Genomic DNA, 72,089 nt, shown 5'->3' on the forward strand with positions numbered 1-72,089 from the left:
TAGTGATTTTTCATAATCCAAATTAATGGGATTGCAACATATGACCACACGTGAATAAACCTTATATTGTAAAACATTCAAAATAAATCCATAACATATATTGTAGCTTGCCTTAAATGTTTTCCCTTTTCATGACGTCCCTTTTCTTCCATCTAATCACTTCATAAGCCCTTCCATATAATATTTTCTCATCCTTCATTTTTAAATCTATACATACATATTTTTATTTGTATTCCTATATCGCTCTTCTCAGGCCATCATCATTCCTTCACTCTTACCTTATTTTCTTTCTAATCCTCTATTCATATATCTATCCTATATCATCCTATATTCATAATCATAATTGAGGTTCTGTATAAATTTCATTTTCACCTTTCAATCGAACCATTTCCCAAATCTCTCTAGCACTTACCATCCAAGTATCATTTCTCACCACTTTTTTCACTACTAAAGAATATTAAATTTCTAATCATCGTTTCCTGTGGATTCAAGCTAAATAATCAATAATTAGCCATATTATAGTGGGAAATATTTTTAAAACAAAATATCAACACTATAATGAATAAGCCTTATAGAATTGATCTGTTACGCTATCAATTTTATAGAGAAATATAATCAATATTTTTGGAAGAATTTGACATGAAATACACTTTAAAAGATATATCATTCATCTATTAAGATTAAACTCAAACTTTAAAAGATTACACTTAAACACTCAAACTTATAAATAAAACCCTCTAATTTTTGAAACAATGGTTAAAGTCCTCATGCATTTTGATGCATTCGTTTGTTATATTATTTAATACAGTTAATATAGAATAATTTTATAAAACTCACATTAATTTCATAAGTAAAATGACTATGTTTTGTGTAGACTAGAATGGTGTGGATAAGTTTATTCTAAATATACAAAAAGTAAACAAACTCATAATGTCGAATTCTAGAGAATTAATCATAAAAGTTAATGATTTAGAAATTATGTAATAAATTAAAATTGAATTTAAATTATTTAGTAACTAATAAATAATAATTTTTAATGGTATAAATATGATTCATAAATTGAAAAATCAAACCTTCAAGGAATAAATTAAAAGATTAATCTAATTATGAAAGAAAGCTGTAGGTCTTTTTGTTGAGCCAAAATGATTTGTGAATTTTTATTTTTTATATAAACTGTTGGGTTCTAGTAGCCTAGCTCTGTATGAAGATGAGGATTCCACGCAGCGGAAGACACGTAACGGAATCGAACGACATCAAATAAAACTGTTGAAACGAAGTACCTTTGCATGGATCACATCTGTGATTTCTTGGATCCCAAAGCGAGATGAGTCGAGCTGCTCAAGTGTGCAGCCTGTAGATGTATCCACGCTTTCCTCGGCACGTCTTATTTCCTCCTTCTCATTGAGAAGTCTCGTTCCACCTCCATCGTCAATGTTACACCGTCCCGATAATATCGAGCATAGAGAGGGGTGTGGGGAGAAGGGAGAAGAAGGGGAAGGCCCCTGAACAATTCTGGCCTGGGCGAATTTCATCAGGCCATCCCCTATTTATACTAAGTGGTTATTTTTGATAAAAACCCTCAAAACTTAAGTATATCTTCCGATTTCCAAAAGACCATTTGCATGTGACCCTCTAGGCCCATGTATCAGTCTAGTTAATGATTCCAGTGGCCCAATAACCTTTATTGACCTTCCAAATTAATTAACGTCAAATTGATTTAACCTAATCGATAGGTTGAGTCTCCAACACGTGGGGTGCCAAGCTACACCTCGTGCTCTAGAAGATACAAAGGAGTGTGTATCGACTCACTCATTGAACTTGTTCGTCATCGGTTACCATGTACATATTATCCCTCATCTACTTGATGCCCCTTGGATGACTTAGGGTATAGCCAACTGTCAAAACCTAATCGGCCATCTGAGTTAGTAGTGATGCATTCGAAAATCATTGGAGAACTCTTCTTCGATATTTTACTGCCTTGGCCAAGGACTTTATTGCATTGTCCACTCAATCGTCTTTATGAACTATCACCTCTTATGCCAAGGGTGGACGATCCCATCTTGGCCACTCAATTGTCTTTGTGAACTTCTTGATGTACTCGAAGTAAAACTATTTAGAATCCCATGATTAGGGATGTGTAGGTCATAGTCAAAGTACAACTGTCCGTCCACAAGACTTCTTTGTTGTCTCAAGTCTACGGACCACTTACACAACTGTGACATGAATAAACCTGATTGACAGCTTGGTATAATACCATTCAGGGATTCATACGGATCAATTTCGTGAACTCTTTCTACTAAAGAGCACCCACTATCTATCCTTTGTGTCTCCACACTAATGGCTACGGGATCTGCAATACTCATCATATGAGTGAGGCTAGATAGTGCTATTATATCTAGATACTTCGATGTCCTTCTCACGTATCCTTAGAATAGGAATGTTTAGAACACACGCTTAAAGACTAGTGATCTCCGTATTACGATGTCATCACAATTCACAAGTCCGATCGTATATTCATGGACTTCATTATAAACTTCACACGTGCACTATAATGAATATGTCCCATTAATGAACATGGAACGAGATGTGGAATGTGTGATTGGCTTGCCGGCCATATATATTTCCATCATAAACAAGGGAGGAAATGTATAAAATATGAACAGTTGCAAATTACTGAACTTACATTAAAATCATAACCGAACTATCTCTCTTGTTATGAAAATAAAAATATGCGGGCTCCTGAATTCCTTCTTCTTCTTATGCCAGAGAGTTGACTTGTTTGGCAAAGCATCTTAACTTGAAACCACTTATCAAAGTATCATAATATTTTAAAGAAGATCAGGATCTTAAAGATCATTTCACAATCTTCTCTCTTATATTCTCACCTATTATAATCTTATTTCACCTAAAAGTATTAAATCATAGATCGTCCTTTCTATTAATTGACTCTTGACTAGATAAATTCTAGCTAATGAGTTGGTGGTTTTAAAGAGTTACGATCAATGTTGTGATAAATTTTAAGGCCCAACAACAGTATGACAGGTGCCTTAAGAGTTTTTAGTTAAACTTTGGACATATGAATGACAAGAGAAACATACAATTTTCATCCTGGTCTGATTCATAAGCGATTTAGTTTTATCTCTCAAAGACGTAACAGACAAAGTGATATTTTACAATAACACTAATTGTTGTATTCTGAAAGAAATAGCGAGGGCACTTAAATATGTTCTTACAGGAAAAACCTGAAAAGTGAATAAAAAGAGGAGTGGGAATATAACCTTGAAAGCCTGAAGCCAAACTATGTTAATGCTTAGAGGGTCTCACTAAGAGTTTGTAATGATGATATAAACACGCACCAATTATTTTTGATCCGTTTCACAGACAAAATGGGAGGAAAATAACACACAGTTCTATGTAAATCACCAATTTTTTAAAACAAATAATAAAAAAACCTCGTAAAGTTTAATGGGATAAAAGGAAATCAAAACAATTGAAAAGAGCCCTCAACAATCTTGAGTGTTTAGAGTGTGACATTCATTGAGTCATGAAACCTCATCCTCTTTGGGGCGGCAGGAAAATGATGTCGAATGAAGTAAAAAATAGAACTTAATATTTGAGGATGAAAAACAGTCAACTGATTTAGAAATTGAATAATAAATTTTATTTTTACTTTGGAAACCAGTGTGACAAAACCAAAATTGATTGAACTTGTGGGTTCACTTATGTCTCTAGCCTCCGAATTCCCATCCTGAATGTGGGTGACGTTCACAGAAAAAATTCCTATTTCTTGCCCTTCTTAATCCGTTCTGATTAAAGCTGTGACACCTCTGTTCAACGATGCATAATTTAAACCCCACACAATATCCAAGCCACAGTTGTTTGAAACCCCATCTAAGTGTTCCAAAGCACTGAGCTGTCATATCCATTGAACATCATCACATTTGGCTTTCATGCAATATAATTTTTGATTGATATATATTTTGTTTAAGCTCAGATTAATTATATGTGCACATTTGAAAAATCTGTAGAAATCCCACGAGAGGAGCCTGATTCAAATGGATGGGTGATAACCACCATTTGGCAATAGTGATTAGATCCACTAGAAGGCTTAACCAATCTGGTTAACATTTGTGATCGTTCCTGATTATTGTGTATTGGAAGGATTTCTGAACTGTAGGGATTTCAGAAGCATCCAGAAGCATCCCATCCAAAAGGCCATAATGGGCCAGTCAAATGCTCGGTCTTCCCTAGTGGGTCTAGTCAGGCATTGGCAAAGGGAATGGACTGCCGCAAACTCCATGTTTTGAAGTCCCATTTTCTGAAATGGGTCGTCTGATCAGCCCACATGCGAAAATTTGGGCCCTTATGGGATACTTAAGGTTTGACCTGTCCAATGGTCTCACCTGGGAACTACCATTTGAGTACCAGACAATGGCGACATAATTTGGTTATGGCATACTTCCATGAAGAATGTTTAGAAGAAAGGCTTTAAGAATAGTGGTGACTATAATATCAACTCATCATAATTACTTTGCCCTTGCATATATTCATGTAATTCATTATAAACATCCCAGATCATTGATAATGAATTAAAATTAAATTTCAATGATTGTAAACATAACATAGAAATGTGATTGGCTTGACGGCTACATAATATCTCTAAAATAATGTTACATATGATGCCTCATTTAGACAGGGTCTCAAAAGAGGTTTAAATTTTATTTTTTATCCTTCTATACTTTGATCCAAGTTGTTTCTTAGGCTCTCCCTCTCCAATTTGCATCCAAAAATTAATTTTAAATTTTAACCTATTATTATACTTCAACTAAACTATAATAAAAAGTAAGAGTTCATCCCTTAAATCAAAGGAATGAAGTCTTTAAACTTATTTTTAAAATGCATAAAAAGGAAAATATGATAAACGATTATTTTAGGAGTTATCTAATTTAACCAGAAGTGGTGCTTAATGTGAGTGCCAATGAAAATATTGATTAAGTACAAAATAGTAGTATACAAATATTTATAATAATTTGTTATTAATAAGCCTTTACTATTTCTTTTTATTGTGCTGGCTTCTTGCAGCAACAAATATATTCAACATGAGAAATGTTTCTATTCTGCAACCTTCCAATCTTCTATCTACATTATGCATTTGTATTGATTAAAAGTATGGTCCATTTTGATAACTTGCAATTTATAATGTAAAATTGATAAATATTACATACATATACGGGTTCTATAGGCCATATTTACATTCTATCATAATAAAATATACACAAATATCTTGCATTATAGTTTCATGATTGATTTTAATTTTTTAGTATTTTTTACATGACATTTGACTTCATTACATTGAAGATTTATTTTTTCAGGGAATAAAATACTTAGCTAGATGTTGTTAAGGATTTTACTATTTTTTCTTGAAATTTTCCATATTTTTTATAATTTTTTGAAAATTATATAACCAAGAAAAAAAATTTAGAATTAAAATAATATATTTTACAATTTATTTGGCATTTAAAAATGATTTTTTAGTTAAATTACGTGGCATCCACGTCATTTGCCCAAAATTTTGGGCGAATGATTGGATGCGCCAAATCATCCTTTTATAGGATAATTATGGTGCCACAATGCACAATGCCATAATGAATGAATCATCACCTTGATGATTATCTTGCGCGGGCGGCGAGGAGAAAATGCATATTTGTTTTTTATTTTGGCATTTTTTGTGCAATAAATGCATGCGGAGAATCGATAGCCATGTGCAATAAATGCACGAGTCGAATCAATTCTGCATACATTTATTAAATGAAAAACAAAAAAATGTATTATGGTTTTATTTTATTCTTTTATTGAAATACGAATAGCTGACGCGGTTGATGGCGCCCTCCTAGCCGCTCAAAAGGCATCGCGTAACAACAATAATTGAGCTCTTTTGGAGTGCGCAAAAATGTGGCAGCACGTGATCCGAGGCCAGAGAAAACAAGGCAGCAACCTGGCGAATCAGAAAATGACAATTCTTTACTTTTTTGAAGGAGAGAGAAATGATCTAACGGTTGAGATTAATCGCTAGTAAAATGGAGATATCTTGAGATCTAGCCGTCCGATTGTGCCTTAAATTTTGAGGCTAGTTTTGTAATTTACCTTCTACAATCCATACGATTGGATTATAAATCAGAGGTTGGGAAGAAGGGGAAAACCACCAAGGAAGTTCTCCCCCAACTTGTTTGGCCAGGAAGGACACAGGAGTGGCTTCTGAAGTTGACAGATCTTGCGTCAAGAATCAAAGTTGTCAGTTTCTTCTTCGATATTTGAACATCTTCTTGAATGATTTCAAAACGCCAAGGCATGAGCAAAATGTACATGGCCTTGGAGATGCATTGAATTGTGATTAGTATTGGATTTTGGTTTTGATTCAAGATCTGACTTTAAATTCCTAGTTCTACATTGTTTCTCATCTCATCTTGAATCTTAGATCCATAGATTAGATTCAGATTTCATCTACAACTCATTTTCCCCCAATTTTTCCACTTTCTCTTTCTAGATTAGCTCGCCTACTTTCTCTCTTGAGATCTAGAAATTGATTGTTGGAAAATTCAATTCCGCATCTATAATACCTAAATCCAAAGTTTCATTCAAAAATTCGTTCATCTTCAAGTCCAATTTCAAAATCCATTTCTTGCTTATTAATTCCCAATTTTAATACATAAAATTGTTTTGATAAATCAAATTTCCTTTTTATTTTTAATTTCCTCTCTTCTAGTAACCAGGGATTCAAACAAGACAAGAAAAGAAAGCTCACGGATTCAAGAAGAAATTATTTTCGTTTCACAATATGAGAGAGCGCAAATAACTGTGGGTTGCTATTTATTTTATTTTCTTGCATATAGAAACATTCCATGTTTAGATTATTTTCTTGCATATAGAGACAATCCATGTTTAATGTGGGATGAGAAAATACCAGGATATAGGCTCTATTTTTTTAATTTGTGTGTCAATTGAAGGTTGGGTGGGGAAGTAATTCTTTTTAAAAATATTGATTTCTTTTTAGACTTTTCTTCTTAAATTTAATCAAACACCACCTTGGAGAGTTCATTTACTTTGTGTCTTGGAAGCATGTGTATAGAATTTAGGCTCTTGTGGCGGATTTACTGCACCTCTTGATGGTATGAGCATGGGTCAAGAGTCGTGGTAAGCTTCTAAGTGGCTAGGATATCTGGTAGGGTGAGGAACATACATGAAAATCAAAGGGTTGAAATACTATTTTCCTAGATTGAGTGTTGAGTGAACAAACTCATTATACCACCTTCCACTAGCCGACCCTATTAGTTGCTTTGGATCTCGATTAAAATGAATCTAACTTGGGGTAAAGGTGGCATTTCTTCAAGTCTAAAGCACATAACCACTTATCCCTGAGCCACTTAAAGCCTAAAATTGGAACATATAGTATACCATCTCCACCTCACCACCCCCTACCCACATGTCCCATCATATCTTTTACAAGAGCCCATCTTTATCATCACATTTTCATATTACTTAAGATATGCCCAACTCCCAAGTCTTTCTTTACTCCCTCTTTGTTATTATATCTTCCTTCTCCTATTCTTTTTTTCTCTTCCTCTTTCAAAATATTTTCTAGTCCAATTCTCACTATATATTCTAACTTTGAATTGGGATGATTAATTTCAACTTTTTAGTTGGCTATAACCCCTTATTATTTTGTAAGATGTCTTTTAGGGAGAACATTTGTGTGATGTTAACTTTTATTGAGTAGGATTGAGTGATTTTTTATTTTTTGTTCGACCTCTTTAGAAAATATCCAAAAAAGCAAAAAAAAAACAAAAAATGCAAAAAAGCAAAAAAATCAAAAAATAAGAAAAATTAAAAAACAAAAAGAGTAAAAAAAAAAGCAAACAGCAAAAAAGCAGATAGCAAAAACATTAAAAGATGGAAGTCCTGGACAGCAAGAAAAATGCAAGGAGCAACATAAGAAAGGTTTAAGGGGATTAATGTAGGTTTTTGGGTGTTTTTCTAAGGATATCCCTCTGTGATTTTTGCAACATGATCTTCCCTTGTCTGATGTGATGCACATATTCCTTGCTTACTTTCTGCATCATTGAGAATGTGCAGTCATCTTTACCTCGTCTATCTTGGGAGTAAGCTATTTGAAGTAATATGTCCCCTTTGTTCAATTTCATTTCTTGTTATCCACCTATGACCTCTCTTTTATGCCATTCCACCTTTCTATTTCCTCTTTATCCATAGAAATTATATCCTCCTATTATATCCTCGTCACCTTATTATGTGCTTGAACAAGAGGAGAAGAATGACCATCCTTTGCTTTCATTTAGGAGGAGGGTTTGTGGGTAGCCACCACCTCTGCAGGGAAGAACGTCTGCACAAGGAAGATGGTGAGAATCAGCCAATAGGAGAGGAGAATGTTCGCTAGGGAAGGAAGAAGGTTTACTCACATAGGGATCGCCTACCTCTCTCCTTCTCCAGACCCCTACGTTAGGTCTTCCAGTGGGGTCGTGGGTTGCTTTGGCTTCGTGGGTCATCGGTGCTCGTAAATACAGCCAAGATCATATCAGAAGGCAGGCGGTTGAGGACAAGTGGCCCTCTCGTGGCAGTTATACCACAGTTGTCATGTGAAGTTTCACAACGGCAATGTTGTCATGGAATGTGGCATATACCCAGTGGTTGACGATGCTGTCAAGCCATCAATTATCAAATGAGGGTGTGTGCTGTTTGGCAACCCTACATCTGAGGAGCTGATACGTCCCCGGAACGGGGATGGATCGAAGGTCAAATCTAATGCCACTAGTTCAATGAAATAACAGAGGAGTTCTGAGAGTAGCAGTAACACGAGGAGAGATGAACCGAAAGAAAGAGGGAGAGTTGGAAGAGGAGTTCCTGGAATGGAGGTAAGATAAAGAGGAATGGTTGTCGGAGAGAAGTCTAGGGCTTGGTCGGACCAGGAGACACCAATTTTGTGATTTCCTGTCCCAACTGCATCAAAGGAGGCCTTTAAATAGGGGATGGTGCGGGTTTGGCCAAGTTTGTGTAATGGGCGTGAAGCTGGCCTTCCGTCAAACGTAGACCTGATGCTGGCTCATATCAGAAGCTTCCAAGACAGCCTACGTTGTTTTTTGTGGATGGATGCAGAGAATCAAAGGGGAAGCAATGGTGCAGTGGCGGGGAGTTCTACTACAGGAAGGAGCCAAGGGAGAGGAGGCCAAGACAGTTGACGACATGATAAATGAACATATATTTTCATACATTTTAGATATTTTTAGTATTATTAATTTATAATTTATCATGTTATTATTTTAATTAACCAAATATTTATGCATTAGCTAGAAATTCCAACCTTTGCACATTATGATTATTTTTCACTAACTTCAGTGACTTCTATGAAGTCAATCAGTTTGATTACTGATGAGTCTTTTATAGTTCCAAATGTGCAGAAATTTATAGGAATAAGAAGATACAATTCTTAGGAAATTGGAGGATTTTTGGGAGCTTATTGATTATCTAAATGCGCTGCAAATGATGAAACGGTATTGTGGGCTTTTAAAGGAGAGATCATAGGGGCTTGGGCCGCGACCTGACCTACCTATTGGGCCTGAAAACACCTTACACAAGAAACAAACTTGAAATTACAAGGCAAAGCTCTCAGTCAATGGAGAAAAAGAGGCAAAATGGCAAGAAAAGAGAATAGATAATGCCCAAAGGGGTATTTTAATAATTCTGCCAATGTATAAATAGAATTTTTCTCCCCCATTTTCCCTCATTCTGGATATGCTCCAGCAAGTGGCTGGCCAGCAGGACAAGGCATTTTTCAGAATCCAAGTTGTTCAACCTGCTTAATGTGAGTTTATTGAAGTTTTCTCGTAATCTCGTCTCTTGTTTGCATTGAAAAATGCCTGATCCTGGTGAAATATAAGGATAATACTTGATAGGAAGCATTGTGGGCTCAGTAAAATTGCATTGAGGCTTTAGGATCTTAGATTTCTACTTTCTCCATCACTTCCCATCCATTTACCCTTAAAATCCATCACTTTCCCACTCTAAACACTCATTTTCTCTACTTTCTCTCTCTAAAAGAGGTTTTTTTTATCTCACTAGACCTCCATCTATATCCATAGTTTCTCCCCTTAAAATTTCATAAAAATTCTTCTTCATTTGCACATCCAAATTCTATCTCAAACTCCTTCTACACTCTCTCTTCATTTTCTCTCTCTATCTCCTCATTTCTTCCCTTTCTCTCTCTAGAATATTTTATATGTTCTCTAGACTTTCATCCATATCCACAGTTCATCAGCTCAAAATTTCATAAAAAATCTCCTTCATCTACACCTTCAAATTCCCTCTCAAACTCTCTCTACAATATCTCTTCATTCTCTCTCTATCTCTTCATTTTCTCTCTCTATCCTATCATTTCGACATTTTATCTCTCTAAAATATCTCCCTATGTCTCTCTAGATCCTCAAGCATTCCCTACTTCGAACCCCAAAAAAATCGCATTAAAATATCATTTTTTATCTTTTGAAAACACTAGTTTCTGTCTTCTAGCCGCCACCGTGCGGTGCCGTGCGGTGTCTTGCAGTGCCCGTGCGGCAGAGACAGCCCTCTGCCCCCAGGTTCGTGTGCAGCCAGCGCACACGACCGCAGGGCACAGGGTAGCCCTGTGCAGGACTTAGCCAAATCATCTAAGTCCTGGCCATTGGGTTAAGCCCATAAGGCTTAAGCCCAATTTGGCCAAGTCTTCACTTAGCCAAATTGGGCTAAACTTAGTGGGCTGACCCACTAAGGCCAGCCCTCTAGGGGCCAATCCAGGCCCGCCGGCCCATTTGGCTTGCCGCTGCCGCCACTCTGGCGATCGCCGGAGTAGGTAAATTTCATATTTTTAGTATTTAAAAATTATTAAAAAATAGAAAAAAATCAGAAAAATCAGAAAAATTATTTACTGCATTGAAAATCCAAAAAATTTGGAACAAATCTAGAAAATTCATATAATCTATTTAAAGTCATTTTAACACCTAAAAAACTTCTTAAAAAATCTCTATCTCTCGTTTTTAATACTTATAGTTGTTTTTTTATGTAAATTAATTCCAGAAAATTCTAAAAATATTTATTTCTGATTAATTTGCTAAGAGAAAATAGAAAAATTAGTTTAAAAATATTAGTTTTTGTTTGTCCTTGTATTTTGGCTTAACTTAAATCATAGGGAATTATGAAAATTACCTAAAAATCTAGAAAAATCCCAAAAAGTTGTATTTTTCACGTTTAAAATTATCTTCTTCATCCCAAGCTTGAGAAAAAATTCTGAAATTAAATTTCTGCCTCTCTGTGGATCCACCCCTTACTTGCCCTATATTGATTATAGAGTATCTATGTGGAAAATTTTCATAAATATTGTTGGCTAAGTCTGAATCAAAACAACGACATAAAACCCCTAAATTTGGACTTATGAGTACCAAACATGGCAGACTTTGTGGTATCATCTTAACAGACCTGAAATTTGGGGACCCCAAAGAGGCGATCAGTATGGAGACCACTGTGGGAGCCCAAAGTCCTGAGTGGGGTCGGATTTGAGGCTTGATGTGTACTTTCTTGGTTAGCCTGAAGGATGATTCCCTCCAAGAGCACTGAAGAAAACAGGGAGGACTGATGCACCATCCATACGCCAAGAAAAGATTGACTAGAAGGTGAGACAAGAGGAGATAGGGCTCAGCTCACAGGTTTTGGTGGGGCCATTATTTCAGATCAACTTACAATAAGAGGGGGCCCTGGCCAGCAGAGGCTTTGGATGGTAAGGAGAGTAAGGCCTGTCGAGAAAAAATTACCATCGAGGTTAGAAAAGTGGAGATGGACTGGAGGCAGAGATCATGACAATTGTGGTTGAAAGAGGGGATGCCAATACTCATTTATTGGGCCTTTATGGGGAACGCAAGGAGAAGAACAAACCAACCACTAAAGTTGTAAGTGAGAAACCAAGAAGTCACTAGGTCCAGGGCGTTAGTGGACCACTTTAAAACTCTCTGCAGTTGAGGCCCCCAAAAAATATGAAAATGGAGTGGTAGAGGAGCTGCCAAATGTCACATGATCAACAGTCCGTTCTGGTGAGAGCTTCTACTATGGAAGAGGAGAAAGAGGCCATGAAGGGTCTCAAAAGCGAGGGAGCTCAGGGTCTTGATAGATTCCCAACGTTTTTCTTTAGTGAATTTTGGGAGATGGTGGAAGCATGATTTGGGGTTTGGGGAATTTTAGCGATGGTTGGTAGAATTTCCGCAGGGAAATTGGGGCCCAAATGGGCTAAATGGTCAGGCGCGGTTCAAGTGGGGGATTTTTACCCATTTGGCTATCTAATTCCATGTAGCTCATTGTGGCAAAAGTAATAGCCAGCTGTCTCAGATTTGTGATGGGTGACCTTATAGGGCTGTTCTAGTCAGCTTACATTTCAGGAAGACACTAGTTGACGGCGCACTAGTAGCAACGGAGACCATAGCCGCATGCCAAAGAGAGGGCAGGGAAGGCTTCATGTGGAAAGTTGACTTTGAAAAGGCTTTTGTCTCACTAGACTGAGACTTTCTCTAGGTCTCAATGAGAAAGAGCAACTTTCCAATTGAGTGGGTGAAATGGTATAGGAGATGCACTGACTTCCCACTTTTTTTCTGTGTTGTTTGATAATCTAGAGGGTGACTGGATCCACTCCCAAAGGAAGGTGAAGCAGGGTTGCCCCTTGGTACCACTATTATTTGTCCAAGAATTAGACGCTTAGGCTACGTGTATGGTTAATGTTTGGGCTCATGGCATGCTGAAGGGTTTTCAGATAGAGAGTTTCCCACGGGGGATTCCATTCTAATATGCAGATGTCACCACTTTATTCATGGAAGTTTCTGTGGAGGAAGCTCGCAACTTTTCAATGCTTCTAAACCTATTTGCAGACTTCTCGAGCCAACATGATCAATCATAACAAATCTGTGTTTATGGGGTTTGGCCTTTCACAAGAGGACAAGGTTCAATGTTCGAAGACTTTGGGAGCAGCCGGTCGCTACCCATCTGCTACTTGGGTTTGTCCCTTATGAGGGGTAGGATGTTGAGCAAGGTGCAACCCCATCAGCATTGCAGAATTCAGGGAGGTTTGGTGCATTGACAGGAGTTCGGGAGAAGAAAAACAACATGGTGCCGTTTGCACAAGAGATCAAGCTAGATCAGCGCCAAGAGTTGTCTCCGGACGAGGTGTCAAGTGGGCAAGTGTCCGCCACCAAATGAATACATGGAAGGCGGCAAATAGGCTTCAGAAACAGGAGCCTAACATCGAACCCTAGATTCTGGTCGGTTAGAGACAAAGTCTAATGAGGGCGGTAATAACAGCCCAAAACCACACTAATACCAGCCCACTAGTGTACCGGATCCCATTAGAACTCTGAAGTTAAGCGTGCTTGGGTGAGAGCAGTACCAGAATGGGTGACCGCCTGGGAAGTCCTCGTTGGTGACCGCAGCATGGACATGTGATCGCCGTTCAAAATTTTAAAAAAATAATAATAATAACAGCCCAAAAACTTGAGAGAAGAGTGTGCAACCATCACCAAACCCAATGGAAATAATTGGACAGAGAGGTCAACCACTGGACGAAGTAAATGGGACCATTCAGTTGGCACACCCCACAGCGGATGGAAGCCCCAAGGACCAGGACATGACAGTGACTGTGATCTCTTCGGGCACCACAGAGGACAAGGAAGATCACTCAGAATATCTCAGCCAGGCTAATGTGGAAAAGCAAGTCATTCCTGATAACACCCTAAATTAGGGATTTATTTCAAGCCATTAGCTTAATTTCATGCACTTAAAGTGTTTAAAATGGGGTTGCTATCATATATTAGGTGTTAATTAATTTTTCAAAGTGAGTTATGATTTTTCCGTAATTGTCTGTTAATTTTATGAATTTTCTGGAGTTTATTTAAGCTTAGAATATTTATTTTTAAATTAAAATGGTAGGTTTACAACTTAATTTTCATGTTAATTAATATGGTATGAATTACTGAATTTTCCAGAATTTTCTATGATTTTATTAGATTTTTTGGGAATTTATTTGAGGAAGAAATGAATTTTTAAATAGGAAAAGGATATATTTAGATGGAAAATATGAGTTTTTAAGCAATTTCTAATGTCAAAGGGGTTTTTCTTAAAATTTTTTGTAATTATGCCCTTAAAACAGCCCTCGGTCGTGGTTGTGAGTAATTAAAAGAGTTACGGGGTTTGATTGCAAGTAATCAGGATTTTTATTTAATATTTTCAATAAAAAACGGAGGAGAGGTAGCAAAAAGGATATACACATAAATATTTTTTGGACGGCGTCTCTTTGCGCGTGCGTAGTTAATCATGGACTCTTTAGCAAAATTTCAGGCCATTCTCTCTCCAGGAGGTAAGCTCACCTCCCGACTGTGCATGCAAAGCGCATGCACGGGAGGTGACGTGGCACCTTTTGAGTGGTTTAAATTATAAAGAGCGTACAGTTACGTGCAAATCGCTAAGTATCATGTTGTTTTTAATTATTTTTTCTTTATTTTTTTATTCCAGGGCAGGGGGGGTAAGTGGCACTACGAAATTGAACCCAATTTTTAACATTCAAATGAGTCGGAAAATCAGGGAACGACACGACATTGCGTGTATGAATTAAATTAAATTAAATAAATGGAAATTGAACAACAACTTAGATTGGTCCATTTTCATTTATTAATAACTTTCGATCCTAAAGTTCGCCTGAGAAGATTTTTTTATGGATTTTCTTGTCTTGACCCCCTCTTTCCATCGGTATAGGTGTTGGATTATTTAGATCAATCCTACATTGATAGAAAAAAATTAATTACTAAATGGGACTAAATTGGTAATTTTTACCATGTAACCTTAGTAAAAAAAGCCAAATTTTGAGAAGAAGGGGTCATTCTGGAGGTGGCTCTATCACACCTGCAAGACAGAGAGGACCTTCATCCTAGATCAACTCTATTAGGTGCTTTCTATTTCATTGTTTTTGAATTTTAGTGTAATTTGGATTATGTTTTAGTGAAGTTTGTGATTTTTCCTATTGAACTTGGTTTGAACTTCTAAACAGCTTGGCTTGAGCGGCATGTACAAGCCCTTACCAGGATTGAGAAGAGATATTGTGAGATTTACTTAGCTATTCCAAGTGCACCATAAAAAATCTGAAAAAAAAGGTTTAATTTTTAGGAGATTAAATTACCCCTTTTATTATCTAATAGTTTAATAATTTTTTAATTACCAAGCCTCCAAAACCAACCAACACCAATCAAATTTTCTTTTTAATCCCTCTAGTTGACTCCTTTGATCCTTTAAATTGGATCAAAGAATTCAATTTAGAGCTCCCTATTTCTTCTACCCCCCTTTCTAAATTCATCATCTATTTAGGGTGGTTTGATCTTCATTTAATATCAAATTAACTCTACTTAGGGTAAAATTATTTGCCCTTGGACTATACCTCTACTTATCATTATATGTCTTAAGTTAAGGTTTTATAAATTTTATTTTATAAGCTAAAATCAACAACGACAAGGGATTATAAAATTGCAATTGCCCCTATTTTCGGCTTATCAATTGCCCTTGCAGCACCGCCAAGAGCAAGGGCTCCAGCGGGGACTTCCCTTGGTTTGAACATGCAACCAGGGTGCAGAATCTGTGAGCAGGATATCAACCAGAGGGTCAGAAGAAAGTTCAAGGGACGCACACTCGTGCCTAATGTCGACTACAGCTCATAAAAAAAGAAAACAACCACTATCTTCCCAGCCGCCACTAACTTCCCACTTTCTTGTAGAGGGACGTGGGAAGATTGCACAAGACCTGTCTACGAGGAAATAAAGCATGGTTCTATGGCAGGTGATCATCGTCAACCGCCCAGGCCAGAACAGGAAAATGTACACACCGGTGCTAGACTTTCACACATTGCACATTGTCGGGACATTCACGGAGCTGTAGAACAAGATTGACTACCTGTCTGGAAAGGAGCTGGGGGAGCCCAACTTCTTGAAGAATGGTGACTTAGGAATGATGAAGCTGAATCTGACAAAAATAACGGTGGTGGCATTATTTGCTGCGCCATTTTGCAGTGTGGGACCATGGCAGAAGGTCATGGAGTTGACTACACAAATCTCAGTGTTGACTAGGGTATTGACTGCAGCTTGTGAAGAGCCTGTGCACCTCCAGAGAGCATCAGATATACTTATTGCTGACGCCTAGAAACTGTTTGACTGCATGGTGGGGCCCAACAAATGTGATATCTGTGACGGTGTGGAAGGCTTTGGGATGCCGTAGAGGGTAGAGTGGATGAGGGCACGGAAGTCAACTCGAGATAGCCCAAGAGAGAACAGGGAGAGTACCAAAAGACACCAAAGACCAGGGAGAGCCTGATGCAGATCCAAGAAACTCAGGATGACTTGAGAGAGCCTGATGCCCCCAGGCAACTAAGGGCATCCCAGGAGAGCCTGATGCAGACCCAGCCAACTTGGGATGACCAAGGGGATAACTGTAAACGACTATAGATGGACTACAGGAAGACCATGGCATTGACCACGACTAACTCCGCTTTGACCGAGTGTTGACCCAGTTTGACTGGATGTTCACCACTGGATTATTTTGCTTGATCGGATGTTGATCATTAGTCGGACTGAAGTAGGACTGCGAAGGACACAAAGCGCCCTTGTTGCGGAGTGTGCAATGAACTATGGCATTACCAGCTTGAGGGGTTGGATTACAAGGTTAGAATGTGACTTCCTAATTTTATCATTGGGTTTTAAGTAAAAGCGAAATAGTCTGTCTGCCTATTTAAGGCAGATAGAATGTGAATGAGATTGAGAAATTCTACTTATTTTCTAAGGTTTTATTCCCTGCTCCCATGGTGCTAGGCTACTCTTGTTGACCTGCCTTATATCTCTCTCCTCTGAGCAACCAATAGTTGATCAGCCAAGATCAGCCCTTCCATCTAAAATGCGATAAAGGTGTGGGCTAGAAAAAGGGAATAACCCAAACCAATTTGATTCCAACTGTTTGGGTGAGATCTAATAAGATTGCTCAAATTAATTAAGAGAGAATGAGAGAACAAGAAAGAGAGAGCGAGTGAGAGAGCATGAATGAGAGAATTCTTGATCGAACAGTCAGAATAATTTTGGATGGAGAAATTTGATCAGTTCAGATAGAATTGACTTCTGATAGAATGACTATTTCGATCAAAATTACAATGATCCAATTTGATTTTGATGTAACACGACGTGACTGACCGTCAGCTCATGTTACACCACAGGGATGGGCAAGATATGATACAATGCTGATCTAATGCAGTCGTTTAGCAAATGAACGAGAAGGCACTTTGGTAGTTGCCAACTAGATCGAAGGACCGATGGAAGACACGAGGGGTCTAGGGTTTGACAAGCTCCCAATGACCCGACAGACCCGTTATAACACCGACGTAATGGGGAGGCAATCACTGCCCGTAGGTGTCCCCAACTGTCGTCGTTAGTGATCCCAGTCCGACACCAAAGAATGAAATTCTCGAATGTCACTCTGGTGGCTATCTCTATGAGACTAAACTCAGGCAGAGGAGCGTTGAAGTTGGCACTGATGGAGATAACCAAACTGAAAACTAAGAAGAGTGGGAAAGCGTGACCTGAAGGCAACGGTTTGGGCGAGCAGAGTGCAGGTGGAATACTCAGGGCGATGTTCGACAATGTCAGAGTAACACATTCTGGTAGTCATCCACGGTCGATTCATCGCTGGAAGGTGACGTGGCCAAAAACCCACCAGCAGCGGTTGTTCCCGGTCTGGAGTCCGAGATGATTGAATAGTGAGGAGGTTGCTGTCGGAAGCCACCGGAGGGGCCACGATCAACCCCGGCTGCAGCGATCAATCGAGACACAGTCATCTGACCAAGGCCGATCAACATCTGGGTTGGCCGACTGGTCAACAAGCATTCCTTCACTAGCTTGATGGGAGCCCAAGAGTCAAAAGGCATTGCAGGAAAGATGGCGAACCACAGTCGTTTGGGCAGACCGAGGGCTAGGGTCGATCGATCCCACGGCAGGAACAACGGCGAATTAACCGTGGTCGAGAAACGCCGCCGATGAGGCGGTTACAGTTGTCGATCAACCCGCAGGCTGTGGACGCAGCACAATGTTATGGAGGTCCACAGTTGGTCGTGGACGGGCGTCAACGGTCGGGAAATCCTGGATCGAAACTGGCAAAGGTAATCTCAGCTGTAGGATGCGACTGGATCCGGCAATGTCAGAAAGATCCGCGGCAACACTGAAGGAGGCAGCAAGCAGCATGGCGATTCCTGGGCACCAATGACGAGCCTCTACAGACCGGATGGTTATAGCATCAGTGGCAGCAACACCAGCGATCTTTCAGCGCTGATATGGGTTGGCTGTGGTGAACTGGCTGCAACCACTCGGTTCTTGATCGTCTTCCCCTCAACTATTCTACCAAACAATACCCCAGATCTCCATGTGGGAGAAGGCGGAACCTCCAAGGAAAAAAACATGCAATTCTAATTTCACGATGAAGTTCAAGAGGGCATTAGGGCATGCCATCCCTTATATAGGTAAGGGTGGTTGCCCTAATGGGCCCATTAGGGGAATTGTCCAATGAGAGACATTCCCCTAATGGTCCGGATTAAAAAAAATGCAACACGAAACAAGACACGGGTCCTAAACACGGGGGCCATAGAAGGTTCATAAAAGAAAAATGCAGAAGTAAACAAACCATCGGACCGATCGTCAAGCTGTGTACTTCAAGCCCAGGTCCTTCGTGTCGGCTCGGGCTCCACGACACAGCTGCTGGCGAGCTTGAGCTGGAACTTCCCGATGGTCCTCCATCAGATTTGAATCTCAATCCCTACCGCCCTCGTGATGCACACGACTGACAACCGCAGATCCAGTCTTCTGTCTTGTACTCCCATCCTGCCCTTCACCATCTTCAAAGTAACTCTTTAGGGTTCATTAACCTATCTATCTCTTCTTATCTCTTCCATTTCTTGAATTCTAGATATGATCTCCATCACAATGATTCACGATGATTGTATCAACATCCTTTAAGCCCTTAACGACATATAATTAAAAAAATAAATTGAGGGTCTTATTCGTAAATATTATTTCTTAGACATTTGATGCCTTGACGGTCTGTTGAACTATGATTGGGTCCTAAATCACAGAGGAGCACATAACTGTTCCCCAACTGGATCCAGACATGACTCTGAAACAAGAGTCAATCAAACAGCCCTTCCTTGATGAGGGTCTAGGGCATGTCTGGCAGTAGACTTTCTACTCCTGGACTTGGTGATGTTCACCAGGACAAAGAAAGTCAAAGGGCAGACAAAAAATCCATCTGAAAGAACCTGCTACTGCTTGTGTTTCTCATTTTCAACAATTTATTGAATGATTCTGAATGCTGAGAGCTGGCATTGAAGCAGTTCAATTAAAAGTTTCCCTTAACACATGAAGGCTGACCCAAAAAATGATAACTTTTTTCAGGACTTCTTGTAAATCGCTTGGAATCGGTCTTTCTTCTTCCGACGAGGACTGAAGGAACAGAATCACAAAAATGATCAGGGTTTTTCGACACCAAGTTAAGGAAAACAAAAGTGGAATACAGAGGCGGATGGCACACAGCAAGGAAAAATGGTGAGGGATGAGGGAAAGGAGAGAGCAGTCATGGAGAGGAGAGGGTGGCCAAGTCCACCAAGTGCCGCATCGTGGGGCGCCCATGAGGGCAGTTCCATGGGGACTTTAGACCGCTCAGGTTCTGCACAATCTGCCAAAATAAAAGCCCAAGATGAGAAGTTACAAATACCCAAGTTTATCCCCTCTCTCTCTCACTCGTGACCCAGTCTCCCTCTTAGAATAATTCCAAACCCAACCCCCCTCTCTTTCTTGATCAAAAAGATAATTTGTGCAATAGGAGTAGCTCACGATGCCCCACTCTAAATCTCCCCCCGTGTATTTAATCTCTCTAATCTCTGCATTGTCTAAGACAACCCTCGACTCCCGATCAACTTGGACTATGCCAGACTATCATGAGCATCTCAATTTAGGTCCTAGTGATTCTCAGATTATGTTTTTATTTGAGATCCATGGTTAAAATATGGAATTGAAACCCTGCCTCCTTATCAACTTGGAATATTCCAGCCTATCATGGCCATCTCAATTTAGGTCCAAGTGATTGTCAGATTATGTTTTTGTTCAAAATCCATGACTAAAATACGGAATTGAAAAAGAAATAAACCTGAATAAGATATGAGATGCATACCTTCTGCATCTCGATCTTTGCAAGGGGATCACCAATTCTCACGGATGAGCGACAAGCACGGGAAGCCAACATTGCACGGACTCTTGATGGGCACAGAGAATCTTGAGTGTCCATTTTGTAGCTACAAATCATAGAGCATTCCCCTTCAACATCAGCAAGGATGGATAGAAGCTCCTTCACATCTGTTGAATACCACTATTTTTTTTAGGACTCTGGATCCCACACTTTTTGTGAAGAAAGACTCTGGATCACACAAACTACTGTTGAAAACAGATATTAATATGGCCCTCAACCTCTGCCAAGGGTTCCCTTTAAGTACCATTATAATTCTCTCCTTTCCCTCTATAGTTCTCTCCCATTCCTTCCACGACAGTAACCTATGCAAAGGCCTATATCCATGTTATTTCCTATGAACAATATAATTACCTTCGACTCCGAATGTTATATTCTTGCTGAATGGCACGGCAGTCAGAAGAAAATGTTGACCTGGTGGGCCGTTGGCATCTTCAACAAGTGAGAACCCATTTTTCCTGAGGATATGAAGAAATTTCAGCAGTCAAATTCTAATAACCAGAAGGGACGTGAAATCTGGTACATATGAGGAAAAACTAAATAACCAACAAAGACTGTTTAAATACTAACCCTCGGCTGAAAATTAAGGGAGTCAAATTCAGACGAGGATAATCAGTTACGAAACCATGAAATGGATGTCTTTGCAGAAGAGTGGTTGTAGGAGGGAGGAGAATGGCCGAGCATTGGCAATATGGCTCCATTGAAATGAGGTGATGTTCAAGGGGAGGCAGACTTCTATGGATGGACTTACCCATGAAGTCGAGGGCCTCATGCCAACCTGTTTTCCCCAAGTTATATAGAGATAATGGAGGGGTTGACCTTGTACTGGTAGTGTTTTAGGGATCTATATGTGTAAGCTTGGCTAGTTTGCATAAGTCATTACATCATTTAAATTATGGAGTCTATGGATGGTGACTTAAGTTGTTGAAAGCTACGTCGTACATCAACACCAAAAGGCACGCTAATCAACATTGAAACTTACCTAATTGTTTCTGAATGCATAACCGCAATAACTTCCTCCTCTGGTGAAAGTTCCAGCCTTAGAGGCCTGTGAAATTGAATTTAAAATGATGATATAGATAATTCTGGCGCTGAGAAAATGAATATCAAGCATCATAAAATAAATATCCAAAATGAGGAAAATTAGGCCCCAAGGATATGAAGAGTAATTTAATATAATAAAATCAACACTTGTGGCAATTAATTCAGCACCGTAAAATCAAATACCATGATGAAAATGGGACACGACGGATAAGAGAAAGGGCAAGAAACTCACTTAAGCAATGGCTGTTGATTCAAGACAGTTGATGCTGCAAGCCGCTCAAAATTATATTTTTCGTCCGCCGCATGCTGCCATTCGAGGAAGCCATAGTTTTTGTTACATCAAAAAACACAACCATAACTTAAGGTCTTCAAAATATTCTCTTTAAATAGGAAAATGAAGGCATAAGGAATTTTATCCATGAAACATTGAAAAAATGATAGGAAAATAGAAAATCACGATCCTTGGAGCTTACTTGGTCGACAATAAATAAGTCTGCATCCAACTTCCCAATGATAAAACCAAGATTGAATTGTCCAATTACCTAATAAAATGTGGCTTATTGTCATTTGATGTATCCTCGCCGATGAACTGAAAAAATTATGCTACAAAAATAACTTAAGACCAATTTAAGACGCTGGAAGAGGAGACCATGATGTCACTCAAAACAAGGAGACGTAACATTCTCTTAAGAAAGTCGGCCCTAAGGAAATGGCTGTCAATCACAGACAAAAAGTGTAACAACTCTTAATAGACTGGCTTAATTGACTTATACTCGAGGAGGATAGATCCAGATTCAACAGAATAATGAATCCCGCTCAGCTCCAGTTCAGAAAAAAGTAATAAAAAAGAATGATATGTTATTATCAAGTTACCAAAGGTGAGCCGAGAAAAGAGACAGGTCCACGTCAGTATGCAAAGAAAAAGGGGCATATGAGCCTGTAAATAAAGACAGGATATGAAGCACAAGGCATCCAGTCAAGAAGCAGTTAGATCTCTCAATCCTTATGTCCTGATATCTTGAATTTTTCAATCCTTATTCATCTCTTATTTCGATCCAATCTCTTTCTTGTTGTGGTCCGACATCAAATTTCGATTACACAAGGACCATTTGTCCGTTCTGATATCATTTCAATATCAGTACGGAATTGAGAAGACACAATGGAGACACTGGATCAGTGAATCCCCTTCTGAACAAGAGGATCTCCCAGCTCCAGCCGATGAGGGTAACCGCTTCTTGGAGGTTCAAAAACAACGTTCTGCCAGATCCATCCTCAGTCTTATTTATTGGTCCGATTGTGACCAGTCCCGCATTTGTTTGAACTTGTCCATGTGGGATTAAGATGCATGTGGTTGTGGCTTCGTCTCACCCTTTTGGAGTGATAAGTCATAGGAAGACCTTATCATAAAGTCATGGCCAATTAGTTCAGGAAACAAGACATCACAGTTAACTGAGGTAACAGATGTTTGAGATCTTACAGAAGAAATAAGTTGACTCAAGCATGCTCAACAAGGAAAGTAAACCTTAGACCCATGTATTCATGGACATTAGATAAAAGACCTTCATTCTTCCGAAGTCCTCTTTTTTGAAATATTTCTCCAACTCGAACGTAGCTGCATTGAGCAGTTCAGCTTTCTCTCTCTGATTTTCTAATTGAACGGCCATTAATGTTGCAGCCGAGTAGCACCTGAATCACAGAATAAAAAAAATTGGGAGAGACAAGTAGGCAGTTCTCATAACACAACAGGAAACGAAGTGCACACTAAATGGGGACCTCTCATTGTCTGATCTATTTTTTGATGCGACAGAATTATAACTTAGGCTCTGAGATCTTCTAGCGCAAACTTCATCGATGTTAAAATGAAGAAAAGATGATCCCTCGGCTGAGTGCGTCTTTGGCAAACTAACGTCTTTGTAATCTGATGCTAGGCGGGAAGGACTTCCATCAAAGGATTCATCATTTTCAGTATTAGCGTTTCGTGTTTCCGCATCATCCAGACATAATGACAGATCCTGTGAGTTGAAACTTAAGATGAATCATACCGAGAAAAAATAATTGTCTTCATAGGATTATACAAAGCACATCGCGCCACTACAAATAAAAGGTTTTATATTTGACCAGGTTTTAATATTTTAACATGCAACATCTCTTTTATTCAATTTCAGCAACATTTAAATCCAGCTCACATGTTCACTGTAAATAGTTAATAGTGATTATTACTCGAGTTTCAAGAACATAACTGTTTAAAATTTTACTCGGAGATTGGTACTAAAAATCATAGAAAACAGAAGTTACTCTCATCCGTGGATTTCTTAGAGACAAAATCACATTTTGATATTTTCTGAGATTTCTTAAAAAATCATTTGGATTATTAGATCTTAACTCAGATAGTAACACCCAAGGAAGAAACTGAATCACAACTTGAGATTAATGTTTTCTCTAAAAACTCTACTTTGAAACTCCATGGTTTCAATCCTTTAAAGGATACAAAATGGGATTTGCAGATTTCTTTTGGAAAAAAACAATATGATATGGTCCTAAATATTGAACCAAAGAAAAGTTGGTGGTGATGGTGAGCGTGTGTGGGGGGGGGTTGGGGGGGGGGGGGGGGTGCGGGCGGGAGAGAGGAGGGGGTTCAAAGCCAGACAGACGTGGAATGAAGCAGGGCTAAAAGCGGTTCAGGACGAGGGTCGAGCAGTGACCCATTTCAACGGAGTAAAGAAGTACAGAAGGTCGTCTGCAGCAGGGCAACATGCAATGACTTAGCAATTTAGAGCCGAAGATAGGCCCCTTGCGAATAGGGAGGGCCAAGACAGGTCGATTGGGGAGGAAAAGGTTTGCAAAGAGGCTATAAGGCTGAGGGGTGAGGACACTTATTGAAGAATAGGGAAGCATTGACAATTTTCTTGGAGCAAGGCTGCATTCGGCTGGAGCTCAAGAAGGATGAGAGCATTCGGTATCCTGGATCTGTGGCAGAATGGGAGGTTAGTCTAGAGCTTTCTAAACTACGGAATGGGTGGAGAATGGTTACAAAAAACCACTCGACGAACCAGTATCCTTTCCTCTCAACGACCCAGGCTCCTTCTCTTCATAACTAAATTCCGAGACAAATGTATCAGAATGATATAAAGTTAATAGATTTGTTTCTTTCTACAACCAAAAGAAACTTAATATCCAAGAAAATAAATCTTGTAAAGATAACGAGAAGAATTACTGCAAAACACAATACTTATCACCGATATTTATTTTTCTTGAAATACCATATTTATCACCATTATATACTAAAGAAACACGACCACGTAAATTGAAACCAAAAATCTCACATTTAATAAAGGATAAAGAGAAGGTCCAAGTTAAAAATTAATCTGCCCCTCCGCATAAATCAAATGATGGAAAAACGGATACAAAAACATATCTGGAAACATGATTTCATCAAAAAGACGGAATAAGTAAAACGGAAATAACAAAAAAAAAGATAAAGCCATTTTCCAATCATTTGCGTACCTCATTTTTACCCATAGGACACGTAACAGGGCTTTGACTTCTCATTTTCGTCGCAGTTTCAGCGACAGTAATCCTTTTCGAGGCCTTGTTTTGATTCCCTTCTGATGAAGTCTCATCCTCAAGAGTCCCACAGAGGGGCGGTGCCAGATATGTACTTAATTCCTCTGCCTGAACAGGATCCATATTGTTCCTCAATAGTGGCATCTCCGAGCATAGACTACTTTCATGCTTCCTTTTCTTCACATCTAAAAATTTGGATAGAGAGGATTGAATAAAGTTGACGGCAGTACCCGGTTTGGCATATTGTGTTCTATCGCACTCCACTGATTTTCCTGAATTGGGGGGGCCTGAAGATTTTGACAGCAGGCTGGGGGAACTTCTCGATATGAAAAACTGATCAGCCGTTAAAATCTCTTGCTGATAATCCTCAGGGTTTTCTTTCTCCTCTGATATAAGAACTTCACCTGAGACTAAAATACCTTCTCCCACTCCACCAAACTCTTTTCCTGCTTCTACGACTTCATCACCTTTGAAAGTGTTCAGTGAACCTGAATGAATAACGATATCGCAACTAGCATTTTCTGTATCCATCTCCTCATGAGATGCCTCCTGGGTGGATTCAATTTTGTTAACTTTATAACTACAGTGTCCAGGAGCATATATTTTCTCCAGAGCCTCCCGCAGAGAGCTCATGACATGGCACTCATCTGAGAGGAAAATCTTCCTCTTATCAGGAGTTATATTCACATCATATGACTGTGTCGGCATGATCATGTTCAGGATGACTATAGGATACTGCTTTGAATTTGAACATCTGTACAATTCATTGACAAGCTTTCCCACCTTTGGCATATCTACAGGACGTCCATTGACATAATAGAACTGTCTGTCCCCTAAATTGCGGCCAGTGCCCTGTAGAGGCTTTGAAAGAAAGCCCTCAACTGTGATACCTTCTGAGACAGTCAAATGTAGTGCTTCAAGGCAAGAGAAGAAGTTCAGGCCGAAGGTATTAATGATGTTTTCTTTCAGAGAACTACTTGCTTGTGTCTTCAGGACCACTGTTTTCACGTTCTTACCAGTTATATTTGTGCAAACAAACCTAACGCCTTTTGCAATCAGCGCATATGCCTACAAGGAATAAGACAAAGCATCTCAAAATTTTCCAAGCGTCAGATGCAGACTAAACCTGACTAATAATTTCTGCAGTGTACCAATTAAAAATTAGATGTAATAAAGTTCGTTTTGAACTTCAGTTATCGAAAAATAAAGCTTTAATTTTAGGGCAAAGGCTGGCTGGGTTCATTGATCTCTGGTGAATGAATATAAAACATCAATCATGAGTTAATAATACTACGGACAGATGCTTGAAATGGTCCCAGAAAATGAAAGAAGAAAAGTCTGCCAGCTGGTATTAGAGAACAAAATACTCACGTTAACCAAAGAAACGAGCTTCCCATATTCTCGTCTGATGTTGCGGATGAACTCCTTGAATCTTACTGGCAGTGAGGAGAATAACTTCTCAATAGTAACGGTTGTGCCTACTTGACGTGCCACCTTTGTCTCAGACATTAGTAATCCATATTTATCAAATTTCAAGCGTGTCCCAACTGCTTCATTTATTGTTCTGGTCTCCACTGACAAACTCCCAAGAGCACAAAGAGAGCTCAAGGCCTCTCCTCTGAAGCCGAATGTCGTTAGGGACTGAAGATCTGGAAATTTTGATATCTTAGAGGTATGATGCTTAAGGGCAAGAGTCTGCACACGAAGGGAAGAAAAACAACCGTATTATGCAACCGTATTTAAATTTCACCTTACTCAGTGATAGAACTTATCTATCATATTTAATTTCTGAAAGAAAACTACAACGTTTTTGCAAGAAATAAGTCACAAATCGGAGTCTCCTTAATTTATTAAAATAAAGAATAGAAGAGAAAAAGTAAAAGATATTTGAAATTACCTGATAGTCTGCCGGTGAGATCCCGGAGCCATTATCCGTCACTTTAATGTATTCTTCTCCGAACTCTTTAAGATTTATCTCGACACTGGTAGCGCCAGCATCAAGACTATTCTCCACTAGCTCTTTCACAGCCGCTGAGAGATCCAAAATTACTTGCCCAGAGCAAATTCTGTGAATATCTTCTTTAGAGATGGCCTTGATTTTTGGGAAACCATCAGCTACCTGTGCCATCTAGACATTGACCGCAGCTAAAATTAGCAGGCAACCAGAACCTTACTAAGATCTGGAACTATTGAACGTGATAATAAGCCACATTACACATCAGCATTGAGTAAAATGAATGAAACAACGCAGTAACGATTAAAAACAAGAAGAATACTTCAACTATTTAGTTTACTCCTTAAAGCTGTTTTTTCTTCCCCATAAAGAGAATAGCATTCGACAGTTTATGAGAGCTACTTCAGATGAAAGATTTGAAACTAAGTGGGAGGTTTGCATTTCTAATTATAAAAGGGTAGACAAACAAAGTGAGTCATCAGTGAATTTAGTTTATCTTTTCCATTCTTCTTTCAAAAAAAAAAGGGTAGACAAACCAAGCGGTTCTTCAGTGAGTTTAATCATCTCTTCCATTCTTCTTTCCGAAAGAAAAGACTAGACAAATCGAGCGGTTCTCGAGTGGAGTTCAATTTTTTTTTCCATTCTAGGATCCTCCAGTCAGCCTGCGTCTCTCGATCCTCTTGACCATCTTCTCGCCATCTTTCAAGATTATCTACTCTACTCATCTTCCTTCCTCCTGAGATCAACCTCCCTACTTGTATCTGCATTTCCATCAGTAATTGTGGGTTTCTTCTCAAAAAAAAAAGAAAACAGCCATTGTTCCCTCTACAATATAATTGTGCAAACGGGGAGGGCAATCCATAAAAAATTAGGATCATCTTGAATAGTAAGATGTTCATATATCAGTTATCTTTCTCCAAGATACCTAAAATAGCACTCGATGTTTTACTTTTAGAAAAATGGACCATCTCTCGACTTGTGTCATCCTGGCACAGCGGTCATGCTAATCTCCAAGGAAATCATACCATTTTTCAACTTCTTACATGAGTTTCTTCATTTGAATGAAGATAGAGGAGAGATGAGTGAAGAAATCTAGTCTCCGAAGTTCAACCATGTTAAAAAAAAATTGGCCATCAAAACGTTGCCCCGATCGGGAGGGTTTATTTTTTTTCCTCTGAGTTCCCTATAACTTCAGCCATCAGGGACACAAGAACCATCAGGTGTCGTCTCCGATATACAATTTGCACTTAAATTCATTAAAAAAAAACAATTTGAACTTAAAGTCCTCATTCTGAACAGAGAAAAATCGCAGCTTGCTCTCAAGTTTCCCCCACGATAAGTCCGGGTGAGTTTAAACGGAAGGAAAGCGAAGTAGAAGCGAAGAACAATGAGATCATCGCGCAGAAAACGTTTTCACCAGTGGAAAAACCAAATGGCTATGTATCAATCTCCTATTCCAAACAACGAAATCGAGAATGATACCCCCGCGATTTCGCACCCAGACAAGAAACTAACGCATTCACGTTCCCGCGAGCCCTTGGTTCAAACTGTCAACGAGTTTTGGGTGATGAAGCTTCAATCTGACTATAGGTATAGAAATCAAAGAACATTGGGTGGCTCCAAATAAATTGTTTGATCAGGTATTTATTAGATTAATAATTGGAGGTTTTTTCATAAAAACTCTTAAAATTTAAGTACATCCTCTGAAATACAATGAAGCTTATGTGTGTGAATTTTGGGCCATGGACTAGTCTAGTAATAATATTAATCCTTTATTTGACATATATATTAATTAATATTCCATTTATTTGAACCAATAAATAGGTTGAGTCATCAACATGTGGGGCAAAAAGCTACAACATTACTGCCATTGAAATAATAGCATTAATGTACTTTTATGCTTAATAACATTGTCCACGTATGTTAGTTATCGCTTACGGGTAAATTATTAAAATCATGAATTATTTACTAAATCCTATTTTATATATATACTGATTTATTGGACTAACTACGCTGTCAATTATTCTTATGTTATATTGACCTTATTTGAAATACAAGACTTTGGTTAGTTTAATTTTAAATTAAAGGTGCGAATTAGATAAGAGAAATAATAGCAATAATGTACTTTTATGCTTAACAACGTTGTCCACGTATGTTAGTTATCGCTTACAGGTAAATTATTAAAATCATGAATTATTTACTAAATCCTATTATATATATATATATACTGATTTATTGGACTAACTACACTGTTAACTATTATTATGTTATATTGACCTTATTTGAAATACAAGACTTTGGTTAGTTTAATTTTAAATTAAATATGCAAATTCGATAAGAGGGAGATAACAATCCATGCACAGGTTCAGAATAGGATCCGTGATACTCAACGAGATGAAGAACCCCTAAATTAACCCTCTTTAGTGACCATATCAAAATGAAGCAAGTTTTGTGGAACTAACTCCATATTTTGATATTGGAATCTGCTTTACTATTGAAGGATGGATGAGAAAGTGCATCAAGGTGTAATTCATGACATCGCACTCCTCAAAATCCATGGATTTGTATCTAAGGGCTTAGGACATTCATGCTCTTCCATTTAAAATTCTCTTCCCCCTCCTTGTATCACATCCTTGAATTCTGTCTCAACTCTTTGTTTGGGGATGAGTGTATCAGTTCTATTGGCTGTATTATCCCTGGAGAGTGTAAACTGGGAGAGCACAGAGCCAGATCCACTCATCTGAAGAAGAAGAATAAGAGAACATAATATTGACCCCTAACTGGGGTGACGATGAGGTAAGTATGTTCAATCTATTTTTTCATCATGTTTCTCTTTTTTCCCTCATAGGTTACAATTGTGCAAGATATCCATTATTCATAAATTTCTGAGGTCATCGACTACATCCAGAAAATAATGCTAGTATCACCAACGACCCATCATTTTTCTTGTCACAGTGCCAACCACCTGCAATCTTCACCACTAGCACCACTATAACACCAATAAAGGTTAAAATTATTGGATTTGATTATTTTTAATTTTATTAATATGCTAATAATTACATAAAATGCATAAAACGTTATTGTATTAGTAAAATTTGATAATTATCAGTATTATTTATTTCAATGATTTTCATTATTCTCACAAATTTTATTATTTTTAATCAATTTATATTATTTTAATTTAATTGGTTAAATATAGCTTCAACTTTAAAATTCTAAAAATACGTTTTAAAAACAAAGTATTATGCTGGAGTTCTCTATAAGTCGACCCATACTCATTCTATGGGTTAAAAAGGCATTATAAATATTTTACTTAAATCAGAACCTTAAATAATTTTTTAACCCCAGATTCTTGATTAGCAAATATATGTTCTAAAAGGTAAACAGGAATTCAGGTAATCTTTCATGGAACCTGTATGTCATAAGTGTACATATAATCACTTACTCATAGCATGACTAAGGGCGTGGGTAAAGTGTCAAACCTTTATTGATTATTCTAGTTATAAACGATGCTTTGTGAAATCATCAAATAAATCGTATTTTAATTCTACTTTGTCAAGGTCATAGTCAAATCTTATTCCTTTGGTCAGTCTCCTCTCATGATGAGGCAAAGTATCCCACCAAAACTACATAATCACCTCCATGGACTTATATATACAACTGAACTGACTGTTTAGAGTCCTTTTATTAGGGGCCTATAGCTCATAGCCAAAACACAACTATCCATCAAAAAGATGTCCTTCGTGTCTCATCTAAAAACAACTTATACAACAATGAATAGAGTCAACATTTTTGGCAGTCAGGTACAAAAATATCCATGGATGTAGAGAACTTTTTCCCTAAAGAGAAACCAATCTCTTACTGTCTACACACAAATGGTTATCGGATCAACCATCATCATCATATGATCAGAAGTAGGCAGTGTTATTTTATTTGGATATTTTGATGTCCTTGCATACGATTATAAATATTGTGGATAATTAATCGTTGTATTATCATCTCATCGTAATTGATTCATCAATGTACATGTCCTTTTACTTTATTACATACATTGCACTTGAATTATAATAAAATAAGGTTTTATAATAAATGCTGAACATGATGTGGAATGTGGATAAGAAAGATCACACAACCTGACTAAAGGTCAGTCAGACTGGATGAAGCCAGATGATGAACTCACATTTAGGGTAATAATTTTTTGTTGTTTGTTTGAGCAAACCAATAATTTTTTTATAAAAAAAATTTATAAACCTTCACTCATTAAGGAATTTGACTAATAAATCATGAGAAAGGTTTTTAGCCACATGGAAAAATATTAGGGATTAAATGCCTTCTAGATGGTAATTAGGGGATGAAAAAATATATTTTGTATGAAAGAAGAAATCCAGCGAGATGAGAATGATGAAAAGTAGCATAAGTTTACATGATTGATCACAATAGATATGAATGACGAGTAAATGTATGGATGGATGGTGTTGAGAAGAAGATGACAAATTATGTGCAAGAATACTCATTGGAGATCCTTATATTCTGCCAGAATCGAGGCAATTTGGAATAGCAAGAGATTGCCTCCACTTCTATTTCACTTTCTAACTTCAATCTGATGAACAACAATAAAACTTCAGGAATCTTATAACCACTTTATTTCTCTAAGTCTACGAAAGCAGGAGTAATTCTTGATGATTTTAACATGAATCAATATCTATTTATAGATCCAACCATAATGATGGAAAGAGAATACAAATATGAACCTACGCATGATTCTGGACTGTCAAATATTATGATACATGATTCCAAATATAGATTTTCTGTCTTCACATTGCCAGCGTTGCACAAAAATTCTGGAAATGTTAAAAACCTTAAAATGCATTAAATAATTCAAAAAATATTTTTAATTCATACAATTGTTAGACATATATATTTTGACTTCGTAAAAAAATATATCTTCGAATTTAATTTCTTTAAATTATTAAAAATATATTCAATTTATGAAATTATTTTCTTAATGAATATGATATCGTAGAAATCTATAAAAATACCAAAAATCCATAAAATTATTGTATCATTCTAAAAATAGATTCAATTTTTTTAATCTTGATAACATACATGTATAATCATTTTTGTGCAAATTAAAAAAGAAAAATATGATATTAGTCGATTAATTAGTGTGTTATCATTGGACTGACAGTGAGCCTTTTAAGGGCACACTTAACGTCCACTCCGGTTTTGGTTCACATGTCAAACCAAATCAAAGAACAAATTTGATAGGATTAATATTTTTCTTATTAATAATATAATAAATAGAGGAGGATAAGTCCCTCGTCGTCCCTCTCCCCCAGAAATCTCCCTTATGTCCTACATTTTCCTATCCCCCTATTCAGAACAATCTCTCTCTTTCTTCCTTTGTCTTCCTCTGTTTGTGCATCTTGAACTCTCTCTCACCATTTATCTATCTGTATCTCTTTCTCCTTCCATCTTCGTCTCTCTCTCCCTCGTCTATCTATCTCTCATTCTCCCTCCACCTTGCTCTCTATATCATTCATAATTTATCTATTTTTTCCCTCCATCTTCCTCTTTGTTTCTGTGTCTTTCTCTATCTCTATCCTTCATATTGATCTCTCTCTTTTTTGGTCCAACTATATGTCTTTTTTCCTGTCTCTTTCTCTCTCTATCAATCTATCTCTCTCTCCCTCCATCTTTCTACTCATTATTTCCCTCTCACTCTTCCTCTCTCACCATCCCCTTCTACAATTCTCTAACTCTCACATAGCCTCACTATCTCCCTCTCCTACTCTTCTTACTTTCTTTGTCGCTCTCCTTACCTCTCGTTTACTCCCACTATCACACTCTCCCCCTCTTACTCTCTCGGTCTCTCATTCGTTCTCATTCTTACACACACTCTCTCACTCTCCCTCTCCCTCTCTTATTCTCTCATTCTGTCACACTCCCTCCCTCACATTCTCTCACTCCTCTCACTTTCTTTCTCATTATTTATCAAATCTATCATTTTCTCCCTCTTACTTTCTTTGTTCACTCTCACACTCTTTCCCCCTCTTTGTGATCAATTTCTTTCTCATTATTTATCAAATCTATCATTTTCTCCCTCTTAGTTTCTTTGTTCACTCTCACACTCTTTCCCCCTCTTTGTGATCACTTTCTTTCTCATTATTTATCAAATCTATCATTTTCTCCCTCTTACTTTCTTTGTTCACTCTCACACTCTTTCCCCCTCTTTGTGATCACTTTCTTTCTCATTATTTATCAAATCTATCATTTTCTCCCTCTTACTTTCTTTGTTCACTCTCACACTCTTTCCCCCTCACTCGTCTCACATACACTCTCTTACTCTATCATTCTCTCCCTCTATCACACTCTCTCGCTCTCTTCTTCTTTCATTTCTTCTCCCTTTCTTACTCTCCCATTCCTTATTCCTCTCTCATTATTTATTGTGATCACTCTCTCACTCCTCACACTATCACTCTCTCTCACTCTCTTCCTCTTTCATTACTTCTTCATTTCTCACTCTCCCGTTCCTTCTCCCTCTCTCACTATTTCTTGTTATCACTCTCTCACTCCTCACCCTATCACTCTCTCCCACTCTCACACTCTCTCCCTCCCACATTATCTTACTCTCTCACTGTCTTTCTTACTATCTAGATCTCTCACTTCTTCTAATACCATCATTATATCGCTCTCTCGCTCTCACTTTATCCTTCTCTCTGTCATACTCTCCCCCCTGCACTCTCTCGTATATATCTCTCTCTCATTCTCTCCGTCTCTCACTATCTCTCTCTCTCTCATGTTCTCTCATTCTGTAGCTCTCACATTTCTTCCCACTCTATCATTCTCTCCCTATCACATCCATACATTTTTTTTTCACTTTGATTGCCATCATCATTTGCCACACTTGCTTATTCCATTCATTTATATACATTAGTTATTTCATCTAACTATATTTAAATATCATCCTCCCCATCTAAATATTCTTAATTTATCAATATCTTCTCCAATCCCACAGTCATCAGATAATATGCTTTTCAAAAACTAACATTGATCTATGTGGATATGACATTTGCTCATTGCTAGGTTCAGTGATCCAAGGTTTTAAAAAAATTATGGAGTAACTCATAAAATGCATTTTTAGTAGCTTAATATGACCATATTCACATGTTTATTTGCATTGAATTAATCATACATGCATGTTATTAAGCTTAAAATGATTAGATTCATTTTTAGAATGATATTCTGAGTTTTCTGTAGTTTTATGTGTTTTTGGCAATTTTGCTGACAGCATATTCTGAAAGAAAACAATTTTTTGACTCAGAATATGATTTTTTGGAATTTCTTGACATTAAATTTAGAAAGACATGATTTTTCTAAGTCGAACATATTTATTTGTATTTTTTGAGCTTTTATTTTATATGAATTTTAGCATATTTTGTGTTTTTCTTGAATTTTCCTGGGCAGGTTACGTGGACCAATCAGAAAAAGAGGTATTTTTTCAGCAATAAATGCATTTCGTGGCACGAGAAAGAGAGGATTAAAATATTATTATTTCTCTCTCCTTGGAATAGTCAACAATGACGGACGACGACGTGGCAGCACAACAGAACATCACGTCTACACGTGTCACATACATTTCACATTTCTATTGGCTTGGAAGGAGAAATTGCTTACATGGCGTGCGCTGATGTGGGGCCACGTAGGGTGCGACAAAAGTTATTAAATAGTAAACTATCGTTATTCCTTTTTGTCTTTTTCCCAGGGCAACACGTGACCCGACAAGATCCGTCGATCGCGGATGACGAAGAAAAATCTCAGCCAATCATCACATTAAATGCCTATAAGAGACAAAACCCTAACCAAATGATGTGACGGTTCTGACGAGGAAGAGGAGAGAGAAATATTTGAATTAAATCGACGTCTATGAATCATCGAATTTCCATGCTTGATATCCGATAATCTAGAACTTGGATCGAGCTGAAATTTTAAGGACAACTTCATCTTTTTGTCCTATATCCGTCCATACAGTTGTATATATAAATGGAACCAATATAAATGGAGCCCCGATCTTTGTAAAAATCATCTTTAAGCTCACTTCCTCCTATTGAGGCTGATTGATAGAAAATGAAGTTTTGAAGGTCCATCAACTGTTCCTTGGTGTCTCTGGTGCTTGTGGGGGTTCAACAAAGAAGTGGAGAGGTTGATGTGCAGCAGGAAGATGACATGATTCCTGCGGAATATAGGGATCTAAGGTTAGCCTTTCGCCTTACATTGAATCATTTTGAACACCCTTAATTAGTTTATCCGTCTTCACCATCTATCATCCTCATCCATTACCATCCTTAATCCACTCTGTCATCATCCCCTATCTATCCTCACCTTAACCTTCATTTCACGTGCTCTCTACAACGTGGCGATTTCGTCACACATCTCTCTCCCTCCTATTTCAACCAACATACATTACTACATCTCTCATTTCTACTATCAGTCTGCCTCATTCTCACTATCTTTATCACCGTATCCACTTGTGTTTATGCCACTTACCACGCCGTTGTTACAATCCCGTCTCGCTCCCCTTTCTAGTTCATCTTAATCCCTATTTAGTAAAACCTAATTAGCCATTTATCATCTTATTATCTACTCTCATCACACATTCACTACCATATACATAACTCCTCTCGTCTTTGCTTCACCCAATTGAGACAGTACTTCCCTTGAGATCCGTCCCCTGTGGAAATTTTTTCGCAAGCTAATTAAATTATTTATGAGTATCAGTTATAAATTTCATTGATTAAACTCAAATCCTCAATGACATAATTTTTACCCAAAGTTTGAGTTTATCAGTGACTCAAATAACACAAACAATACTACCCTAAATTTGAGCTCATATGGACTTATCAGGCATATTGGGCTACGTGTACTGTGATTGACACCCTAGGCTATGCCTGCCTGAGTGTCGACGCCCGCCGGCTTTGATTGCTGAAGTGTGATGTCGCGACTACTTGAGAGCTTCACTTGAAGGTCACGACTGCCGAAGTGTGCTGTCACGACTACTTGAGAGTTTTGCTTGGAATCCACGATTGTGGGATCTATCAGCCCATTGTCCATGGGCTTCTACAGCTGCTGGTGTGCTTCAAGTGAAATTTTCTATCTTACAAAAATATCAGTCACTTCTCTCTAGTAATCAATTATAACATTATAGAATAAGCAAAATTTCTGGCATGACTTTGAGTTGGCCACCAATTGTGACATGACAACATGATTAAAACCACGGATAAGCCCCATTTCTTATTTGTTGATCAGTTGTGAACTTTGAAAGATTCTGACTCTGTGAAGCATCACTCTGATTTAGAATGTGATCATTCATTCTTTGGATAATAAAGATCCCAACTACTCTTTCCAATGTAGGGTTATACAAATATATCGATCGTCGATGGATAAAATATTGCCTGAATTGAAGGCTCTATGGCTAGGATTTCATTGAATAAAGCCAAAAATCCAACAAATATAATGTCATTCCAGTTGTCAACCAGGTTGGCCAATGATTTAAAACTCAATATTAAATAGTTATTTCCCATTAAAAATATTAAATTAGCCTATATATTTCCATTATTTCTTCATTCTGATATTTATCATTGGTGGAAAATCAGAGTCCTATCATATTTTTTTGAAGCAAGATTTTTGGTTTTGATTAGCATCTCCGCCCATCCACACCATCTTTGATCTAAAAAAATGTACAAAACAGGCTAAAAATATCATATTCTCGGTGCGGATCGACCTTGTTCACGTCTACCAAAAGTGCACTTTTTCTAAAGTGATTTTGAGTTTAATAATTTATGGTTTTATTCAATTAAAAATTAAAAAAATTATTAAACCATCAACGCTCCAATAATTTTACTATCAATTCAAGTATATTTGCATCAAAATATAAATTTTCCGAAGTCCATGACTTGGAAATGAACCTTGAAAGGGCCTGAAGTCCCAAATAAAAGAAGAGAGATGACTTAACTTTATTTTGTGGGTATTTTAAAATATTCATTAGCTTAAGAGGAGTAGTTTGAGGAATATCTTTCCAATGTTTTCACCAAGTGTAATTCATAAAAATGCTTAATTGTTTATGACGTTGCCACCTCAGACAAATACATAAGTCAGTTTTTTTTTTCAGATTACTAAAAGTGTTTATCATTTAAAAGTATTCTATTTAAGAAATATGGCCTCTATTTATTCATCTAATATGGCATCCATTTGTTATTTTCTCAAAGTAGGAATCACGAGACGGCATGCCCTAAGAAATTTACTAAAATGATTTGTGATGCAACTCTAAATGTCCTGCGCACAGTGAATCACCCTATTCAGATTATTATCCTTTTGAGTAAAAAATACCAAACGAATCAACAAGGGCAAAAACCTAACTACTCATAGTCTAGGTGACTAATGAATGTTAATAAATGCAAAATACTTAACCATCACATTTAAACCAAGTTCCTCAACACTCACTTTGATATTCAAGAGCTAATCTTGATACCATGTCGTAATCATGATCTTCCTTTATCCCCCACTTTCTAATCTTTAAAAAATCAACCCTGATAAGTGACAACTATAGTTTTATTCATTATTCTGATACATAACTTGTTAATGGGACTGAGAGCTGTCACCACAGAGTATAAATAAGAATATAACAGCGAAAAATTCTAAGTAGAGGCGGCCTGCCCTTCTCTTCTTCCTTGGCCGTGGCGATGGTGTTCTTCGACCTAAACGTTCCCTACCTCGAGAGAGATGCTACAACTACAAACCCTACTCTGGAATCTGCCGCGGCCGTCGCCTGCAAAGCTACGAGGCTCAGATTGATCGTCAAATCGATGGAACTTGGATTCTCGGGCGTCGCATACAACAAGACTATCAGAGGCGTGATTTCTGATCTGGAACGGTGCAAAATCGTTCCTTTTGATCTTTCCTCCCTCCTCAAGGTCGCCCCAGGCTTAGCTGTCGCCGCCAAGCTCCACCGCGAGCTTCTTGGAGCTTCTACTTCGTCGTCTTTCCGGCAGTACACGCGATTGACTGCGGTCGTGGACAGCGCCCAAGGTGCGAGTGCTCTCAGTTCGGGGAACGCTGTTCTTCGTAGTTATCACTTGGTGGCTGCTCGGCCGTTGAATCAGGCTGCGTTTGATCAGATTTGCAAAGTTTCCGAGGTGCATATACGCTAGTATGAATCATTGCGCGATTGTTTTACCTTGGTTATTAGCTATTTGGGATAATTACGGACTACAAAGCGTGTAGCTCGTTTGATTTGCTCTCTAACTTTAATTTTTTTGAAAGACTGGTATGATATTGAGGAAATCATGCGCGTTTTGAAGCAACTTGAATTGATTTATAAAGTCAATTTGTTGAAATCAAGTGAAATGTGTCCTCGATGGCAAGAGAAGGTTAGAGATTGTCGAACTATTTTTGCTGGGTTGAAAGTATCGATCAGTTTACATACAGTTTACCCTGGTTGAAAGGTTTTTTTTTGCAAGGATCAAGGTCGTATTTTCTTTTTCTCTGGAATTGCTGCCCCACAAGAAAATCTCTGCAAAGTCATAATGAAGCTTTGGGAAAAGAGTTCAACTGATTTTTTTTTTTGAAGAAAAGAGTTCTACTGATTTACTCAACATATTCTTCAAACTATCTGAAAAGTACTTTTTTGGTATGCTGTCGACTTTGCATCCGAGTTGATCTGATGAGGATGTTTGTGAGATATTTTGTTCATTCGGAACGCATTCTTATTGCTGTCCTTAATCTACATGTTGTAAATTATTTCGTCCGTCGGTAACTTGTCTAAGTTGTCAATTTATTTCAAACTGCAAATTTAAAATCAAATTAATTGCCGATTCTTGCCGTGATAATTTCATGCCGGGATGTTCTTTTTATAGGTTGATATTATTTCAATAGATTTCTCTCAAAAGCTGCCGTTCCGTCCAAAGCTCTCTTTGGTCAAAGCTGCTATTGAGGTTTATACGCTCATTCTGAGCTATCTTTTTGAGATTTAAAAGCCCTTACATGCTCTTGACTTGCTTGCCCTGCAATTCTTGCAGCGGGGGATATATTTTGAAATCAATTACTCTCCCATCATCTCTGACCTTCATTCACGAAGACAAATATTAACTGATGCCAAGGTTTGAGATTTCCTTCCACCATTTTATATTCCTTTTTACAGTATCTTACAAGAAGTATTCCGCCAATGGCCAACGGGAATCAAAGCCAACGGGGCCCATAGTATAACACCATGAAGCAAAGCCAACGGGAATTACTTCATGGTGTTATAGAAAAAAATATGCACCATAGTTTTGATCTATTCGTCTCTCGAATTTCAGATTCTTGTGGATTGGACTCGTGGAAAAAACCTCATCTTCTCAAGTGGTGCCTCCTGTGTAAATGATGTTCGAGGCCCATATGACATCATAAATCTAATGTCATTGCTCGGTCTATCCATGGAAAAGGCCAAATTAGCTTTATCAAAGAACTGCAGGCGCGTCATATTTTTCTCGTGATGTTATGTGAACCCCACAACATTTAATTTTTCCTATTATCACCCATGTGATACTCATTTCCTGTGCAGCCGTCTATTGACAAGTGCATTACGGAGGAGGGAATGCTATGATGGAGGTATCAGAGTTGAAAAATATTTGCCCGGAGCCAAGGATAGTTCGAAGGACTGGTTTCCTGATTGGAACCACTGGGATCCAATCTCTAGCGGGGATGGCGATCTGCCTGCGTTGAATGACGAGGCGTCAAATAAAATTGATGGGTCAACTTTAAATGAAATTTCACCTGGAAGAATTTCGCCTATCAGGGAAGAAAGTCCCATGAAAATTGATGGCATGGGAGAGAATTTCTCTGATATGGCATTTGCCCCAGTTAGTGAAGTTCAATTTCCAGATAATCATGAAAGTTTTTCTCCGGTTTGTGAAAACTTTGAGGCCAATGTTGAAGAAAAGCAAATCTTAAGTTGTTCATTTGTGGAGATTGTTGATAATTGTGAACCGGTAGAGTTATTTTCGGATGCAATTCACAGGTCGAATCCTGATGGGTTCGAATCAGTATCAGTTTCCCCTTCAACGGAGACAAAGGAAACTTCTCCAAGAACAAGGGCTTCTATGAACGTTTCCGAGACTCTTTGCCAGGAAGAGAGGACAGAATCTGGGCCAAGCTGGTGTCTTGAAAAGGTATCTATGGCCAGGGCGGATTCTTCATTGCTCTCTACCGTTGATGAAGCTGAAGCCAGCATGGAAGAAGCTCTGACAAACGTAGAGATTTCAAACATGGAAGATGAAATCCCGCAATCTGAGACAGTTATTGGAGTTGATCTCTCTCCTCTTCCTGAGAGTATCAGCCCCATCGAAGTTTCCCAGGAGACAAAAGTTTCAGTGGTCGAGGATGAAGAATTGTTAGCTTTGAACAAGGCATTTGTCTTCGGCCATCAAAACCCTAAAAGAAGTGAGCCACGTCTGCCTCTTCTGTCCATTCTTTGCAGAAAATTTTTGCATCCCCTCGTGGCAGATGGTCTGTTCTTCATTGATTAAGAGTTGTGGGATCTATAAATTGTTGCTTTAGGGTTTAGAATTTAGGGTCTAGATTTTTGCGTTAGCATCAAACAATCAGTTCCAAAGAATTGAACCATCCCCATTCTAGCTGCCACCTTGATTTCGGTCATTTTCAATTCCTAAATGCGAATTGATGTTTCATTCCTTGGGCTAATGCGATTTTCCAACTTTCTGATAGGAAAAGTGCAGCATCTACCACCCCGGTTTCTCTTTGCATCGAAGCACTGCATCCAGAGGCTTTTTTTCAGGAGGAGATTCCAGCATTCTAAGCGAAGAAATCGTTGTAAGAACGCTGCCTAAAGATTCCATCTTAATCATCATAATAAGACTATTTTTGTTGTTTAACGTACGATATGTCATTTTTTTCTATATGAAAAGCCCACCAGGTGGCTATCCCTAACTAGCAGGAATCACTGGCAGACCAGTTTCTAAGAACGAGAACCCCTTTCCTCTTTCTCTCTCTAGTTCATCAAGTCACAAGCTGCCCACCCATGGAAAAAGACCTGGCTTGTCTTTTCCCGTGCGGCTAACTCCTCTCCTGGACCTCATTCCTAAACTCTAGGACCTGGCCAGCAAAGCCTCCCTTTGTCACAATATACCTGAGTCCACTCTCTAGAGAGAGAAATAAAGACAGAAAGAGAACTGCTTCCATGCAGTAAAAAAGAGGACCCGCACCATTTCCACAATTTCCATGGCGAATTCTCACTCATACCCAGACCCACTTCTTGCTCCTTCTCCATGGACCTTCCACTCTTCTCCAACCTCCATTATTCACAGAAGCAGAAGCGCAGTCTCTCTCCAGAAACACCTCCCTGCCAATCTCCATGGAGAAACCCCATCGAACGATCTTAGAAGAGTCTTCAGCGCAGGGGATTTAAGGGTAGGAAATCAAATTCTCGTTTCTTCTCTTCCTTCATTTCATAATTCAATTTGTTTTTTTTGCTGCACAGGCCGGGGAGACGCGGTACAGCCCCGAGGAGCGAAGAGAGAGGATCGAGAGGTACCGCAGCAAGCGCAGACAGAGGAACTTTCAGAAGAAAATTACCGTCAGTTCCTCTTCCCTTCAGAATTTTTTGATCGTTTAGTTCTGAGACGTCGAACATACTAAGGTTCGAGAACGGATGACGGACGATCCATCATCCGTTATGTTCCATACCGTCATCGGTCCTCCATCCGGAACTCAGAAGGGAAATAGAACGAAAGCCTTCGTGCTATGTTCTGTTGCTGGTTTGCAGAACTAAACTGCAGACTCTGTGACGGATGACTGACCGAAACACCGTTTCATACTACTCCGAGCCTTAGAGAGGAGTGTTGTGTTTTTGGGTGTTTGCAGTACGTGTGCAGGAAGACGCTGGCCGACAGCCGGCCCAGAGTTAAAGGGCGGTTCGCGAGGAACGGAGAGGCGGAGGCCGAGGCGGGACGAGAAGGGCGGAGATCCGAGCACGAAGAGAGGGAAGACGACGGCGTTGAGCCGGATTTCTGGGTCAGTTTTCTGGACAATCTTGCCATGAACAACGTCATGGCTTGATGACATGCGGTTGTGTATTTCCCTTTTTGTTCTGATATAAATGTTGGAACCAGTTTTCCCTAGTATGAAGATGTAGACCACTTCTCTCTCTCTGTATCTATAAATCTATCAAAATCAAGCTGTTTATCTGTCGATTTAGTCATCAATCTGACAATTGAATGAGAAGATTATGAAGTCTGGATGATAGCTGGAGAGCTACTTTCAAATTATCTACTTACAACCTGGGTCTGCGTCAGGGCAGGACACCCGTGAGGTTTTTCTTTCTCTCTCTAGAGTCTGGACAGATGTAAAAGTCAACCCCACGGGGAAAAAGAAAAGAACCGTTAAAAAATGGATGAACCTGACACGTGTCTCTTCTCTCTCTAGAAATTGCAAGTACCGTGTAGACTGAGTGGGTGACGGCGTTAAGACCAGCCCTCTGTTCTTTGGCATCGTAGTTCGTAAGATGCTTTACAAGAACGCTTCTTCTTCTTATTCCTCCTCTGTCACCTGCCCCGGAGAAAGCTAAATTTAATGCCATTGTGACTTTCTGGGCTGTCCCGTAAAAGGAGAGAGAAGTAGAGTGGTAGACAGAGAGATAGAGAGAGTGAGAGACGGAGAGATAGAGATAGAGATAGAGAAAGTAGATAGAGAGGGAGACGGAGAGATAAATATAAAGAGAGAGGTAGAGAGAGAAAATAGATAGAGAGATAGAGGGAGAACGGAGAGATAGAGATAGAGGTAGAGAAAGAGAGGGGGGCAAATATAGACTGAGAGAGGGATAGGATGGAGAGGGTGAGAGGGGAGGGAGAGAGTCAGAGAGTGAAAAAGAGGAGGAAAAGGGGGAGGGAGAGTTATAGACACAGAGAGGGGGAGAGAGGAGGGAGAGGGGGGAGAGAGATATAAACAGAGATTGAGAGGGAGGGAGAGGAGAAAGAGAGAAGGGAGGGGGGGGAGGGAGATAGAAACGGAGAGAGAGGGGGGAGAGAGAGAGGGGGAGAGGGGAGGGAGATATAAACAGAGAGAGAGAGGGGCAGAGGGGGGAGAGATACATACAGAGATAGAGAGAGAGAGGGAGAGGAGAGAGAGGGGGGGAGAGATATAAACAGAGATAGAGAGGAGGGAGAGAAGAGAGAGAGAGAGAGAGGAGAGGGGAGGGAGATATAAACAGAGAGAGAGAGGAGAGGGAGGGGAGGGAGGGAGAGAGAGAGAGAGAAACAGAGAGAGAGAGGGAGAGGGGAAGGGAGATATATAAACAGAGAGAGGGAGAGGGGAGGGAGAGGAGAAAGAGAGAGAGGGAGAGGGGTAGGGAGATATATAAACAGAGAGAGGGAGAGGGAGAGGGGAGGGAGAGGAGAAAGAGAGAGAGAGAGAGGGGAGGGAGATATATAAACAGAGAGAGGGAGAGGGGGGAGAGAAAGAGAGAGAGGGAGAGGGGGGAGAGAAAGAGAGAGAGGGAGAGGGGGAGGGAGAGATATAAACAGAGAGAGAGGGAGAGGGAGAGAGAGATAGAAACAGAGAGAGAGAGAGAGAGGGAGAGGGAGAGGGAGAGATAATAACAGAGAGAGAGAGGGAGAGGGGGAGAGAGATAGAAACAGAGAGAGAGAGAGAGGGAGAGGGGGAGGGAGATATATTAACAGAGAGAGAGAGGGAGAGGGGGAGGGAGAGATATAAACAGAGAGAGAGAGAGGGAGAGGGGGAGGGAGAGATATAAACAGAGAGAGAGAGAGAGGGAGGAGGGAGAGATATAAACAGAGAGAGGGAGAGGGGGAGGGAGAGATATAAATAGAGAGAGAGAGAGGGAGAGATATAAACAGAGAGAGAGAGGGAGAGGGGGAGAGAGATAGAAACAGAGAGAAAGGGAGAGAGAGAGGGGGAGGGAGATATATAAACAGAGAGAGAGAGGGAGGGAGGGGGGGAGGGAGAGGGGGAGGGCGAGGGAGAGGGAAGATAGAGAGAGAGAGAAATAAAGATCGAGATAGAGAGAAAAAGATGTGAAGGAACAATGAAATTGAACATGAAATCATGAGAAACAAGTCATTGACCTCCATTTATCGATGGGCATTCGAAGATACCCATGAAGAAACTGATGTCAAGAAATTTATGAATAAAAGCGAGACATTAACATTCATAGCACGTTTATCTGATGCCTCCTGCTTGTCAACTTGTTCTCAAAACCAAATTGTGCCTATTCGTTTCATCTTGTATTGTTTTAATGTCTCCGGTCAAGGCGAAGTCAACAACAAACTTCCCTGCATTCAAAGAAAACGAATGGAGAGATAAAATGACGGATTACAACCTGTAAACCTCCTACCGCTTGCGAGAGTCTTGTTTTGAATTATGAAGTCTCTGGCAGATGAGAAAACTGACAATACTGATGCTAAAATAAATAGTTCGTGAGGATCTTGGTGAGGAAAATCCCCAAGTTTGGGTGATGACTAAATGAACGATTCCTCTCATGGATTCAGTAAGTGAACTGATCAGTCTGTTCCTTCAGAAAGTACTATTAGGGATGAATGTTATCAGATCAGATTGTAGTTGCTAATGAGACCTGAATGATCTGATCGACAAATTCGACCGATCTTATATTTAGGGCGGGACCTGGATCTGATGTAAGAACCGCCTCTGTGATCAGGAGGAACGATCAGTTGATCTGATTGTCGATCAGATCATTCACGGATCAGATATGAAGATTGATCCGCTTGGGCTCATTGCCATACATCGCATGATCCATTACACAGAACGGGTCCGATTATTTTGGGCTGACTGAGATCAAATTTGATCACCCAAAGCGGCTATCTGATCGATCAATAGTCGGCTATCAATCAAAATCTCAACGTATAGGATCAACCAATTGATCTGATCTCAGTCAATCATATTGATGACAATTCCTTGATTCAATTGCGATCGGGACCCTTCGACCGATTTATAATTTTTTGATTTTATAGGATCTAATCAGATTGACAAACATAAATATATTTAATATTGAAAGAGACAATAATTCCATCGGATCTGAATTGATTTAATTTTTTGAGGACCTAGCTTCTAACAAAAGAAATTCTGGAGGAACTTCATTGATGCAAGGAGGGCCAGCCAGTCCTAGATTAGTTTAAAGTCAGATTAATATCTAGTGTTTTCCGCGAGGATATCTTGAATTTTATTTGTAGCGATCTCCTGATAATAATATCAAAATCGGTGTCATGTTTCCCAGAAAAATGAAACAGCGAAGAGAAATGTTTTAATTTTAGATAGATAACAACCTAGAAAGGGCGTCTTCCAAATATTTAACCGACGAAAACAAATTCTTTGAGAGCTTAGAAGAAACCTCTGACATTCATCAGAATCTTTGACAGCCTAGAAGAAAACAAATTCTTAGGGAAATAGAGAATTTAATCGACGACTTTTTTCTCAAAGTACTGTCAAATATTTACATCATCACTGGCCATGAGTAACCAATAAAAACAGAAGAGAAGGAAGGGGGAAAAACCTTCGTCTCGGTGCTTCAAAATGATATCAGATCACTTCTTATCTCCGGGCTTCCGATAATTTTCTTCTATCCTCTTGGCCCTAACGAGCAATGAATCTGAAAGCTCTTTTATCTTGGGCACATCATAATTCTGATCTATATAGATACCAAAACCCATCCCCAACAAGAATACAAAACTACTCCTCAAAAATCCCATATTTCTCTGTCAAGGAAAGATAACATAAAGGTTACAACCGGTGACTAAAAAATCATACTTGGAAGAAAAACCCCGATTGTGAGTCAGAAATGCGCAAGCCCTAGACACTGATGTCATAGGTTCCAGTCGAATTTTCAACCAATTTGGTTGTTATCTTTGCAATGATTCAAGTCTAAATCGCCGGCTTCAAATATATTCATGTCAGCCTCGTCAAGAATTAAAACCGAAGTATCTAACAGAGGGGTGAAAAAAAAAACCGCCCAGGAGAGCAAGCAAGTGTACAATTTCTCACCTTCGCGGGGGGATCGAATCACGGAAGAATCTGAAAACAGCGACGAGGACGACGAATGTTGCCTCTGACGTTCTGAACAGAGCGAACGGAATAAAAATGTTAGAAATTTATAAGTTGCAACCAATAATACGATTCACTATGTATTCTTACAATTTTTTTAACGCGAATTTTTGGACAAGCAAAAAAGATAAAAAAACTTCCACTCCCAAGACGGTTCACCTCAAGAAGTAGCTGAATTCTTGGGTTGATGGGGTTCATGCAGCATCAAATCAGTTGATAATAGTACATCCAGAGCCATACACATGTATTTGGACTATTAACTTTGTATTTATATTTTTATACATTGAACATGTAATGAACTTATTGTGGTTAGCCTTAAGACATTTATTTAAACATTAACTTATAGCTTAAACACTAAAGTACATATTTTTTAACAGAAATATAATAAGGGAACATTGGCGGGGTAGCATGTGTGGGCAAATTTTACTTTAGGGAATTGGTTCAACATTTTTTTAGGGTATGGTAAGCTCTAATACATTATTCCCATCACGTATTACATGAAAGGAAATTGTCGTTAAAGTCACCGTATAACATTGTAATAGAGCAAAGGTATAAACATATTAACACTTTTAGCCTTTACAGTCATGCATGTGTTTCACTGGAGTTTGTATTAAAGTGCTTAGAAACTTTCCTGGCTTAGAAGTTGTAAAGGAAATTTCAAAATATTTGTGGGCTTTGATCAGAAATTTCTTGTTGGATAAAGAAAAGTGATGCCGCCTTAAAAATGATTAAATAGTGAAATATAATAGTGGATCTGCTTTTAGTTCTTTACATTTAACATATGAAAACTCTACTCAGATCAACAATTAGGCGAACTCTACTCATATCCTAGCTGACATTAGTGATGTTATATTCAAATGAAAAAGACAAATATTAGAGGGAAAAATGTTTTTCTGACACCATGTGAGGTAGAAGTTGTGCCATTCCCCATTTTAATAATGCTTATATTACCTTTACAACATCATTATTAATGTTTCACACACAACCCATCATCATAATAGTATTGTTACTAATTTGACCCTAGGTTTCAAGTTTTAACTGACCTTCCTAACCTTGACATTTTAACTTTCACAAAGTTCCTGAAATGAGAATCTTCACTCATGAGACCGAAATTAATCGTTTACAGAATCTTAATTTAAATATATTTTTATTACAATGTTTAACTTACTACTAATCACATCATATTATGTTATATTTAAATTTTATTAAAAAGTTGTGCAAGATAAACGTTTTTTATCACAATGTTTACTTGATTTTCATGGCATCATATCTTTATCATTATACTTGAAACACATGGTTTTAAATTTATAATCATAAAAAAACATTAAGAGACTCTTATAATTCAATAAATTATAAAAATATTATGTTTTTTTTTAATTTAAAATCATTCTAGGATGCATCTAGTTTTTTTTTCTCTAATTGTGGTGCTTAATGAAAAGTGCATGTACATGACACGTGCTGACACACCTCCTTAACACATGGATCTTTTGATTATTATGTAATTATTGTTTATTATAGTTATATGCCATCAACCTTGTTTATTCTGTCTTTTTCTTGCACAGAAACGTGGCGCAATGCGAGCCGCTGATGGAGGATAAGGAGAAATAATGATGGCCAATCATCACAGATAATGCCAAAATAAAGACAAACCTTATAAGTGACGTGGCGGAGGTGACAAGGATGAGGAGAGAGAAATATTTAGATTAAATCAACAGCTCTGAATCATCCAACTTTAGGGCTTGATGTGCGACAGACTAAAAAACCAATTGAGCTAAAATTTTGATCGCAGCTTTATCTTTATCTCTTTTGTTTTCTTATATGGTTAGATCAATAAATTGAGCCCTTGATCTTTATAAAAGATATTTTTGAACTCACTTCCTCTTAGTGAGGTAGATTAAAAAGAGTGAGGTATTTGATCGTCCATCATGATTTTCTTGGTGTCTTGAGTGCTTAGATAAGGTCAATATAGAAGAGGATAGGCCGATGGTTATGCCATTTTGGGCTTTGTTCTAACCGGTATCTCCGCTGACGTCATTCCTGATATTCTATCTTAATATCATAGTTTACGAAGTAAAAGCTCTTCCCAGGATCGGATTGTCTCCAGATAGCGAGTGGCTCAATTTGCTTTGTCCCTTCTGCTCGTTGCGCCTTCGGAACTGGATCTATGCTACTAATGGATTGAACGAGATTCAAGCTCGCTGGCTCGTTCATTCACTTGCTTATTTATTAACTCGTTGCTTCACCAGAAGCGACTTCTTTATGTGTAAAAAACATGACCTTTACTTCATCAAATTAGAAAATCACCTTGATTCTATGGGAGTAGGTTTAATCTCGTACATTATTTTTTTCCATCTCATACATTACTTTGATCTGTATCACATTCCTCATCACTATGACACATCCTCTAAGTGGTCACGACCATTTCCCTCATTCTCTATCATCCTTTTAAATCATAAACCCTAAATCACTATTTTCCTCTCCTTCCCTTCTCACTCTTCTCCTACATCCACCTTTCTCCCCTTATTATCATTTTATATCTTACTCCCTTAAATTACACTCATCCAGTTCACGTCATCGTACCAACTGTTCTTCGTATTTACATTCACATCCTATTTAAATACTCAATACCTTCCCTCTCATCTCACCGATTTCATTAAAACACTACACTTACCCTACATGCATCCCTTCTCATCCTAGCCGCATCACAATTTAGAGATACTTAAATCCCTAAGATCCACTCCCGGTAGAGACAACCCATGCTCATGTATTAGCTAGAATTATTACCTGGGTATTGGTTTATTGATTAAACTCAAATCAAAAACCTACTTTTAACCCAAAAATTGAGTTTATGTGAGAGTGAATAGAAAGAATAATAAGACCCAAAAGTTCTTTAATATGTCATAAAATGATCGTTTATTGGACATGAGATGGCATATTCTTAATAAGAGTTTCAAATTTCAATTTGTACATCATAGAAATAGACGTCCATTAATATTCCCAAGATTTACATTATTTCACATTTTCGCGGTATCTTATTATATCAAAATTAGTTCATAGAATTTTGTGCTATAATGTCATGATTTCAATTTATTCATATTACATAAAAATAATCACGTGTAAAATTAAATTTCATGAAAAATATCTCCTATTAAAATCATATAACATCACTCTCTTCCCCTTTATTATTCTGACATATGATTTAAGACAACTTAGGTGTACTCAACAAATCAAGCAGGATATTTACCTAAGAAGCCCCAGAGTAAAGATAATATGATGACGATTACTTATTTATCCATTTATTTTACTTTTGGAAAGTTTATCTTTATTCATATCCAGCAAAAAATTGTTTAAAATAAAGCCTTTTGAATCAGATATGATGAATTGATATTTTCTTGTAATCTTGGATCAGATCTAGAGTTGAGGTTGACTCATATGTTTCATGGTGTAAGTTTAACTAATGAAATGTTTTCACTTGAAGTTTGGTGTGAGCTATGTTTGGGCTCTTATCATGTTTCTATTGTTCATTTATTTTTGGGATCGGAGATTAAAGGACATTGTGTGCTTTTATTTCAGTTCATATAAAAGTATTTTAATTTCATTTATTAATCTAAGGGATTAAGTGAACTAGATGTAAATGTGCAAAGTGTAATTTATAAGTTATTAAACACAATCAAATTGTGAGATAATTAAATAAAAAATACGAAAAGAGATTAAAAAAAGTCATAAAAACCATGACCATGTGACATACATTATACATAGTAACTTCATAAAATATGTCATAGTATAATTACATAAACATATTATGGTTTATAGAGCTTTGTACTGTGGTCTCAAAATGGCTCACACAAGTCATATTCATGTAGATATCACCTGTATTAACCTGATTCATGTACTAATTAAACTATCCAAAAGGGACATGGAATTTTTAATGGCCATCTAGAGAAGAATGAAAAAAAATCTATGAAATTGATGTCTAAGATTATTAGTTTATAATTACAGTTGAATAAAAAATTATACAATACCATATTTTTAGCATCTTTAGTCATTTAATTATATTTGGATATTTTTTGGCTTTATGAAATAACTAATAGGCTCCCAAAAATACTGGTCACCTGCATTTCTCACTTTCTCAATAAAGGATCCCTTTTTGGCATATAATGCACGTTATCATCTCTTCATTTCTATTTACCCATTCACACATGAATATATTATTTCATAAATTTAATTATAATATTTTAAATGTGAAAAGTATCTAGAGAAAAAAATTATTACTATAGGAATTTCCTTAAATTTTAATATAGTTGTTTTATGATACATTATATAAATTAATCTAAATGGTCAATAAACTATGTTTTTATTATTTTCCTAAGATAACAGATATAATTATTGGGTTGTGAGATTACCGGACTCATGTAGCCTGTTGGTTTAGCAGATCACAAGCATGGAAATGTACCTACAAGAATGAAAGGTGGAGTAGCGAGTGAAGAAAGGCATGCACAATTTAATCCATATAAGTTGGGCTTTAGGCAACTGAGAGTTGTGCTTATGAAATGAATCCAAGTGGACAAAGTTTTATTGAAACATGCAGCAGTTGTTTTGAACTTATCACCTTGTTGACGCTGGTTTCTCAAAAACATAGTAAATCTTGGCTCTCTAACTCTAGGCAGATGAGAGGAAAATTCTGAGTCTTTGAATATGATATGGACACTCAATCATAGTACAAGAGTTAGTTATTTTAAATATGAGATCCAAAATTTTCTATACAAGAACTTATGACATGAATTCATGCTTTGAGTATTGATAAACTCAAATTTAGGGTGTTAATTGTTCATTGATATTTGAGTTAATCAATAATAATTTATTAGCATTTACTCAAAATAATTTGACTATTTTGCTATGAGCAAGAGTCATCTCCACAGGGAATGGATATTAGGATTTAAATACTCGTTAAATGATGATTCAAGAGGGGTGAGAGGATATACATATAAAATAGGGGATTGTGATGTGATGAATTCAAGGTGTTTACAGGGTGATAGACATTATATTATAAGGTTGATATGAACAGTAATAGGATGATTAGGTAGGAGGACATGGATAGATCAAATATAAATGAGAGTTAGATGAAGACGTGAAATTATGATGGATAAAGAAGACAAATAAGAAGATAAGATGATGGGGCGAGTGAATGGATGTGAGTGAATGTGGGTGGATGATGGTGAAATAGAATGGTGGAAGAATGAATGAGAATGACCTAATTGATGGATATGATGGAAGAATGGATACACTGTTGTTAGATGGAGAAGAGGATGTAAATCTAACTAATGGGATCTGAAGGAGAGAAACTAATGTGAGGCAAGGGAATAACCTTATATCTCTATATTCCATTGGGATCAAGCCACTTTTAGGATGCAGATCAGCCTCACCACTTCTCTTTTCATGTTCCCCAAGTATTCAAGACAAAAAGTGCACCTTGATGGACATTTGAAACCTTCACTCTATTTAAATCAGCCACTCTAGGAGGAAGTGAGTTGAAAGAAAATATTTACAATAATCCAAGATATATTTACAGATCCAACTGTATGGAAGGAAAGAATCAGAAAAAAGGAAGCTCCACTCAACATCAGCCCGAAACTCCTTGTGGATCATCAGATCTTATGATTTGAATTTAGATCATTCTCAATCCTTTGTTGTTCTCTCTCCTCTAATTTGGAAGTGCGGAAAAATTCAAAGAGCCATTAAATAATTCCCAAAAATATATATTAACATATAAAAATCTTAAATACGTATAGTTTTGAATTCATAAAGTGATATCTCTTAAATATAATGTTAAACAATTCAAGAAAAATTATATTCCTACTGAACAAATTATGTTCTTTCAGAATTTGATGTCATAAAAATCATTAAAAATACTTCACAAATTAAAAATTCTGAATATCATTCTAAAAATAGATTTACTAGTTTTAGGTTTGATAACACCCATATGTAGTCATTTTAATGGAAATAAACACATAAATTTGGTCATATTAGCCAAGTAAGATGAGTGGTATCAAATATCAAACAATTTGATTTAGAATCAAGGGCTCTGTCATGAATAGGACTTGATTTGAGTTCTGACATAGATTCATTATATTCTTGTTGGCGACGTAGTTATGTTTTAGACTCTCTTAACATCCATTTGAATAACAATTTATCTATAAACTTTAATCAAATCAAGGATTTCCTGTTACTTTTATGCATTTTTATCATTTGAGCTGCTTTTGTTGCACAAGACTAATTCCCTTTAGTTCATTGTCCAGTTAATTTTATCTGCTTAATAACCTTACCAACCCATTTTGCATTTTCCTGAAAAATATCCATACAAATTTACTTAATTTAGATAAAAGTGCTTGTGTTCTAGTCCATCCATACTTCTGCAAATATTCATCTTGTGAAAAGAAAATTTTTGGATTTAAATCTTATCTATGGTCTGACATTAGGCAAAACAAAGCTAGTTTGGTTTCAAACTATATAAAATAAGTATGTGGGCCAATCCATGATAGGCCCAAAATGTGGCATGTAAGCATACACATTTTAAAGTGATTTTGGGATCATTTCATGTGTATTGTCTTCAATTTTTTATGAATTTTTCATTTCATGCACTAAATAGAGAAAGTGAGAAAAATGCATTTAATGTCATTTTTATACATGTTTAACATACTTAAGAATTTCTTAATAAACCATATTTATGACATTATTAATTCTAATGTCCTATTTAGTTTGTTATCTATGCTATTTTAAGGGATGTATATATATATATATATATATATAAGAGTGGATTTTATTGTCTCAGCTAGAGCTGACCAGGCGTATCAGCGCTGCAAGTGCACAGAATAAAAGAGATGTATGGTGTTTTAACTGAATAAAGAAGACTTGTCAAAATTTATGTAGCGCCACGGTTTTTAGAAATGTTCCACATGGGATTCAGAATCCGGGCCGATGAGCAATATTGTGATCGCGGCCCAACAGGCCGCGATCTAAAGACAATAAGAAGTAAACTGATACTGAGCTTTGAAGCAGCCCGGCCCGAAGCCCGTATCTTTTTGGGCTATTTTTTTAAAAGGATATGATCTCATCTGTCCAATCTTCTTAAAGAAAATCGGATGGTGAGATCTATCCCATTTTATTTAACTTGTTTGATATATATTTCAGGCCTTCCTATTGGCTTTTGAAAGTGAAGAGGATTGCAGGACCCCTCGACAGATGAATCAGAAGAAAGGGAGGCTGACGGAGTGCTGACGAGACACTGGCGGGGGTATTGACGTGGTGAGTGGGGGTACATCATTTTAATCCTTGTCCACTGCTATGATTTAATCACACCCATCAGACCCAGATGAAGGGAACTAATGGCCAGGGGCATTTTTTTCCACCCTCGCCTTGGGATGTTGACGCCGCCGACTGGATGCCATTTTTTTATGACTAGGGAGGGACCGATGGGCGATACAACAGCCCAGGAGGACCCCCAAGGCCATCCCCCACCATCGGACGTCTAGAGAGGTCCCTCCAAAGCTGTTTAAGGGGGCTCAAAGCTCCCCAATTCTGCATATTCTCACCAAATTCTGAATCTTGTTTTTGAAATAAAAATCGCAGGAGGGGAAAATCCTCCTTCCTTTCATTTCTTTCAATTCTCTCGATCGACGGCAGTGACAGTGTTGCAACCTGAAGGGAGAACAAAGCGATAGTGAAAGAAGAAGAGGGAGTTGGAAATATTTACCTGAAGGACGGCGCAGCCATGGCGGGGTTAGCAGCCGTTGGCAACCACGAGCAGCTGCAGAAATCCTGTAAGTCTCCGCCTGCACATTTTTTTATATACATCTCTTGACAAACCCGGATAGATATCAAGTTTTCTTAGAATTCTGCACCGCGGATTCATTTTAGCATTTCATCTAACACCTCATGTGTTTGATTATTATTTTTTGATTTGCCTAAGTTCTATTATCAACCTTATAAAAATTTAAGAAAACACATTCACGCCTATCCTACCTTGACTTCTGTCGGGAATTCTGGCGAACGCCCAATAGGCATTTGACATTAAAAAGGTGCTCGCCTTTTGGACATTTGGCCGAACATCTGTAAGGTGTTCGACTAAATCGACCCCTTAATTCCCTAAAAAGAATAAAATACATTAAAAAGTATAAAATACCTAAAAGTACCTATATTAATCCTATAATAAATATTTCACCTATATAAGTAATACTCTATAAGTATAGGTGATCTCATATTAATATAATTACCTCTTAATTAGTATTATTACACCTTTACTCCTCCTTCATATTTCCATATACTTATCTACACTCTTACTTAGTTTATTATAGTTAGATAATTACTTAACACTCTCTCTTTTTATATCTTATTAGTATATATAAATACTTCTCTAACCCCTTTGTTCTCTCTTAATATATCTATACCCATCTATCTAACTTCTCTTCTTAATTCTGTACTCTTATTCAACTACTTACTCTTATTAAATACTTATCTACCTTTTCTCTAACTATATTTATACCAGCCTTAACTCTAGTCTCTAATATCTTACTTCTTTGTTATTCTTAGTATCTATAAGAAATATGCACATAATATCTGATATTCTCTCTTCTCTATTTCTCTTATTGACCTATTGTTTTCTATCTACTTGTTCATTACTTGCATTTCTTCTTATACTTAATATCTCTATTTTTTTACCATTATAACTTACAACTCCATTATTGAATACATCCCTAAAGGCCTGTGATAAGCCAAAAATAGGGGTAAATTTTTATGCAATTTTTAACCCTTGTTGTTGTCAAGTTTAGCTTATACAATTAAATTTATAAAAAAACTCTACTTAAGATGTGTAGTGATAAGTACGAGTGTCATCCAAGGGAAGCTAGTAAGGAATCCAATCGAAGTTATTCTTGAATAATTTGAACCCTAATTAGAGTTAATTTGATCTTCAATGAAGATAAAGTCAACCTAATTAGATGAGAAATTTAGAAAGAGGGGTAGAAGAGATGGAATGAATAGAAGAAATAGGGAGCTCTAAATTGGCTTCTTTGATCCAAAGAAAAGGGTCCAAGGGGTCAATTAGAGAGGTTGAGAGGAAAATTTTGATTTGATTTGGTTGGGTTTGTAGGTCTTGTAATTCAGAAATGACTACACAATTATATAATAAAAAAAAGGAAATTTAATCTCCTAGAAATTGAATTTTTTATAGTTTTTAATGTGCATTTGGAATAGCTAGGTAAATTTCTCATTCTCTCCTCTCAATCTCAGTAAGGGCTTGTACATTCCGCTCAAGCCTAGCGATTTAGAAGCTCAGACCAAGATCAAGAAGAATGAAGAAGAAATTTCACTAAAACATCATCCAAAATACACTAGAAGTTCAAATACAAACAAGAAAAAGGTACCAGATAGGTTGATCCAAGCTAGAGCTCCTCTATGTCTTGCTGGTGTGATAGAGCACCATCAAGAATGACCCCCTCCTCTCGAAATTCGGCTTTTATACCTAGGTGAAATGGCAAAAATTACCATTTTACCCCTAATTAGTAATTAATTTTTATCTATCAACGTAGGCTTGATCTGAATGCAGATTGAAAGAGGGGATCAATGTGAGCAAATCCATTAAAAAATCATCTCAATCAGACTTCTAGATCAAAAGTTATGAATAAATGAATTTAAACCAATATTAGCCATTGGATTTAAATCCATTTATTTATATATATTTTTTAAACTGCGCGCTGATGTGTCACCCTCCTACTGGCCGACGACTTTTCAACTTCTCCAGGTGGGTTTCTTCGCGTTGCGCCACGTACCCCCCTTGCGAAAATAAAAACAGAAAAAAAACTCAAAAGTCGCATTTTAAATACATTTTGATACGCACGTATGCATGCGGTTAGTCTTCGCCCTGACCGATTGGAGCTCGCCACATCACCGCCCGTGCACGCGCGTTGTACATGCTGTGCGGGTGGTGAACTTACCTCCCGACGCTGGTCTTCATCAACCGCCGTCGGATTCTCATCCGACGGCCACGATGGGGCCACGTCGATCAGTCGAACACTTCGTTGCGCTTTTGTAAAAAAAACCTTCTAAAAAAACTGGAGTTGCAGTCTGACGCCGCCCACAGGTAATTGTGTATATGCCCTTTGCGCACTCTCTCTCCTCCAGTTTCTCCTAAAAACATTAAAACAATTATTAAACGATTTGCAATAAAACCCTATAAGAATTTAAATAACATCTTTACGCCTGCAACCAAGACCGAGAGCTGTTTTTGAGGGCCTTCTTGCAATGAAAATTTACAAAAAGTCCTTCAAAGATCAAAAATAAAGTTAATACTTTTTTTTTCTTATAAATATATCTTTTTTCCTTAGAAAAAATGCATTTCATCTTCAAATAAATCTCATAAAAATTCTAGAAAATTCAAAAAATCCTAGAAAATTCTAGAAAATTCACTGATTCATCCCCATACTGATAAATCTCAAAATTAAATATTAAACTTGCCATTTTCATTCCAAAATAATTATTTCAAGCTCAAATAAATACCTTAAAATTCATAGAATTAACAGAAAATTAGGGAAAAATCAGAAATCACTTGAAAACAGTGTTTTCATGTAAATGGATGATAACAATAAAAAGACAAATTTAAACCTGGTTTCGCCACCATCAAACCACAAACTGTTTTGATGGTGAGAAAGGCATTTAAATGAGATTTAAATTTCAAAAAATAAAAAATAATAGAAAAACATGCTTTAAAAAGTATGCCTAAATTTCATCTAAAAATTACAATCAGTAATAATGAAATAAAAAATGTCAGAAGACTTATGAATAGGAATTTCCTTTAGTCTATAAATCTTGTTATGAGATCAAATTACATATTTTTTAGACAAATACATTTACCATATTATTATCTTTTTTGCTATAACTATCACAGTAATAAACCATGATATCATTGATGCATGGAGCACATGTTATCATCTCTATAATCGTCTCAATGAACTTGTCACTTTGCCGACCTGTAATGTATGTCTTGTCCCCCTTGTTACGATTATTCTTTTCTCTCGTGATTGGTCTCCAGCCAAATACACAGCCAAATTATAGCCTAAATTTTCTTGAAACCATAAATATTCATCAAATATAAAATTTTAAAATAATCTAATATGACACTAGGTGAAGTATTATTGAGATTTGCAATAAATGAAATTCACTTATAGAATTGGGCCACTGCCTATAGAAACCATGAGCGCCACACAATTAGTTGTCATTGTGAAAACTATATTAAGCCATGCCTTGGCTAAATAGTGGGCATAAACTCAAAATTATCATTATCCACCAGAGTCTTGACTACCAGATCAACATACCCCGCAACTAAATCCATGACAATGACTCCCTTATTTAATTGAAATGGTACATATGTATGAATTTGTAAGTGCATCTCTCTTTGTTCTCTTTTTTTTCTTCTTTATTTTTTCTCCTTTCATTCCTTTAAGATCCATAAATTCCTCATTTTCCATCATGTCACTTAGAAGTAACTTTATACAAACGATGATAGCTAATTTACATATATACAAATCGGGCTGCATTCGAGCAAGCTTTAAAATTTTGTGCCAACAATGAAGGCACTCGAATCTGGCAAAAAAATGGGTAATCAACCACTACCTATGGAAAGAGCTCACAATGCAGTAATAAAAAATAACCATAATTGGTTTACATATTTACAAATTATTATTTTTTGAATAGGGAAACATAAATGGCTACCCTAAATGGGCTGCACTCGAGCAAGCTCCGAATTGGGCCAGGAGTGAAGGTTCTTAAATATGGCACACAAATAGGACAGCCATAACTAGGAATGGAAAGAACTCAAAATATAACCTTCTCAAAAAATTGCTCACCCGTAATAGGATACCTATTTTGGCCCACCTTTTAACATCTCAGGGGTAGGGTTTGATCCAAATTTTATCCCATAGCACGCATGATTATTCAATAAGTCTACCTAAATGGGGCCTGGTGCGTTGGTAAAATCATAGAAAACAGATTTGTCCATGAAGTGAAAGCGATTAATTGATTCAGAACCGATCTTTAAAACCAATACATCATATGTACCTTGTAGCGAACTTGTTCCAGCCTTGATTTCCCGAGTCTGAAATTGTTCTATAGCCAATCATGTGCCCGACCTCTAGAAGTATCCATGCGATCACATTGCTCTTGGACCTCCACCTCTTATTCTCCAACTCTTCTTAAAAATCTTGAAGAGCTTCTCTCCACGAAGACCCTCTCCTTGGTTGGGTGGAAAAGTGATGTGAATGGAGAGGGGGGAGGGGAACAGCTCTGGCTGGCTTGAGTGCCTAAAATTAGTGCCCCTTCCCCTATTTATATTTTAGTTAATATTTTTTTCAAAAGTCCCATGAGTATAATATATTCACCAATGCCCTTATGACCTTATGCGTGTGACAATTTAGGCCCATGTATCATTCAAGTTTATAGCTTTAATGGTCCAATAACAATTATTGACCAACCTTATTAATTAACTTTATCAACATATAGATTAATTAACCAAGGATTGATTTAACCCAATCAATAGGTTAAGTTTCCAACCCATGGGGTGAAACTACACCTGCTCTAGAAGATATCAAGTAGTTTTTAAACTCTTTCATAGACAATTACCTTCATCAATTTCTATATATGTATAATCCTTCATCCACCGTGACTCTGGAATGACTTAGGTTATGGTTAATTTTCAAACCTTAATCCATCATTTGTAGGACTAATGATTAACTATGATCATTTGTGAAGGCCTTTTCTAATATCCTCACTACACTAGCTAGGGATTTGCTGTATTGTCTCCCTTGAGTCAATCTCCTCTTATACTGAGGCCAAATGATCATATCTTGACCACTCAATCATCTCCGAGAGCTTCTTACTAAATCTGAGCTATGACTTGTTTGAATCTCGTGGTTAGAGACTCGTCAAACTATAATTGTCCATCCACAAAATGCCCTTGGTGTCCCAAGTTAATGCATCACTTATACAACCGTGAGACAAATCATCTTTGTTGATGTCTAGCTATAATACCATTCAGGATATCTTTGAATTAATTTAGTGAACACTTTCTCCAATGAGCACCCACTATCTGTCCTTGGTGTCGCCACAATAGTAGCCACAAGATTAACTATATTTATCGTATAAGTAGGATCATATAGTGTTATTCTATCCTGATAATGTGATGCACACATTCATTATCCATCTAATAAGAATATTTTGAATACATGCTTAAAGACTAGAAATCAGAGTATTATGATCTCATCATAATCCACCAGGTCTTGCACGTATATATGGATTTCATTAAAAACATCACACTAGAATATCAACTAATATTTTATTTAATGAACTTAGATAAAAACATGGTGGTGTGATTTGGCTTGAGGGCCACATAATATCCATCAATATCCTACTTGGACAAATGTGAATCACCCCAAGTTAACAATCCCAATGTCTCACAATAACACTCAAAAACTTCGTGAGCTAGTGGCTTCTTTAGTCGTTTGCTAAGTTGTTAGTCGATGGAACTATTTCATCACAATGTCTCCTCAAGCAATGATCTCCCTACTCAAGTGAAATCGCCTCAAGGGTTACTTATGCTATTGTACCATTATTGTTTCACACGTTAATGGAATATGTTTTCAGATGAATTTCTTCAACCAAATTGCTTCCTTAGCAGCCTCAGCTGTTGTAATGTATTCAACTTCTCTCATCCAGTCTGTGTTCATGCTATACTTGGAAATATTCCATGGCATCGTGCTTCCATTTAGTGTGAATAGGAATTCATATGTAGATTTACTATCATCCAGGTCTGACTAGAAACTTAAGTCTCCATAACCCTTGAGCTTCAGCAACTATCCCCCATAAATCAGAAATTAATCTTTAGTTATTCTCAAGTATTTTAAGATGCATTTCATTGTTACCTATTGTTCGTTTCTAGGGTGTGCCTGAAATTTGCTCGTAACAATTAGAACAAATGCCACATAAGGCCTAGTAGATAGCATTTCGTACATGGTGAATCAAATAGCCGAAGCATATGGGACTTTAGCATTTCTGACTGAAATCATTCAATCTTCAAGAGTCCTAGATGAGTGCTCCTTAGATACTTGAACTTCATGTCTAATCAGTATGAAACCTCTCTTAGAGTTCTTCATCCCAAACCTTTTGACGATATTTTATATCTATGTAGATTGAGATAATCCTAGCAACCTTCTCGATCTATCTCTATAGATACATATTACTAACACATAGGTTACTTCATCCAAAGCTTTCATGGGGAATTTCTTGGACAACCATGCATTTATTGATGACAATATTCCTAGATCATTCCCAACGAGTAGAATTTCATCCAGAAAAAAATCACCAATGCGATTGCACTCCCACTGGTTTTCTTATATACAAATGGTTCATCTTCATTATAAATGAAGTCATAAGATTTGATATCCTCATTAAATCTAAGATTCCATCTCCTCAAAGCTTGCTTTAATCTATAAATGAATCTTTGCAACTTGCACACCTTATTTGGGAATTCCTTGAATACATAACCCTCAGGTTGTATCAGATACACTTCTTCCTCAAGGTTTTCATAGAGGAAACTAGTCTTCACATCCATTTGCAAGATCGCATAGTCATGATGTTCATTTATGGCAATAATAATTTTGATTGACTTTGTCATAGCAACTAGCGAAAATATTTTTTCATAGTACACTCCTTGCCTTCGATGATAACCTTTTGCAAATAGTCTTGCTTTGTACGAGTCAACTTATCAATCTTCACGAATCTTTTTCTTAAAGATCCACTTACACCCAATAGGTACTATAAATTCAGGAGGGTCAACCAAGTACTGTACTTGGTTTTGGTGCATGGACTGAATTTCAGAATCCATCGCTTCTTGCCATCTTTGAGAGTCAGAATCTTAAACCAGCTGATAGTATGTCAGAGGATCAGATTGTCTTGATTGCCACCTTAAGATGTAGTGTCTTGATTTCACGCGACATAATATATCCAATATAGAAATAATATTGTCTCACTACTCTTCTTGACTTACGTGGCTCTAGAGTATTTTATTGACTTGTTCATGAACATAGTGCTCATCTAATGAGATAGTATCTGTGTTTTAATTTGGAATTTCTTCCGAGACTACTTTAATCTCACTATCTTCTCTTAGAAGATGTTAATCCTCTAGGAAGATGGTCCTTTTTGAAACAAAAATGGTTTGTTCCTCGGGCTGGTAGAAATAATATCCATGTGTTTCTTTTGGATATCCCACAAATCTACATAGCTCAGTTCTAGGTCCCAGCTTTCTTGGGTTGTGCCTCCTCACACGCGCATGACATCCCCACACTCTAGACTGCACAAAATTTGGTCTAGTTCCTATCCATATCTCAAATGGTGTAAAAGTTACTGACTTGCTAGATAACATCTTCAGTATACATGCAGTTTTTTAAAGTGCATATCCCCTAAGGAACATGATAAGCACGAATATGTCATTACATATATGCATCAAAATGTCAAATTTAGGTAGTAATTCATCTTGAAATCATAAAATTATACCAATTCTAAGATGAAAAACTGCATTAATGTGAATTTTTCATCTTGACCGCAAAAATGCATCATATCATGTACTTATCTGCTTATTTTGTCAGACTAACCCCCCTATACCTCTCCAAAGTCAAGTGATTAACTTCTCACTCTTTTCATGAGTATTTGGATGCAAGGGAAAGGAAAATGGCACACGGTACGAATACAACAATACCAAAAACGATCAGAGATGCCATTGACTCCTGCGCATTTACAATTAAGGATTATCCTTTCATATTAGGATGATATATGGATTTAGGGAGTCAACCCGATCCAATTATGTGCATTTTAGGCATTCGAATGGATAATTAAGTCTCCAAAGATATGGTTTGATGAAAAATGAGAAGATCAGTATTTTATTCATGATTTCATACTTTTGGTTGTTTATATATATATGTGATCGAATTCTCGATCCTACGGAAAAAGTTTGAAGTCAAAGGAGTTAAAATGAGAATGTTATGATGATTTTAATGAATGGGAGGTTTTTTGCAATTCTCCATGAAAGGAGGTAAAATATTGAAGTCATGTCAGCATGCTGGTATGCCGTGTGGATTTTCAGGTGGTGAAGATGGTCCGCACTCGTGTGCACCACAGGTGCACACGAGTGAGCAAGGGAGAGAGTGAGCAAGGTAAAATAATGAAGCCAAAAATTTCAAAGTTTTGAATAGTAAAACAGACTCCATATTATAATCATGTCGAGGTTTTAGTTTTTCTCCATATGGGATTAAAATTGACCACACATCGTACATACTTCATTAAATGGTAGTTACCATTCAGGCCTTACAACTATTTTAATTGGATATTTACATCTGCAATGCCCGATTGAGAGCCATTTTGAGGGTAGATTAGTAAGAAACATTTAAGAAAAGTTCCTCCGACTCTTTTAATAGTCGAAACTCCAATTTCTTTAGGATTTTATCATTTTTCTCTCTCTATTCTTGTTTGACACACATCAGAGCCTCATGCCATCCAATCGCGATCGGACGTCCACAGTCATACATGACCCTCCCGCTTAGTTAAACTTAAGAAATTTGAAATCGGACAATCGTGGACCATCCGATCACGATCGGATGGTCCACATTAAAGACGCCATTGACCTTGAAGAACAGGGACACTGTCGTGCCCAATCAGGGCGCGACACCTATCATTATCGGTGGACCTTTGATAAAATGATCAAACATCCGACATTAAATCTAATTAAAATATTAATATCTTTTGATCTACTTATTCGCTTGACATGAAATTTTTATGGGAGTTTCCCTACAACATTATCTTTAATTTGATATGGTTTGATCATGAATTTGACTTCTAAAATCAATTACAAAAAATATAATGACCAAAAGGCCATCTAAACCCTATACAGTCTATTTTCTTTCTCTCTCTTCTATTTTTGTTGTTCTTTTCTCAACATCAGGCTACCAGAAGGAGGAGGAGAGGAGCAAGGCCCATTAACAACAGTCTGATTCATGGGAGTGAATTTGGAAGCAAGATCCAAGCAAGGAATTGATTAAAGCAAGTCTAGCATCACCTGCCCTAGGATTGGCGCGTGACAATGGGATTGATGCGATAATTTGGGTTTTTCTAAGCTTGCGTTTATTTCCATTTCATACTCTAGTTGTTATTTTATTTTTAATTTAGTTTGGTTTTATCATTGCATCACTAGAAGACATAAAAACTATCTCACATTGTGTATCTTCTTAGTTTCTTGTCCCTATCATCAAACTCTGTCGAAATACCTTAAAAACACCTCCTTGTATGCCTAATTATATTTTAAACCAATTTCTACATTCTATGTCATCCTTTCAACTTTCATAATTCTCCATCTCTCACCTAAAATCACATTCTTATATTCATAGATATTTCTCTCTCATCACCATTGAAATTACCTAATCTCACTATCTAGGTTCCCCGAGGTTCAACCCTTACTTAAGCACTATACTAAGTGAGATATAAAATTTATTGCTTGACACTCGGTTCACAAAAACGATAATTAAACACCCCAAAATCGAGTTCATCAAAACAATGGTAATTTTGAGAAGGTCGTCATTGATCTTACCATGTCCAACAAATTTTGATTTCTCCATTCCAACACCCTATTCATTTGTGGTGTGTATGGCTGAGTTAGTTTAGTTCAGGCACCATTATCCTTTACGTATTGAATGAACTTCATACTTAAGTATTCTACTCCTCTATCTGATTAACATGTTTTAATACTCTTTCCATATTATTTCTCTGATTCATCTTAAATTCCTTGAATTTCTCAAGAGCTTCATATTTGTACTTCATGAAGTATACCCGTCTGTATCTAGATAAATTATCAATGAAACTAATGAAGAACAACCACATCTATCTTGGACAGGCATAGGACCAATGGCATTGTTAGACTGAACCAATTTCGTCGACCTTGACAATTGTTGAGACTTTTCAAAGGTTATGTTTACCTGCTCGTAAGCGGGTACTAGTTCCAAAATGCCCTTGGCACACTTCCCATTCCCCGAGAACGGTGATCTTGGTAGTTTTCCCATAATGCAAGAGCCATAGGTTGCGTATGATTCACATCAAGCGAACCCAAGTATGCATACTTATGCAACTTAAGTAATCTTCTATTTCCAACATACCCAAGCTGGCAGTGCCATAAATAGGTTCTGTTTACATATTTTTTACTCTTCTTAAGAGCAACGTCGACTTGGAGATTATAACAGGAAACAATTACCAAGTACAAACCATTGACCAATAGAGCTGACGCAACCAAATAATTCTTAAAATAAATGGAATAACATTTGTTCATTATGATCATGGCGTACTTGAGTCTATACAAGCAAGAAACCAAAATGATGGCCATTCTTCTTCTAAAGACAAGAAATCTCTAGATGGAAGCTTAAGGTACACCATCCCCACGATGATAGGAGCAACTCTTGTGCCATTCCCAACCCCCTCAGTTCCACCTCACTTTTGCTTAACTTTCTTCTACTTGTCAGCACCTTCAAGTCATTGCATATATGATATGCACATCTAATATCGAATACCCAGAATATTGAATATCTACAAGAGAAGTAAGTCTTTGTCACATAGATACTTGAATCATCGCCATGCTTCTTTTGAACTATCTCATTGAGGCACCTTTTGCGGTTCCTCTTGCACTGGGCCTTTGTTTTATAATGGAAGCACATGCCTTTCTCGCCGTTGTCCTTATTTGTTGGTGGTACTTTCAATTGCTTCTGCCCTTTGTCTCACCTTTAAGCAGACATCACCTTTCTCTTGTTTCAATCTTACCAGCAAAGCACTCGGGGGTTGTCCTTATGAAGCTTGCCCTCGGTAGTAGTTAGCATGTTGAGCAACTCCAATAAAGTGATATGTATTTGGTTCATGTTGACGTTAATAATGAATTAGGAGAATGAATCAGGCAAGGATTAGAGAATGAGATATGTGTTCATCTCGATGGGGAGTTCAACTTCCAGTGCTGGCAACCTTTATATCCGCTCAATCATCTTTAGAACATGACTTTGTACCAAAGATGATTTGGCCATGCGATCCCTAAATAAGCTCTTTGATATATCATATCTCTAAGTCCTACTCTGTTCAAAAAATAACTCCATCAAATTAAGTAACATTGGCCGTGGCACATAGAAGCTACCATATAGCATTGGACCATATGGGAATCATCTTTCTACTTTTTATATTCTGATATGTCCCCTTTAGTTGTATTTGATGCAAACTCTCTTAGGTCATCATTCTGAAGAACATAGGCTATGGGCTCATACTTAAGGAGGATCTTTAAGTTTCTGAGCCATCTATAAAGCTTGGTCTAGTAAATCAATTGGCATCCATTATGCCATGTGTTGGGTTTCTCGACAACATCTATGTCTGCACGAGATATGTTTAATGAATTACTAATTCAAGTGGATGCTAAGTTCATCGAATATTTAGATCCCACTAAATTTATTAGTCCATACTATCGTCAAGTGGACGGAAGCAGAGAAATCGACTATCTCCTACTGAAGATCAGAATTTCAACATATGTTCTACGACTTGGAGTCTACCCCCGCCAATCATACTACATGTTATTGAACACCCTCATGGGACTTTGAACATATTACAATATACAGTCTTATTTTGGTCCCCTACACTCTTGTGGAATGGAGTATAACCCCATTAACAATTGAGTTTGGTCTGAGCAATGCCATTGTTACTTGACCAAATTATATTTGCGTATAATCCTAGAGTGTACCCCTACCAAAATACACGGTGTTTCTATCCTGACCTTGGGTCATACACTAGCTCTTAGTTCCTCCTCCCGAATAAGTGGGTCTGGTGTGGACTCCACCAACCTAGCTTAAAAGGGACTTGGATCCAAGACTACAACGAACAAGGACCGCTCTTAACTTTGTCACTTTTGCATTCTAGCTCAGATGTTAATAGAGGGATTTTATTTGGTCTCTTCGATGACGTATGCATCATCTAATATCCCATATCAACATAAACAAGTACACATTGATCATATCACCCTACACATAATCTAAAAATTAATTAATTTTTCCTTGTTGAACATTTCATCATGCAAATGCCTTGCATGTGAATGTGAATGCAGTCTCTTTTAATGTGAATGCCTTGCATGTGAATGTGAATGTGAATGTGAATGCAGCCGAACAAATGCCTTGCATGTGAATGCAGTCATGCAATATTCCCACATTAAATCTTATCATTTCCTACTCTATAAGCTTTCATTATTTATTTGGGTGAGGTCACTCAAGGAGAGAAGTAGAAATAGTGGTATCTGAAGAAAGGCTTGCAAGGCCATATTTCATTGGATTGCTTGTCTTTTTAACATTAGTGGGTTTTTTACAAAAACCCTTACACTTTAACTTTGTTATGACTCTGACCCTTTAGAGCCATGTCATTATACAATGAATAATTCTGTCATCTTATGAAAATTTTATTTACTAATGTAATAATTTAGTTTGTGTGATCTATTAACCAATAATTGAACCGAATTGAAAAGTCAAGTTGAGAGCTACTGCATGTTTGAGGATGCACAAAGGTGTTCCAAATTTAAATCACAAATTTTTATATGTACATAATTATTCATCAGCACGACTTTCCAGGAATGAATTGGGTTTTAATCAATTACCAAACACAAATCGGTATCCTAGTTTAAGATTGGAGAAATAGAAAAACATCAGATATTGTTTTCTTTAATATTTCCAGTGACTTTAACTATGGACTAATTATTTCATCTTCCTTGAGTCAATATCCTCTTATAATATGGTCCTGCTCAACCACACAAACAGTTTGGTTGACTTGTTACTGCTTTCAAGCTAAAGACTATTTGGAACAAAGTAATTAATAAATCAAAGATCAAAGTCAAAATACAGCTCTTGTATGTAATATATCTTTTTTATATGAACTCATACGTGCAATCATAACATTAATCAACCTGGTTGTCATTAGGTACAAAATATCCAAGGGTTTGTATGGATCAATTCTTTAAACTCCTATCCTATGGGGCATCCAACATTTCACCTTCAAGTCTCCACATAAATGATTATGTGCTCAGCCATCCTCATAAAACCAACATGAGCACATAGCGTTGATGTATCTAGATATTATTATATCCTTCTCAAGTATCTTGTGAATATGAATATACATATAATATATGTTTTGTGATAAGTGATCAGTGAAGTTTGATATATTTCAGATTCACATAGTAATGATATTAGTTTAGGTGGAAAAGGTATTGCCTCGAAGGGGAGAGGGTAAATTAGGTTTTTGAAATCGTGGAAATCTAGTTAGTTACTTTAAAAATAATCTACACGTAGGAAATGATGTAGACAATAGGCTAGACAACTTTTTGACATCTTAGGGTAGTCCATGATGTTTGGGATTATCTAGCTCAACATGATAATGAAACCTATCATAGTTTGACTAACTGCTCCCCAAGAAACACTTAAAATAAGGATAAAAAATGAATAAATGAATGTTGGTGAAATTCAATCATCCTCAGCCCCCAAAATTTTTGATCAAAGGAGCTGCTTTCTGATTCTTCCCATAGTGCCTCTCTTATTCCGCCCATAAATACTTCCGTTATTTGGCCTTTAAAACCTAGCAGGATTCACTTAAAGTTGTTCCAAAAACTCACATATATTCAAATAATATTTTCCACATAGATATTCAGTGATATTCAATAATGAATAATCATCAAGTATATTTTAAATGAAATAAATTTCAATATTCAATTAACTGTAGCAAGGTTTAATATATATTGATTAACCTATCTCTCGATTCTCTATTGATTATAGTTAAATCTTTCTCCTTTTCTATATTTATGAGCACCTAACACATCCAATATTTGTGGAAATAGGGATTCTTTGTCTGAGTTAAAGCCTAAGCACCTTTGAATTTTTTAACACATCTTACCTGTAAATTTTAAAATATTACAGGAAAGGCACAAATAAACTATTAGATGACTCACGAGAACCTAAAGAACTATCAGAAGTTCATTTCATCATGATTCTTTGCGTGATCCTCTCATAAATTCAACTTCAACTTGGTCATTTTATTTTATCCACGATTTTATAGAAATAAATCCGGTTAACATTGGAGAGAAAAAATACATGATAATTTCTTTAATTTTGAAATAACACAATTACATGTTTTCATTGATTTTTAGAGCCAAAAGGTGAGATGAGTCAATGCAGTTCCTTAATGAATTTAACTTTAAAAAATCCTATAATATTATGGTCATTATATGTAGTCATATATTGTATTGATCTGCTTTCTGACTCTTTCCCTAGTGCATTTAACTTCGACAAAATATATATTTAAGTGTATTGATCTGCATCTAACTTCGATAAAATATAATGATGATTTATATATAAATACCATGGTAGGTTGATAAGCTCACATTGCTCTTCTCTTTTAAGTGTAAAGTTATATTTTTTAAAAATAAAAATTGACCAGATATAGAACATTATTATTAACATGACATATGTATCTTAAGTCCAAATTCAATGATTTAACCCATCTAAAGGGTGTAAAAAATCACGTCTTCATGTACACCGGAAGGTTATAATCATTAAATGTGCATGTGAGCTCCATAGTTTAGCATAATTCCTGAAATTGAAAGACATATATGTTCTGATTCAATAAAATTCACTAAATGTGGACTCGACATAAACCACTTTGAGCCTCCATCAAAGCACACAAACATTTCCATTAAGATGCAGTAAGCCTTATATTCAATTACTTAAACCCTTGAACTTCATTTTAATTATTTATTATGCATTAAAAATAAAATTGCATTAATTAATGCTTTCAGGCCGCATATAATTCCATCACAACCATCACAATTTGCTGATGGATTCTATTGTTTGCCAAAACATGCTTCATGAAACTAATATCATAAAAGCTGTATTGTGAGCATAAGTGGGTCATCATGTTTGTCAATAATAATTTGTTTTAGACAATATCTAAATATACCAAGCTCTATATTTTCTGAAGTGAAAGTTTAGAATTGTTGAAAACTATTTTTCCATATCGGGACAAAGTCAATGACAGGGCATCAACTTACAAAATGGAACCTTCAAATGTTTTTTAAGAGCATGTTTCTCACATTAGTTTGAATGACCTGTGATGATATGTTTTATTTTTTGGATTTTTATTTCTTTCTTCATCGAATAAAAGCTTTAATTTTTTGTTATTTTATGCATTAAACTTTAAGGAACGTAATTGAACTGATTTCCATTTAGAATTTAGTGGAGTAAGCTGAAAATGCACATGTATGAGTTCCTTTTCATGCCATTTCAATGCTACTCATCTGGATTTTGTCTTGTCATTTTCTGATCACTATTCGTGATCATTGCGAGAATTGAGGTACATAAAGCAATGAATGCCCCTTTGGCTCTATGATGGTTTGATAGTGGACGAGATGTGAAAAAGTTGTATGTTAAGGACTTTTAAAAGTCCTCAGTTCCTCAAGTGTTAATATATAATATTACGTTACACATTTATTGACAACGTATGATATTTTTGAGCTGTAATTGTTATAATATATGGTATTAGATTTAAATATGATTTAATCTCTTCACAGAATTTTAACTATGAAAAAATTGGGTTATGATATATCATTTGGCATGGGGATTCATATCATATGTGGAGCCTAAGTTTTTCGTTAAAATATTATGGGATAATTTAGGATGGAACAAAGACAATAGTGTTGCTTCTCTTGCCTAAAAATAGGATGCCCCTTGATTGAAGGTTCCCAGCCAGACAATTGAAGACAATAGTCTTGAATCACAATTGAAGGTTTATTTTGGAGTTCTCATTGCCCCAAGACTAAACTTATCTTTTGCAGACTCAAAAGGATGCCCCTCAAGATGGGATTAAGTAAAAATATTTAATATCTTCTATTACCCGTCTGATTCATAATTAATAAAACAATGCATGATTATCCTCAACTTTTATTCAGCTAACGATCCTTTCTCGTCGCCAAGGTCGGACAAGGATTAGTCCATACATTTTTTTGATTTCAGACACCATACAAAATTATTTTCAATCAATGAGGGGGGGTGAATTTCATGATAATATGTATTAAATTCATTATTTCCATGTACTAAATGATGACAATGAAAGCTTAATATGCAACGATGGATTGCGTGTTATCACACAAAAAAATTCAAATGATGAGCTTGAAGGGCGTAATAAGAGGATCAAGAACAATAACTGCTTCCACCAATATCACTAGATCTAATGGCAATGATTGATTTAGATCAATAGAAAATCGTGCAAATGGAACTAATCATTGTTATAGAAAAAGGGTACTGATTCATTGAATCAAACATTCAGCTTGCCTTTCGGCATTTTTCTCCTTCTCTTCTGCATACATCACGAACAATCTGGTCAAGGGGAAGATAATATATGCAGTCCGGAGCTCAATGTTCTGATGCATCTCATCAATTCGAAATCCCGAATTCAAACGCCGGATTTCAGAGTCCGATACTCAAAAGCTTTAAACACGCACTGGTCCCCAATTTATCAGCTCATTAGACTGTCTATCCGCGGGCCCTCGGCAAATTTGACTCGGCCTTCTGAATTACTCTGGCTGGGACCTTTACTCTAACATGCTGGCTGCTGCGGGACAACCTCACCAAGTTGGTACCTACAGAAGTGTACAAAACGCGGGGTGATGCCACGTGTTGGATGTCCCACTATATAGTCATATTTTACTCGCGAAATACTTTCGTTCTATCCGCCAGAATGTGCCAAGTTGAGCATAGGTGGATAGCCGAATTGATGACGAAAAGGATAGAGCGATAGACTGAAAGGTGGAAGAGAGAGAAAGAAAAACAGAAAAGAAGTCAGAAGAATGACAGAAAAGATGGCGTAGGGACCAGGGGACAGGTAGAGACTAATATTCATCGGTACAACGGAAATACAGACGAAGAGCAACGGATCTTTGAAGGCCTAAATTTTGGTTGCATGTAGCTGGGGTTGAAAAATATTTAATTTTCGAGGGTCGTCTTAGCTTGAAAAGCCCATGGCAGGTCTTGTCACACGTCAAGTAAAGTCCAAGCTTATGCTGAGGGTATTGATGCCTGGTAATCGTTCACTTATTTGAATTATTGACGCAGAAGGAATGGTTTCGAAACGTTGGTGGGAAGGGATTGGAACAGGGTCAGACAAAAGCCTATAGCTTGCATTCTGGGGTCTTAGTATTTGGGATATCTGCTAAGAAAAATCAAGAGATAAATGCATAAGTTATTGACCCCTGGTAATCGTTGACTTCTTTGAACTGTGGACGCCAAATGAATAGTGCGGAAACGTTGGTGAGAAGTGCCTGCAATAGGAGCAAACAAGATCCTGTAGCTTGCCTCATGGGTTCATAGTATTTAACGTGCCTGATAAAAAAACACCATAGCTTCATGCCAAGGTTATTGTTCCATCGTAATCGTCGACATATTTGAATTGTCGACGCTGAAGGAATAGTGTGGAAGGAGTTAAGGTATCGCAAGAAGGTCAAACAAAAGCCTATAGCTTGCCTCCCGAGTTCATAATGTTTAAGGTGCCCGCCAAAAAACACAATGGCCTTTCTTTTCATTTGATCAGACTAAGGTAACATGGCAAAGAAGGGATAGAGCGTTTGCAGGAGAGTAGCGGCGTAAGCGCCGCCTAGGATAAGTTGAAGGCCCCGATGGCATCTAGGACAAGAGACGCAAGCTACGTCGTAGGATTTGACAGCTACGAAGACATTGAATTCACAAACTTGGTCAGTCAGAGGAGATAAATGGAAGAAATAGTAAATTATCTCCGTTTGGTTCGCCTATTTAATGAGTACTTGACAACTCGTTGGAGCATTCAGTTTGTGTTTTGTCTACCCTTTCTCTCTCTCTCCGTG

The 72,089-nt window shown here is 37.3% G+C and overlaps 2 protein-coding genes, 1 long non-coding RNA gene and 1 pseudogene across 12 annotated transcripts; 2 read left to right on the forward strand and 2 right to left on the reverse strand.

Moving 5' to 3' along the window:
- The first annotated feature begins 13,390 nt into the window (after positions 1-13,390).
- LOC144714227 (5S ribosomal RNA) lies at positions 13,391-13,502 on the forward strand (annotated as a pseudogene).
- A 6,023-nt stretch (positions 13,503-19,525) lies between these two features.
- Positions 19,526-28,559, reverse strand: PMS1 (DNA mismatch repair protein). Of its 5 annotated transcripts, none has more exons than XM_078573628.1 (12): positions 28,433-28,559; positions 26,894-27,124; positions 26,368-26,691; positions 24,937-26,064; positions 23,206-23,444; positions 22,992-23,118; positions 21,906-21,974; positions 21,665-21,738; positions 21,371-21,436; positions 20,743-20,846; positions 20,317-20,437; positions 19,526-19,821 (listed from the first exon to the last, which is right to left on the reverse strand). In XM_078573628.1, the coding sequence occupies exons 2-11, from the start codon at positions 27,122-27,124 to the stop codon at positions 20,355-20,357; spliced, it is 2,445 nt and encodes an 814-aa protein (XP_078429754.1). In that variant the 5' UTR covers positions 28,433-28,559; the 3' UTR covers positions 19,526-19,821; positions 20,317-20,354. The 5 variants fall into 5 exon arrangements, with proteins under 5 accessions (XP_078429754.1, XP_078429730.1, XP_078429739.1 ...); XM_078573604.1 differs by having other exon boundaries at positions 20,317-20,498; XM_078573613.1 differs by having other exon boundaries at positions 20,317-20,498; positions 28,449-28,554.
- A 9,100-nt stretch (positions 28,560-37,659) lies between these two features.
- Positions 37,660-42,149, forward strand: GAF1 (Polymerase/histidinol phosphatase-like protein). 3 transcript variants are annotated; one of them, XM_078573646.1, is made up of 8 exons: positions 37,660-38,142; positions 38,863-38,940; positions 39,025-39,105; positions 39,304-39,458; positions 39,549-40,426; positions 40,712-40,816; positions 41,484-41,579; positions 41,867-42,149. In XM_078573646.1, exons 1-8 carry the CDS (start codon positions 37,690-37,692, stop codon positions 41,908-41,910), a joined length of 1,890 nt encoding a protein of 629 aa, XP_078429772.1. In that variant the 5' UTR covers positions 37,660-37,689; the 3' UTR covers positions 41,911-42,149. The 3 variants fall into 3 exon arrangements, with proteins under 3 accessions (XP_078429772.1, XP_078429779.1, XP_078429788.1); XM_078573653.1 differs by lacking the exons at positions 41,484-41,579; positions 41,867-42,149 and adding an exon at positions 40,912-41,218; XM_078573662.1 differs by lacking the exons at positions 41,484-41,579; positions 41,867-42,149 and adding an exon at positions 40,920-41,218.
- A 66-nt stretch (positions 42,150-42,215) lies between these two features.
- On the reverse strand, positions 42,216-46,325 carry LOC144701872 (uncharacterized). 4 transcript variants are annotated; one of them, XR_013581124.1, is made up of 4 exons: positions 46,016-46,122; positions 45,528-45,623; positions 44,086-44,292; positions 42,216-42,550 (listed from the first exon to the last, which is right to left on the reverse strand). It is a non-coding gene; the product is annotated as an uncharacterized LOC144701872 (long non-coding RNA). The 4 variants fall into 4 exon arrangements; XR_013581126.1 differs by lacking the exons at positions 42,216-42,550; positions 44,086-44,292 and adding an exon at positions 46,235-46,325 and having other exon boundaries at positions 45,393-45,623; positions 46,016-46,087; XR_013581128.1 differs by lacking the exons at positions 42,216-42,550; positions 44,086-44,292 and adding an exon at positions 46,166-46,252 and having other exon boundaries at positions 45,393-45,623; positions 46,016-46,087.
- Positions 46,326-72,089: the final 25,764 nt, after the last annotated feature.

Source organism: Wolffia australiana, chromosome 1 (assembly GCF_029677425.1).
Source record: "Wolffia australiana isolate 7733 chromosome 1, ASM2967742v1".
NCBI lineage: Eukaryota > Viridiplantae > Streptophyta > Magnoliopsida > Alismatales > Araceae > Wolffia > Wolffia australiana.

Excerpts from the sequence above, each read along its gene's own strand:
- PMS1 (XM_078573604.1), bottom strand. The coding sequence starts at position 27,124 with ATGGCACAGGTAGCTGATGGTTTCCCAAAAATCAAGGCCATCTCTAAA. Across the intron at positions 23,445-24,936 it reads GTCCTATGGGTAAAAATGAG|GATCTGTCATTATGTCTGGA; the intron begins GTACGCAAATGA and ends TTCAACTCACAG. Across the intron at positions 19,822-20,316 it reads CAAAGATCGAGATGCAGAAG|ATTGTGCAGAACCTGAGCGG; the intron begins GTATGCATCTCA and ends TTATTTTGGCAG.
- GAF1 (XM_078573646.1), top strand. The coding sequence starts at position 37,690 with ATGGTGTTCTTCGACCTAAACGTTCCCTACCTCGAGAGAGATGCTACA. Across the intron at positions 39,106-39,303 it reads AAATATTAACTGATGCCAAG|ATTCTTGTGGATTGGACTCG; the intron begins GTTTGAGATTTC and ends CTCGAATTTCAG. Across the intron at positions 41,580-41,866 it reads ACTTTCAGAAGAAAATTACC|TACGTGTGCAGGAAGACGCT; the intron begins GTCAGTTCCTCT and ends GGGTGTTTGCAG.